A 72,089-nucleotide genomic window follows, 5' to 3' on the forward strand; every position below is an offset into this window, starting at 1 on the left:
CCGCCAGCTTCCCAGAAGTGAAGCAGATTTATAAATGCTTTCCTGCTTCTGACAAGGCCTCTTGGCTAAGTTTACAACTCAGCTTTGTTTGCAGTTGTTTGATTTCTTCCTGTAACAAGCCTCTCCCCACCCTGGCATGGATGTAGTGATTTGATAGTTGAGTGGCTGTCCTGGCACAGCAAGAGGGGGATGAGAGAGGGAAATTACTACACTTCCCCTACTCTGAGCAGAGAACAATTTGGAAGCTCGATGACTTTTGCTGTTTCAGAGGTCAGTGGGTCACACTGTCCATTTCCAGTGAGATGGTTCAGTCATTCTCAGCCCTCTCCTTTTGTCTTTATGAAAAACAAAGCTCAGAAACCACAAAACTGAGATGCTCCCTGTAGTTTAACTTCACAGAATTCACAGATTCATGAGGTTGGAAGAGACCTTCAAGATCATCGGGTCCAACCCAGCCCCAACACCTTAACTAAACCCTGGCACCCAGTGCCACATCCAGGTTTTTTTTAAACACATCCAGGGATGGTGACTCCACCACCTCCCTGGGCAGGCCATTCCAGAACTTTATCACCCTTTACATGAAAAACTTCCTGCAGGCTTGTGATCAGTTGGGAGAAAATAAGGGTAGAGTCACCTTCTTTACAATGAAAATGTCAAACCCTTCAGACAACTCATTGATGTGAAAATCCCATAGTTCTACAAGAACTGTCCAGTTCTGTAAGCATGAGGGACTGGAGAGGTGCAGAAAAGGTGGAATATTCTCCAAGTTGTTTCTTACTCTCTATAGCCAATCTTTGGCGGAATTGCCATGGTCCTTTTGGTCACATTTAGGTTGGGAGCAAAGCCTTTGACACACTGGCTTTTACATGGAAGCATTCAAAATAATTTTAATTTTTTTTTGTTGTTGTTGTTGTTACAATATACTCATAAACACTGCAACTCTGCTATTAAATAAAGCAGAGGGACCAGAGTGACCTCGGACAAAGCTGTAAGAATGGAGAAGCTGGGAAGCAAGATGCAGAAGAAACCTTAAAGAACTGGGTGTGTGATTCCAGAGGGAAAGGAAGATTCTTGATTAACTGAGGATGGCTAAAATAGATGTTACATAAGAGACAAGCATCAGTTATTCCTTCTCATCATTATGGGCAGAAGAAATGGGTTTACAAGGCAGCAGGGAGGGATTAGACTAAATATTAGGAAAAACATCACAACTACAAAAAAATCTTCATTACTACAAGGAAAACCAGGCAGTGGAGTTGGTTGCCAAGGGGAGGATGTGAATCACTGTCAGTGAAGATCTCTGTAGCTGAACAGCCATCTGTTGCAGAATTAAATCTCCATTGTAGTGCTAGATTAGGGTTGAAATACTTAGTTATTGGTGTTATTGCAGTTGGAGCGAGTCTTGCATAACTGGTATTCATAATTATGGATAATCTAAGAGAAACCTGCTTTTTTGTTTTTTTGTTTCAGGTTTTGTTTTCTTTTTTTTTTTTCCTTTTATTATGTCCTGTGTTTATGAAGGATTGTGCAATAAAACAGCTGCTACATTTTGCTTTTCCTTCTATTTATCCATTACAGGAAACCACCAAAATATGGCAAATATAGTGGAATACATGGGGAATATATCTCATGGTTCTTCCAGTAAACTTCCAAAATCTGTTTGCATCCCAGGAAGCTGAATAAGGAATTTCTTGTAAGGAAAAGAGGTACAGATATGCCTTAGTCTAAATGGTAGTGAGATAAAAAAGTCATGTTGAGCTGTCTCTTCTCTGTTTATCATAGAATCATTAAGTTATACTAAAATTTGAAATTTGAATTTATCTCATCCTTTCTTCTCTGCTGCAAATATGGATGATTTTTATCCTTACACAGCACTTTAGTTCAGGAAGATACAAACTTCTGGAGGGATCCAGGAGCTTTAAGGAGTAAGCAAAAAGAGCAGTGATCCATTCTGATTTTTAAAGATAGCACTTAACAGCAGGACAATAGACAATCTGTGGAAAAAAACCCTGATTTCTCAAAGGAAAAGACCTTGAGTCTTTGTAAAATCCTGCTAAATTATGGAGCTTCTCAAGGGTTAGATAAAATATGGCAGTCAGATTATAGATATCCTGATCTGGCAGCAGAGGCTGAAAAGTCTGAAACAGAGGCTTGGCTTATTGGATTACTTTCATCTTTTGTCTTTCTACTGAGCCCTCAAGTTGGTTTCAGGATTTCAAATATGCAGTCTTCAAAATTAATATATTGCCTGAACTTTCTAGAAAAGCAGTTCAAACCTGTGCATGAAAAGATATTGAATCTAGTGGCTTGTTGGAAAAGAATTTATTCTTCCATCAAACTTGAAAATGTAGCATAATCATCACAGTTGAGCTATTTCCATGCTCATCTATACTTCTATTTGTATATATTCCTTGCTGTTTTCCTTCAAAAGCTTTTATTCCAGTTTTTCATTAAGGTGAACAATTTGTCTGAGCTGAGAATTATTTCCATGGCCCTTAGGTTTGTAAAGAAAGAGCACTTCCATGTTATTATGTCATTTCCTCAAATAAGGGTCTGTGTTGCAAGATAGAGGAGTTAATTATGGTTCTCTTTTCTTTTTAGCCAGTCCTGAATCACCACATTGTGTAATTACTCAGCTACTACTGTGCAATCAAAATAATAATATGTTTATTGCTTTTCTCATCACCATTGTAACCAGTTCAACCAGAACCCTTACTTTTTGGCCCAGAATGTGAGAGTGTGAAACCATCTGCAGAATAACCACAGTCACAGGCTTATCTGTGGCCCATGGGCCACCAAGAGAGAAGAGTTGACTTAACTCATCTCGTGCCACTCATAATTAACACCACCATCACCACTTGAGTGTCACTGACTTCGTTATTGGGCTTTTTTTTTTTCCTTCTAGTCTGAGCCCCTACTCTGATGCATGCCATGTGAAGATATCTGATAATTACTGAGTCTCTAGCAATTAAGATCTCTGAGCAGGAGGTTGGTCTCTGACCTCACCCAAATTTTGACCTTTCTTCTGTCCATTTATTCTAGAAGCAGCATATCATAAGAACTTTTAAATTAGTGTGATGGGTCAACCTTGTCTGGATGTGAGGTTCCCACCAAGCCACCCTATCACTCCCTTCCTCAGCAGGATGGGAAAGGAGGGAGGGAAGGAAATAAAATGGATATATGTCACAGTCCAAGAAAAACCTGCACGATAAAGCAAAGGCCTCATGCAGAAGCAAAGAAAAACTAAAGATTTATTCTCTACTTGGTGTCAGAAGGGGCTGTCCAGCCACTGGGAAGTAGGGCTTTAGTACACTTGGTAGCTGCTCTGGATGATAAATGTTGTGACAATAAATGTCCCTCCTAGCTCCTTCTTTTAACTTTTGTTGCTGAGCACATGTGATATGGTGGGGAGCATCCCTCTGGTCAAGTGCTAGGTTGGGAGTTCAATCCCTATATGGGCCATTCATTTCAAAGTTGGACTTGATGATTCTTGTGGGTCCTTTCCAACTCAGAATATCCTGTAAGTAAGGTTTGGATCAGTTGTCCTGACTGCATCCTTTCCCAAGATCCTGCCCAAACCCTGCCTAGTAGTGAGAGAGAAATGTTGGAGAAAATTATAGAATCACAGAATGGTTTGGGTTAAAAAGAGCTTAAGGCTCATCTCATTCCAACTGCCCTGCCATGGGCAGGGACACCTTCCACTATCCCAGGGTTCTCCAAGCCCTGATCAGCCTGGCCTTGAACACTTACAGGAATCCAGGGGCAGCCACAGCTTCTCTGGGCACCCTATGCCAGGGTCTCCCCACCCTCACAGGGAAAAATTTCTTCCTAAAATCTAAACCAAGTTCCCCTCTTTAGTTTGAAACCATTTCCCCTTGTCCTGTCACTCCAAGCTCTTGTAAATCATCTATCTTCATCCTTCTTGCAGGCTCCCTCCAGGTACTGAAAGGCCACAACAAGGTGACCCAGATCCTCCTCCTTTTCAGGCTGAACAATCCCAATTCTCCCAGCAGAGCTGCTCTGTCCCTGATCATCCCGGTGCCTCCTCTGGACTCACTACAACAGGTTGATGCTCAGCAGTAGCCAAAATGCTCCTGTGTCCCCAACACCTTTCTAGCCACCAGCACACAACTCAGCTGCTCTGTGGGAAATTAATTCTACCTCAGCCAGGCCCAGCAGAGCCAGGGACAAGGTCCAGACTGGTCTGGACACCTCTTTTTCAGCACCTAAACATGCATGTGCAGAGGGAGAAATTTCTGACCTAGGCACTCAATGTCCTCGTCCTAACACCGATGTCCGTGGACATTTGAGAAATGCCAGGATATTTATTGAACATACCCATGTTGATGGATTCAGGGAACACCTGTGCTATTCCTGCCTGGCTGGATGCTGAGCAGGATGAACCAGAACAGCTCAAATATCAATAACCACATATGGCCAGGTAACTGAATCCTGTTCCAGATGTCTGGGTGCACATTGAATTCCACAAAGACCTCTTCAATGTGTCAGGAGGCAATTTTCCTTCAAGGAAGGTAAAAAAAGTCACTGCCAAAAGAAAGATATTCAGCCATCCTTTATAGGTCTCATCACATTTCTGCTCACTCCAGGTCATGAGATGGCTGCACTCTGTGTTCTTGCATTAAAGAGTTGGATTTGTCAATGAGTGTGAAGCAGAACCGTGGAGTCCTGACTTTTCCAGCATCCGTGGTTAATGAATTCCATTTTTGCATGCATCGTACTCTGGTATTGTCATTAGTCAGGGGGAAAAAAAACTAAAAAAGCCTCAGTGGTGTCTGTCATCAGCCCATTTTTTTCTCAGCCTCTCCCATGATTATGATGTTCAGGGATTTACTGATTATCTTAACCTTTGGCCAATAATACAATCAAAAGAACAGCCAGTGCCCTTCCCAAAGTAAAATTTGGCAGTGCAATGGCTCAAAAGAAATAAACGTGATTTTGTAAAAGAACAGGGTTATAATTTAAGTAATGAAATTGCTATCCACCTGGTTAATTAAATACAAATGTTCCTTCCTGAGTGAGTTCTGCTTAGTCTCTGGCCAGGATAGCAATAGCTTATTAGAGAACATTTAGGAAAAAAAAAAAAAAAAAACCTCAGACCTACTCTATTCAATGAAAAGATAAAGGCACCTAATGACTGCTTCAGTGGTTCTCTTTAGCTTATTGTTAATATTCTAGCACTACCAGTGATTTTCTTTATGGCGTATCAAGAACAAATGAGTTTTGTCCTTACTGAGATCATGGCAAACATTCTTATTTCCATTGACTAAGACTTTTTTTTTTCCCCCAGGAATTGTTCCATTAATTGAGAAAAATAATATTCCTTTTATATCTTATTCCTACTCATTCCTTCAGTAAAAATATTTTGTGATTTTACAAGGTTTGGAACATTTGCACAATGGAGCTCATACTGAAGCTCATCTCAGAGACATGAGTGGTAGTGAAAGTTTCAATCTGTTGCCTAGAAAAAAAATGGGCAGAAAAAATGTCTTTTCTCTCAATAGTTTTTGAACTTTTAAAAAATTAGAATAATTAATTCTGTTTTTTCTGCCAGTTAGACTAGGAGATGAATTCCCAGTGTGGAAGAGGAAGTAGGAACTATTATAAACTGTTTTCTCCTCTCAAATTCTACTCACTTTGCCCACCCCTTCAGACAACTCTGTTGGCAGAGCACTTCAAGGACCGATCTTCTGTGACTGATAGAATTCCAACAAAATACAGGAAAACAGCTTGAAAAGACTTCAAGACATCAACCAAGCCATTGTCCAGCCCCACAGCAGTCTAAGACATCACTCCCATGGTGTTTGTCTGATCTTTTTCAAAACCCATCCAATGACGGAGATTCTACATTTTCTTCTCTTCATTTATTAAAGATTTTAACAATTTTTACTAACAGGAAGATTTTTCCAGACACCCCATCCACAATTTTCCTCCTGACACATTTAGCCAGTGTCTTTTTGCCTGACCTGACACAGCAAAATGACTCCTGTTTCCTTTCCAAAGGTCTTTTAAAACACGAGATGTGTCATGTCACTGTGGCGTAGTGGAAGGTGTCCCTGCCCACAGCAGGGGGTTGGAACTGGATGATCTTTAATGTCCTTTCCAACCCAAACCATTCCATGACCCTGTGGTTCTGCAATGTGTCCACTTCATCTTCTTTTTTGGCAAAAACATTGCTTTCCTTCCGACCTTTCCCCTTCCTCTGCATTTTCCTGGCCTCTCCTCAAACTGTCTGCTTGCCTCTGGATTATTTCCTGCAGATCCAAAGCTTTCTTGAAAAATACTTCCTAAAAAGGCTTTATCTTAGACTGGCCAAGTTGCTCTGGCAGTTTGACTGCTTACCACCATAAGTATTGCTTTATGCAGGAAATAAGTGATTCCCTCATTTACACATCAAATAATTTTGCCCTTTCTCTGGTATTGTGACATCACTGACATCATTTACTCAACTTGTGTAGCTACCTCAACCCTTGGGTGCTTTCTTGGAGGCCTCTTGATTTTTTGCATCTGTTTCTGTTTGTATTTTATCCTGAAATGATTAATGTAGAAAGTGAATGATTTTCCTTCTCTGATGTAAGGTACTAGTTGAGTATGACCAGCAGATAATGAAGAATTATGAATTTAAGGACAATTTTTAGAACTCGCAAGGTCCTAATGAGTAACCAATTAAAAGAGGAGCAAGAGAGAGAGATATTTTGGACCACACAATAATCATCTTCCCATATTTCAGCATCCAAAAACTTCTGGGTTTTTTTTTCCCCCGTTAAGAGAAATGTTAAATGCAGCACTCAAATGGCAAAGTCTGTTTGTCTGGAAACATCACCTGATGGGCACCTTCCCTCTCCCAAAACTGGCCTCACTCCCCTACCAGGGGCTGCCTTCTCTCTTCCACTGCTAGCATTTACAAGGTGCCCTGAGGAACTGATTCTGCTGGGGGAAAAAAATGTGTATTTCTAGTCTGGATCAGCTCCCTGCTCCAGTTCCCTGTGATGCCCACAAATAGTTGTGGCAGGGAGGGAGCAGCCCAAAAGAAGTTGAAATGGGAGAGGAAAGAAGAGCTGAAGCACTGTGTGGGCAAGTAGCTGTGCCATTGTCTTGCTGCCAAGCTAAAAAAATTATCCCAGTGGAAATAAAATCAATCAAGCACGCTGGTACAGGACCCAGTATTCTAGTGCTTAAATAGATTTAATCTCACATGATAAAGAGTTAATGCTCTACATTTTGTGCTGTTTAAGCAGCTTTAGTTGAAATCCATCAGCCCATTTCATACATGATGAGAGCAAAAGGGGCAAAATTATCAACCTCTTGCACTGCAAGGAAAAATTAACTTGACTGCATAATTACTGACTCTGCATATTTTTCAATCTTAAAAAATGATAATTCAGGGCCTCACCTATAATTCTTCTTTGAGCTCCGGGCTGTGTAAAGTTTTGAACATTCCCTATTTTCGTCAGAAACGAAACATTCATCTGTCACGTCTGCACAGCAAAACCTCCTATTCTTGGAGCTGTGGTTAAATTACTTAGGCCCAGCCTTCCTCCTCCCCTTCTTCCCCTCCTACACCTTCCCTCTAAATTTCAATAGTATTAAAGAGTCATCAGGGCAATAAAAGACTCTGTGAGACAACGGTAGAGACTGAAATTTCCTTTTATTTCTCTGTGGATTTGCTCCCAGCATTACAATTTTCACCACAGCAGTCTGTGCCATCAGGGTGACCTTGGTAGCCCACAGAAGCACTCCTTGCTCCATTTTCACTGTGGAAACTGCTGGTTGCATTAATGACTTCAAGAAAAATGCCACCTGTAGCTTTTTTCCCCGCCAATGTTGAATTCTAATACCTTTTTTGGGGGCATGTTCCTTGGGAAAGATGAAGCTGCAGCAATGCCATCTCAGAAGCTGTAACTATTCAACTCAAATTGTTTGCTTTTAGCTTTGGAAAATCCATGGGGTTTATATGTCAATGGAGTAAGTTGTTACTGCTTTATTTTTAGTAAATTGTGAAAAAAATAATTTAGAGTGTTAAGGTTTCATTCAACTTTCCATCATCATAAGAAAAAGAAAATCATAAATCATGGACCGGTTTAGACTGAAAGGAACCTTAAAGACCATCCAGTTCCAACCCCCTGCCATGGACAGGGACACTTTCCACTATCCCAGGTGGCTCCAAGCCCTGTCCAACCCTGTTGAACATTTCAGCTGTAGATTAATGTATGTGTAAATGTCTTTGTAAGTACAAGAGTTTCCCCAGAGAAGTTGTGGAAACCTCATTCCTGGAAGTATTGAAACCCAGCCTAGATGGGGCTTGGAGCAATCTGGTGTTGTGGAAGGTTGGGACTGAATGATTTTAAGGTCCCTTCCAAGCCAAAGCATTCTGTGATTCTGTGATAACAGAAGGGTCTTGTAGAGGGAGAAAAAGTGGTAAAAAAAACCCAAGAAGTTTTTATTAGTTTTGGGATGTTGTTCTATGTGTAGGGAACAGGGATTGCAGGGCTGGGAGGAGCCAACAAGTTGTGAAATCAGCCAATATTTTATAAACTGTGCAAACTTTTAATGAAAACTAAAACCATTCCACAAAGAGCTGCAAGGGAATCCTTGAGAGAGTCATGAAAATGTCAGGTTTTCACCTTTGGAAAGCTCATGAGGAGAAAAGCAGCTCCTTTTACTGCATATCCAGTGTCTCCTCTGCAGCTGTGCCATCCTGAAGGCAAACTGCCATGACTAGAAAACTTGGCAGAGGAGCTGCTGGAACAGGGAGTGTGTTGATGGTGGAGGTGATGAGTGGAGAGAAGATGTAGTAATTACTGTTCTACTACATGCCTGCTTCTGCTCAGGAGGAGTGTGGGAGCAGGCTTGCAGAGGTGGTGGTGTTCAAGGACTGGTAGGAAGTGAGAAGTTTGTGCCTGTGGAAAACTGGTCCTTCAGATGTGCTTTTATGGTGAAACTAAGGAGCTCAAAGTTCTGTTGGTTATTGTGGGAACTTTTTTGTTTAAATGTAAAAAAAAAAAAAAAAAAAAAGCCATTTTAATGAAATAATAATAATAATAAAGTCCCATAAGCCCATTATTTTCCTTTAGACGTGTCTTTCTCCTTAACCACAAACAGCTGGAAATTTGCACACAGCAGCGACAGTAGGAAGAAACTCATTTTAATGGAATGTCTGCACTGCAGAGAGGCAGAATCAGGCTGAAAATACAGAAAATCCAGGTTTTCCAAAATGATCCATGGAGATCAGCATTCCTACATTGTAGATTTCAGCATAAAACCCCTCCATACCAATATTCATTCTGCCTGAAAAATGAAAACCTTTTGAGATATCTTACACTGGGGTTTCTCTGTGTTCCCTCCTAGGATGAAAAGTGGCAGGCAATGCCTTCTGTGGTTTTTATAGCCATGACTTCAACAGCACTGAATAAACACATGGACTGGTTCAGATGTGGTGGCTGAAATGGAAAATTCTGATGTGGACAGCAGAAGCTTACTCAGAGGCAATTTATTTTTCTAATACATGGACCAAGAAAGTGCATCCCTGTGGAATGGGAGACGTTGCTCCTCTGAAATGGGTCTGTTCATGATTCTTCTTCAAACACTGGTTGAAATGGCTGTGGGGTGCATGATCAGTAGACGATTTGTAGGACGGCCTAAAGGTTAATAACCTTAAAGCACTGATACATTGCAGGAAACCTGATGGATGCTCAGTCTGAATTTTTTTCTTAAATCTGTAATGTTTTTGGGAAGGAGAGGTGAGAGAATGTGTCCAAATTCTGGCATGAGCTTGTGATGACAGCACTGGTCACGATGGTTTTATAAGATTTTCAAGGTTTATAATAATATTAAATGTTTGTAAGACATTTGTTGTAGTGGAACTACATACTTCCATAGTTTACTATGGAAAGCACTTTGAATTCAGGACAACCTGAATATTTACACTGTTCCCAAATGGGAATACAAGGTAATCAGCAAAATGCAGGTAAGAACTGAATATTGTCACCAAACATTATTTTGAAGGTATGTGTGATGGCGAATTAAAACTTTGTAGGTTTAATTTCTCTTACCAGCTTTTTTTCATAACTACTAAAAAAGTAGATTTAACATTATGGGCTGAAATTTTTCCATGTTACACCTCTGCAGGGAAATCTTGCAGTTCTTGAGGTTCTGTAGCTTCTGAAATGAGTTTGGGAAAAAGTATGAGATTTGCCCATGATAAATACATTTACAAGTGTTCATTTAACAGTCTAGAGTTTCATCCTCTGCAATGAGCTGATTAAAACTGTCAGGAACACAGCCCTAATTTTATTTTAGACAAGCCTTTGAAAGTTAGCATAATTAAGGAAGGTATAGGCTTTTGGGGAAAATTAAATAAATCCTTAAGAACGCACTGCAAGGAAAAGTTGCCCACTTCAGTCTCCAAAGACACTTTCTTGCATTGGATATGCTCAGTTCCCTCCCAGACCCAACCTACAGCCAAGCCCTGGAGGCTTCAATCACACAGATATTCCCAAAAGTAGGTACAACTCCAGTTCCTCACAGCTGTGGTGACTCTGGCAGGTGAGAGGCTCCTTTCCAGGCTCTCAGCATTCCCACAATCTGTGTAGAGAAGCAGACAGAAGATACTTGAAATAGTTGAAGAAAGATGAGCATGGTTGATGGACAAAGAGCAATGCCAGAGGTGGAAACAGGGTTGTAGGATGGACTTTTGTGGGAGGTCGGGAGCTGGGGTTTATAAATTACTTTAAGGAATGGTATGATAGGAGAACAGAAGAGCAGAGAACAATATTTGAAAGAGATTTCATACCTTGAGTCTCTGATCTTGCAATGCTGACACTTGCTTAATGTTGATGGGGAATTTGAAGTCCTTCAAGATGGTACAAAATGATAGACAAATGAAATAAATGTTCCTTTAGCTCTGAGTGAGCATGGGTATTTCTGGAGTGGGATTCAGCTGGCCTGCGTTGAAGCTCAGGATGAGATGAATGAGCTAAGTGTTTGTTTTTCTAGACTTTGGCTAAAGGATTTGACTCATTGACATTCAGACACTGAACTTCCAGAAGTCTGAAGCAAACTGGGAAGAATCCTCTGTGAATTTTGCCTTGAACTCAATGCCCAAACGGGTACACAGTAAAATTTGTGTTCACATGCCTGTCAGTAGGGTTTGATTTTGCATCTTGAAGGGTAGCACTGTGCTCATTACACTCCATAAAAACACCCAGAAACACTGGACTCACATAACAAAAAGGTTTCTTTATAAAAAATTGAAAATAACTGTTAGAAGAGTGTTTCTCTTATACCAATCATGTTGAATTAATATGGGATTAGTAACATTTAGAACTTTCCATCCCCCCAAAACCATTTTGTGTTAAAAGAGAGAAATGAGTCTTGCCAGGAGCGTAGAGAATTTCCATAATCCTGGCATCAATCACTCAATTCATCCAGTCCAGTCCTTGAACAAAGTCAAAAAGTTGCAAAGCTTAAACACAGCGTGGAGAATTGTTAATATTTATCTCCCACTTCACATCCCTGTTACGTCACTTCTGTGCAAAAAGATAAATGCTTCAAATCAGCAACTGAGAGGGGAGAGAGAAGTCAAAAAGCAGATGAAAGATGCTAAGAGAAGCTGAAAAATTGAGGTCTGGCTCTTGCTTTGGAACATGAACTCTTGTTCTTTATATCACTGTGCTCTGCACACCCTGAGTCTGGCAGTGCTTGTAAGTAATTGCATGAAAAAAAAAAAAAAGCTTTTACTTCAATGTGTTTCGATAATTGTTCATTTCCTTGTGGGAGCAGATAGTCAGATACAGCTTTATTTTTAATTTTTTTTAATGAATTTCTTTTCTCTCTGTTTGCTTTGGATTCCAGTTAAATAAGGCAAGATGCAATGAAAAGTGTGAACAGCAACAGAAGGGACCCATGTTTATATCAGTTTATTTCTCTGCTTTCTTATGACACACTCAGTAAAGAAAAACTCTTATTTTGTGTGTGTGGGCTTTGAAAGACAGTGACAAAGAAGAAAAAACTGGAGGAGGGCTGTTACATCAGATGAGTTTTGATAGAATTTTCTTTCATTTCAGATTCTGCAGGTTTTTGTTACAATTTCATCTGCTTTGGTGGCAGCACTGATATTATTTGGCATGTGAGCAGCTGAGATGATGCAAGTAACAAAAGAGTGGAACCAGCAGAGATGTTTAGGGCAGATTTAGAAAGAGCCAAAGCCATTAAAAACTTGGAGGTCTTGGTGATATCTCACTTTGGACAGAGATTGGCAAACCAAGATCCAAGATCACACCAGTATCAGGAAAGGTTTGTGCAAATCGGGGGCAGGATATTATCTTTGCTCTTGAGAATAATCACATCTTCAGCATCTTCCTTTTGTCATGTCTCCCCTACATCCTTTCTTCTTTCCTGGGAATCTCTTCTCTGAAGGGACATTTCATGAGGGGCGGCACAGCAGCTTGGTTTCGTTTTCTTCATTGGGGAAAATAAACCACTGTGAAATGGCTGAACAGACTTTTTAGTGGTGTGAAACAAGAGATTCCTTTGTACCACCTGTGTGACAAACCCACTTCCCTGTGGTAGGAGTAGATCAGTGTGATTATTCTTAAGTAGAATATCAGGATTCAGTGCTAATGGTTAAAAATATGACTGAAGGTCTCTGTAAGAACCTGCCCCATTTACCCAAGAGAAACAGAATTTTCTTCTACAAAGTTGGGTTGCTTACTATATTATTATATACTGATCAAAACCAAGTCCATGTGTTAGTGTATAATGAAAACCTCCTAGCATGAGTTGCATATTAGAGGATAGATAAACAACCCTCATTTGAGTATAAAATTGTGGAAAAGCAGCCCTCTGTGTTTTGTTTTGGATGTAATTTGTTCATATGCTTTCTCTGGAAAACATGAACTCAGATCCTGGAGAGGTTTGGAATGCTTAAGAAACTGACTCTCATCTCCTTAAACTGGGTGCCTGCTAGAGGTAAAGTGCTTTGAGGTGATCAATATACCTAAAAACAGCCTGGGAGTGGAATAAATCTTTTTTTAGTTTATTTAACCTGAGTTTCTGTCATATCAGATCTGGCACTCAGTGTCTGCTTAGGCAGTGGTTAGTGCTGACTTGAAAATAAACTGTGACAGCACCTCCCAAGGCTGGTTCTTCTTGAAGGAAGATGCAACAATTTAAATACCTGGTACTTGATCAGCCCCATCTTTTTATTTGAGATGCCTGTGCTAAATTAAGTGTTCTCACAATCTGGAGACTTAGAAAGTAAAAGGGGAAAAAAAGAATTTCCTGGAGTTTCCTGGACTGGTGAATGAGCCAAACAAGCTTTGCTCTTGCCATGAACATTTCAGAGAGCAGAGAGAGTTTTGACAGGCAAAATCTAGCAATGCTTTTTGCCAGGAGAAATAATTTAGAATAGTGCAAAAGGGTGCATTTCCTCCTGCTGAGGTTTTTCTGGGCACAGTTCACTGAACCAAGAGAATGTTGTAAAAGAGATTTTCAGTAAATGGTTTGACTGTTTTTTCTACTGACTAATAGAGCTACTTCTTGCAATAGCTGTCATACACTGTGGTTAGGGCATTTTCCTGCAGTTACTGTCCAGGGTGAGTACAAGGGGAGAAATAATATATGTTGGCATGAAAAGAGGCATCAAGAAAGCAAAGCTTTTCAAAACAGATGCCAATTTTCTGCAATTCTGCCTCACATCGCATTTCTTAGTGAAGAGAAATGGAGGGTCTCTGTGGTAGGCACATCCTTCTCTCTCTCTCTCAGGATTTTTTCATAGAGGAACACAGAGAGAAGAAAGAGAAAACAATTTCTATTTCTGCTCCTTGTTTTCCCATGTGGAATGTGTTTGGAGAATTGTTTACCTGGGGTGATTGCTTGATTGGATTCTGGTGAGGATTGTTTGAGCTGATGGCCAATCCAATCCACCTGTGGCTGGACTCTCGTGAGAGGGTCAAGAGTTGTGAGTGAGTTTGATATGGTAGTTAGAACAAGTAGGTTTGTAGTTTTAGTATCTCCTTTAAATAGTATATTAATGTATTGTAGTATAATTATAATAAAGAAATAATTCAGCCTTCTGAACTGGAGTCAGACATCAGCATTTCTTCCTGCTGGGTTCACCTGCATTTACAATAGGTCTCCCTAGACCCCCTGGTTTTACTGATCTGGATGACATCCCTGGGGCATCCCACAGATCTCTTCCTCCTTGGGCAGGGTAATGTCTGTGCTTTACTCCATCCATCCATCCATCCATCCCTTATCCATCCATCCATCCATCCATCCATCCATCCATCCATCCATCCATCCATCCATCCACCCATCCATCCATCCATCCATCCACCCATCCATCCATCCACCCATCCACCCATCCATCCACAGTTAACCTCCTCTCACATACAACAAACTCCATTCAGCCTGGAGAAGGAGCCCTGCTTTTCACTGCTGCCTTAAACTGATCCATGGCACTGCTGTCTGCAAATTTGGCAGGAAAACCACATCCTCCTAAAAGTGCAGTAAATGGGAAGCAGATGATCTTGCAGGGCATACGTGTGGAGATAATGACATTTTTAACTACCAGGGCCCAAACAATGCTGTGTAATTAATGCAGTGCTCTCCAACAGCCTGAGAGCTTCAAATTTTTGGTCAATATGCAGTTCAAATGCTCTGCAGGCCAACATAAGACATGGACATTAACATGGAGGGGAAACACCAGCTTATTGGAAAGGATACAGTCTGCCCTCTGAATGAACTGAAAGCCAGAGAGTTATTTTCCAAATTCCCTGAATATGAATCTTCTCTGGGTGGAAGAAAACTGAGCCAGATGCCAGCCACCTGTTCACCATGCAAGTCTCATGCTGGGCTTATTTTCTGTTTTGTCTCTGTGTTTTTGTGTCTATATTCACACATGCAGAGCACACCAGCACCAGTGGCCAGGGCATAGAGATAAAAGTCAGAATGTTTCTGATCACAACTATCTTTTGGGTCTGGGGACAGAGGTTAAAGCTTGGCAAGGCACATATTTTTTAATTTGTGTGAAATAGTGCTGTGCACTCCTGACCAGTGGGTGTATCCTCACTAGTCTGGGTGTAACAGCCTGGGCAGATTTTGTCCTTGGCTACCCAAAGTTCTCAGGATGCCTTCAGATCATTCTGTGGTTCCCATATATGTCTAAATAAGGATTAAAGAGCTGAATGTCTCCTGCTATTAAAACCCTGGGTGTCCCTTTTTTCTTTACACCATCATACCAAACCAACAAATGCTTTGGTGCAAAGCGCTTTTTTTTCCCCAATAAAGGAGTTTTGCCTCCCACCCTGTGTAGAGGAAGGCAGATGGCAGAAGGGAGAGAACAGATTCACTCCCTTTGTAGTGAAGAGCTCTTTCAGGAGACAGGTTTGCAGTAATTGTCTGTGATTTCATGATGATGCTTCTTTGGAGGTTGGCAGGCCTTTGTCTATGCACAGGTTCTGCAGCATTTCCTGCAGCACTGAGCCCTTCACTGATAAGAAAATGAGCCTGACCAGGTGCAGTGTGCTTTTCTGGGGCCATATTTAACAGGGTCTAGCTAAAGTTAGGATGTAAATGAATCCTGCACTCAGGCCTGGGTAAAGTAATCTCTAGCAAAGAGATCTTTCATTTTGAATGTATCCAGAGGAATTTATAAACTTTCCAGCACAGAGCTGTAACTATCAGCTTGTGCAGAGACAGTAGCAGCCTTTGGATGGAAACCCTAAGCACTGTTCTATGTCCTTAAACCAGCCCTGTTAGATGCAAAAGTAGGTCTGGACTTAATGCCTGATGAGATCCCATCCAATATCCCTTCTAACTAATCCCCCAAAACTCTCCTCCCTGTAGGTTGCTGGGAATGTCCACCCAGAATGTGATTTTATGGTAGAGCTGAAGAAAAAGGAGGCTGAATGTCTGGAGGCCCCACAAGAGCACAGAAATGCAACATCACCAGGTATCCATCCATGTGTGAGGGAGAGGGAAGGGACCAGAGTCAGGACATGGCCAGGCTGCCAAAGGACATGAGGATTTTATTTATGGTCCCATGTGCTGTTGTCTTGTCAGCTCTTCTTCCATCTACTCCCATTCCTTCCCCTTCTTTTCTTTTTTTCCAGTGTCCTTCACATTCAAATATTTATCAGAGTGAATCCTTGTGCCTTTGTCCAATTCCTTGGCATCATGCTTGCTTGTTTGTGAAGGTGTGTTGATCTTTAAAAATAGGGCAACTCCTGAAGAGTTACAGTGATCTGATCCTTCTTCCAGCCTCACTCTTCATTTATTGCATTCTTTCTGAAAACTCACCTCAGTCTAACACAGGGGTCTAACTAAAGCAGATTAAATAGCACTCTGGGGGTGTTTATTTCTCATAATAAAACCTGTGGCTAAACTATTTTTATAAGATATGGAAGGGGTGGAGTGGCAAAGTTTAAAAAGGTTTGGGGTTTTATTTTGCTGAAATTTAACCATGCTTAAAAATATATTTCACTTTCTGCCTGAGGTTGCAAGAGAACTTGGGACAAATTGCTGTGCTGGCCAGAGGCAGATGCTGGAGAGATTCTTGCCTTACCATGTCCAAACATCCTCTTTCACTTCATGAAGGAGCCAGGTGATGTCCTACCACGGTTACTCCTGTTGTGTGTCTGGCAAGAACATTACTAAAAAGGGAGGGTGAAGACAGAGAATTTCATGTTCCAGTGAGCTGGAACAGAGAAGTACTGCAAAGACTTTAGGAGGGTCTGAGGGACCTTAGCAGTTCTTCTCATATTTTAAGGATTATCCATAACTGGATTTGATTTTCATAGTCTCTGATGAGGCCCTGGATCAAAAATATACTGAAATACAAGGAGTGATTCCTTTGTTTCCATGTGCTTTGGGTTCAGTTTGTTGTGTGAGTTTCCTACAAATCTCATCTGGAGGCTGTCTAGGTCAGAACTTAAGCTTGGGGTTTCTTGAGATTTATGCTGTGATGGGTGTGGGATGAAATGAAAGGCAGAGGAATGAACAGTGTGATTGTTCTTTAAGACCAAGGTTGGAGATACAAAGCAGAATTTAGGCCTTGGAGCAGCACATGTGCTGCAAAACTGCAAACAAATACCTTTGTGCCTGCTTCCTCTCTGGGTAAGCATGGCCAGTAACAAAATGTGAGCCCACAAGGAGCAAACCACCCTCCAGGAAAGACCTGGATTCGGCAGTTCCACAAGAAAAAGAAACTGCAAAGCCCAACCTCTGCCACATCCAACACATGCTAGTTATAAACGAGGGATAAGGAAAATCCCTTTCATCTGTGCAGATTCATTTCCTGCCCTGGGATTCTCGACTTCTCCTTCATCTGACTCATAAATATTTTTTGTGGAAGCGTGCTGTCCCCATGGAAGGGGCTGCTTATCCCAGCTTCTGATCTGCTAGGGAAGAGTAAGCCCCAGGGGAGGTGGGAATGAGAAGGGATATGGTAGAAGGGTGAGTTCTGTGCAGAGCAGAAATTTATGGAGCAGTGCTTCCCAATCTTCTGCTGTGTGCCTGATATAATTCCTTCCTTAGTCCTTCCCATCACCTCTTCCTTAGTCCTTCCCATCACCTCTTCCTTCTCCCCCTTCTTCCCATTGTTTGTCTATAAATAAAATACAAAGTTTTTTGTCTGATGACCTGAATATGCACAGGAAATTGTCCTACCGACTCTGTGAGGTTCTAATGATCCTCTTCTCCTGGTACAACTTTGTACCAGCCAGGGGTCTTCTGGTTTTTATTTTCCATATTATCTTGTCCTGCACTGAGAAAATTAAATACTTCTTTTTCAGCTGGGATGATAAAAAGAAACTGCACAAAAAAGGGCTGGTCTGACCCATTCCCCCCCTACCATGTGGCCTGCCCAGTAGAAGATGAGATTCCTCTTGAAGAAGTAAGTTTAATTCCATAAATATATGTGAATGGTGTGCTGATATTATAGTATTCCTTTCTATTCCTGAAGGTCACTGCAGAGGGAAACTCAGAAGAAGCTGAAATTTCTTTCTAAGTATGGGATATAATTCAAATTTTTACTCTGGCCACCTATTTTGTAAGATGACTGAGAATGTTTTATTATTCAGGTGTAACAATAATAAAGCCAGCTGCAAATGCACAAGTATAACAGACAAAGATGTAGCAGAAAATGTTCAAAAAGTTTGTATTAAGACATTTCAGTAATATCAGTCAGCAAGATGAATTTGTAGTATCACAGCATCTGTACAGAAAATATGCTGTTAAGATACCACTGTTCAAAATTTAGCAATATCTAAGGAAAAGAGCGTTTTTGGGTATCTCAACCTGCATGGAATATCTAATTCAACAATGGAAAGAAATCCCAAAATCTCTGTAATCTCTGTAATGCAGATCAGAATTTGACATATTTCTTCAGCCAGATTTTCACTGTTGGTGATATCTTGAGGTTACAGGCACAGGGAAAATATAGTGCTTGACCCCTCATTAATAAGGATAAAATATGGTTCATATCACCATCGGGAGACCCTGGCACAGGGTGCCCAGAGAAGCTGTGGCTGCCCCTGGATCCCTGACAGTGTCCAAGGCCAGGTTGAATGGGGCTTGGGGCAACCTGGGAGAATGGAAGGTGTCCCTGCCCATGGCAGGGGTGGGACTGGATGAGCTTTAAGATCCCTCCCAAACCATTCTGTGATGATTCCATTATTCTACCTTGAGGAAGCTCCTCAGTTGGAGGTTTATCCTCTTAAGGAGTTGATTATTTTCTGTTTTACACATCTGATTTGTTGCCAGCTATGGTCAGCCTAGCACAGTTTTGATGTTTCTCATGGAGTGGTGCATCCAGACTTCCCAACAAGGTTTGGAGCTCTGAGGTGCTTCAGTGAGCTCTGGCTGGAACTGTGCATAGTCAGGGATTTGTGTAATCCTATGCAACTCACAGTTCACACACTAGACAAAAAAAAAACCCAAAAAAAAAAAAAAAAAAAAAAACCACCCAAAAAACCCCCAAACCATTATGCCTGGTTTCCACCCCATTGAACTTCATCAGTTTCAAAAGAATACTGTGAAAGTCAGAGCTAATTTCTGCACCATGGATCTGTCTCAGTGCTTTGGTCAGGATCAGGTGGGAATTTTCCAGGGATATCTCTTGGCTGTCCCCACTTACTGCATTCACACTGAGGCATGCTCTCAGAAAGGATAATCTGGTTTCTTATGGATAAAATTGAACTGGAAAGCAAATTCAGGGTGCACCTGCTGTGCTCTGACCAATAACAACAGCTCAGCCCATTAGGTTACACTGTGGATAATTATAAATCTGCACACTTGGATGCAAAGTCCTTGGCATAAAAGGTTTCACTCTACTAATCCAGGAGCTGGAAGTAGATGATGCTTAAGGTCCCTTCCAACCCAAACCAGTCAAGGATTTATGATTCTATGACCTGCTCTTTCTAAGGCAGGTGTAGTGACAGATCCTTTTTGTTGGTCACAGAAATCAGTAAGGTCTCATTTTCTAAAGACTTGAATTGTCTTCTGAGAGTGTTTTCCTTCATCAATTATAAAAGAAAAAGGATGAGAAAAACAGGTTTGTATTAAAAATTAAACAGATCAGCTCTGTGGCCAGGTTCTTCTCGTTCTACTGCAGACTCACATTTAGGCAGCTAATTTTTAAGCACCTAAATACATTAAATAAATGTCAGTCTTATAATGCCTCAAGTTCCCTTAAGGCTCAAAATGAGCATCTCCCCTTCCCCAAGTGAACTGTAGGAATGCACTGCACAGCTGTGCAGATTTTAGGTTATAAAAGCATTGAAATGGGACCCAAGAGACAGATCATGTTAGACTGGGGTTAGATTTGCAGCCTAGAGCTTATTCATTCTGTTTTGTGTTTTCATCTGAGATAGCTGAAATCAACTTATCCTCACTCAGGGAGCGTGTCTGATAGGGGAGCCACTTATATTGAAATGGATTTTGACTGGCATTCCAACTGAGCAGCAGTTGAGTTTGGCAGCAAGAAAAACAGAGGAAAGAAACAAGCCCAGGAAAAAAAAAAAAAAAAAAAAAGCCCACAAACAAAAGAAAAACAACCCACCAGAGCACAATAAAAACTGAAAGGAGGAACAGACAGCAAAAATGGAAGTAAGGAAGCAGAGAGTAGGAAAGTGGAGAAAAATGGAGAAAGGATGAGAGAGTTCTGTATTCACCATGCTGCCAGCAGCATTGTCCTGCTACTGCTGGGGAGAAAACATGGTATAGAACACAGCACTTATAAAAATTGCATAAGATTTTGAACAATGCCTTTTTGAAGACTGGTGTGGGTTTTTATAGTTTTGTGAATGAGCTTCAAACGACCCTGATCAATACATGTTTCAGCATCAGACTGAGCTGTATCCACACAACTATGGAATGGGACTACACAAAAGAAACATAATTAGTGATTTAAGTTGAATTTTGCTGTGGGATTTAAAGAGGGGGGGAAAGGCAGTCAGGGATGTCAACAGAATGGAAGCACCAAACAAAGCAAAACGGACAGAATCAGTAAATAAACTGTCATTTAACAGCAACTTGTGTGAGAAATCATTCTCTTTTCTAGCAATCCTACTTTTCTACTATAAAAATCATCTACACTGTGGGTTACAGCGTGTCCTTCACCTCCCTCATCATTGCTGTGACAGTTCTGATTGCATTCAGGTAAAGGTGTCTAACCTCAATTCTTTTCACAATTTTTAATTTCTTAGACTGTGGAAGACATCATTAGACATAACAAAATTACACTAATAGAAATTCAGGTGAATAAAACCAAAAAAAATTCCAGCCATGTTGGTTAAATAATATGAAACTGAAGCTGGAAATTAAAAGGCATCAGAGAGAGCCAGGAATAAGAAGATTCAGATCTTGGAAATAAACCCTGCCTGTCTCTTGGCAAAACTCAGCAACTCACTTTGATCCTGAAGAACCAACAGAAAAATTTACTTGCATTAGGCTGGAATGAAGATTTTTTCATAAGCTATATGTGTCTGCCTGTCATGGCTCCAGGGAATTTTAATAAGTATATACACAAAGGACTTGATTCTGAATGAATGTTTCTATGGCATTGTATAGATTACTTTTGAAACATTTACCACTAAAGACATGTTTTAAAGTTAGTTTCAGAATTTTGTCACATTTGGTGAGAATTCTTTCTTACCAAGTTAGGTATTTTATACCTATTTTATGGGTATTTTCAGGTCTAATTAAGAGTATTTAACGTATTTTGTCATTTAATGTAGATTTAGTGTTTGCCACCATGTGGGATTTATTTTATTAATTTTTGTTTATTTCTTGTATTTCTGTGAGATAAAAAGAAAAAAAAAAGAAAAAAAAAGGAAGGAGTTTTATTATTATGCTGAGAATCAGGGTTCTCTAGGGAAAATTTCTTGACCTCTGCTGGTTCCTAGTTCATGTCTGGAAGCCACCAGATATGTTTATTGACATCCACTCTGACCTCAGGAAAACAAACCAGCCCAAATGAGGGGAAAGAAAGAAACAATGGACATAAGGAGACGTAGCAATAGGGAGGAAAAAGTCATATTTAACAATGGGGTTGACATTTGAGGTCAGCAATAAAATTCTGCACACTCTAGGTGAACTTTCAGATTAGGTGACCCTCCAATTACTAGGTCTGGATAGAATTTGGCTTTTAGTAGAACTTTTTGATTATTAACTCAAATCCTCATCTCCAAATGAAAACATGAAGGTGTATAACTCCCTCAAAAATCTATATATAATTACAGCAAAAATTTAATCTTAGTTAACTGGGAATTTAAGGTAGACGTGTAAATTGAATTTAAAGTAGATATGTAAATTGGATTTAAAGTATATGTGCCAAATTGTTTTAAAGCTCTTCTGTGCTTTTACTTAATTCACCAAAATAACTTTGACAAAGTAAGACAGAAACTATAATTCTGGTTAACAAGTAAAGAGATTAAGATGTAGATTGTGGCTGATTCGCTTCACATGAGGAAGTTTTCTGCCTCTCTCTGAAAGAGCTCAGTGGATCAAAACGTTCTTCCTAAATGTGTCTGGAAGTACCTGAGATAAAACACGGGCTTATTGTTTATTTTAATTACTGCCAGCACAAGTAAGTTAATTACCTCAGAGGGACCTCTCTTCTTCTCTTCCAGGAGGCTTCGCTGTCCCAGGAATTATATCCATGTACAGCTCTTTTTTACATTCATCTTAAAGGCTATTGCCATTTTCATTAAGGATGCTGTCCTTTTCCAGGAGGAAGGCATTGATCACTGCAGCTTCTCCACAGTAAGCACATGAAAAGCATAATATTGTGGTATTTGATGTTTTTATGTACCATTTATTTATGTTTTCACTTTTCTTCTCTCTTTTTTACTACTTATTGGGGCTTTTTTTCCCTTTTAATGAAAATTATATAATTCTTCCATTCAGTATATTTTACTTCCATAAATTGGTACATTATGCCCTCCTATATTCTTATAGCATCAATTTGTGATGTTGCAGTACTCTAAATGAAATTTGGACTTTCACATAGCAACAAAGTAGTATCATTACACTGTCATGTTTCAATAATCTGAAGCATAAAATTGAAGATCTCTGAGTTCATCAAAGAACAACTTTTAAAGCTTATTCTTCTGGAAATGTCGGCTTTCCTGTTCTGGTTGGAAGCCCTGATCTGTAAACCACAAAGAACTCAAGGTACCAGGCAATGAATTTAGCATTCATGCAGCCCCAGATCTTGGCAGTGGTTTTCAAGCAGAGGTTTATGGATGGTTCTGCACTGCTCATAGCCACACAGAATTTTAGAGCCGAGCATAAGGAGAAAAATGGGTCCTCGGACCTTTATTCAAGGAGCATTTGACACTGAAGGTACACTCAAAGCAGTGAATTTGTGAGAGAACTCACATGCTTGGCAGCCCAAGTTACATTTCTAACACAGAGATAGAAAGCAAAATGCAGAGGGGATTCCAAGGCGTTATGATGGCTAAAGCCTTACTTCTCAGAAATCCATTTCACATTTGAAGCTCTCAGTTTAAATATGAGTCAATAGTGAGATCTTTTTCTTGGTAGAACTCAGCCCATATTACAGATGTCTACCTCATGGTCAAACCAAAGAGATGTATCTCCAAGCAATGCCTAAGCTGTGACTTTCCTGTTCCTCAGACCGAATGCAAGATCTCCGTGGTTTTCTGCCACTACTTCATGATGACCAATTTCATGTGGCTGCTGGTGGAGGCTCTCTACCTAAACTGCCTGCTGCTCTCATCCCTTTCTCATGGAAGAAGATATTTTTGGTGGCTGGTTCTCTTTGGCTGGGGTAGGTATGGATTTTACAGGAAATTAGTAAAAGGCAAGGTGTGAAACGAGGCTGTGCAGCCTGGAGAAGATAAAGCTTCACAGAGACCACTGAGCAACTTCCAGGGGGTACAGGAAAGCTTGAGAGGGACTTTTCCCAAGGAATGGAGTGATGGGACATGGAAATTCTGAACTGTGAGGGTGGTGAAACCCTGGTACAGGTTGCCCAGGGAGGCTGTAGACTCGAAGCATCCAAGGCCAGGTTGGATGGGGATCTGAGCAACCTGGGACAGTGGAAGGTGTCCCTGTGGGCTGGAACCAGGTGATTTTTAAGGTGCCTTCTCCCCTAGGCCATTCTATGACTTAGTGACTCCATGATTTCATGGTTCTACAATTCTATGACTCTACAGTTCTATGGTTCTATGATTCCATGATCATTCCAATTAAAAATACTGGATGTGGAACCCAATTGATCTAACTGGGTCTATCCTGGGTCTAACACCTTAACCTGGGTGTTGCTTCCATTTTATTTTTATGTACATATTAGCCAGAAGCAATCAAGTTTTTTTATGGCAATAAACCCCCTGTGAAAGGGGTGGAAAATCATTTATTTCTGAGAATGCACAAGGAGACATCCTCCAGTCTTAACCTTCTTCACCCCGCTGAAAACATGGTCACCTCTAAGGAGTTATCACAAATACCAAGAGTTCAGTGTGCCTTGCTCCTGTTTGTGCAAAATGGTTACACAGGTTGGGAAAGGGAATTGTTTTTCCCTAAACAGGTTTGTTTGTTTTTTTTTTTTTTTTGTGTTTTTTTTTTTTTTTTTTTTTTTTTTTTTTTTTTTTTAATTCCTGGTATTTCTACAGCCCTTCTTTTGCACTGAGCTGTTGTATGAATGAAGCAGCTCTGTCCACTAAATAACAAGACAGGCAGTGAAACAGAAACATCTCCCCTCTGATTTTCTTGTTTTCTAGAATAAATGGAATTGTTCAGACTTAGAAATCTGAAATCAAGTGGGTGCCCACAGAGAGTTGCTGTGGGAAGGAAAAAGCAGAGCACTCCTCTATGGCAGGTGAATACACTTGGCCAGAGGAATTTTTTGTTGCTTCAGGGAGGGAAATCCATGCCTGTTGCCACCAAAGATTAAGCTAGGACTGACAATTCAGCAAACAGAATCACTTTTTGTGTTTTAGGGACTGTATTTAAAAAAATAATTCCTGTTACAGGAACTGACCCCAAAAGGTAATTCAAGCTGTCAAGATTGATTGATCTGCATCGTTGCAGCAGAGTTTCAGTGGACAAGGCTGGGATTAATTATACCTTATTTTAAAATGTCTGACAGGTTTTCCAACACTTTTCACCCTTATATGGATATTGACAAAATTCTACTTTGAAGACACAGCGTAAGTCATTGTTTCCCACATTATTCTATATTCTTGGGTTATATTTTTAATTGATGGCAGTGATTACATGCATGTCTTTTTCTAAACTTAATGATCATATTCACAGATGCTGGGATATTAATCAAGGCTCTCCTTATTGGTGGCTAATCAAAGGACCAATTATAATTTCTGTGGGGGTAGGTACTTCTGAGTTTGCTGATATTACTTAGAAGAAAAAAAAGGCTTTTGTATTAAAATTGGGTTGCTGTTTGCTGAGTTGTAGGAAGAGAAATGGTAAATTTCTTCTGTTAATTGCCTGTGTCAAATGCAAACTAAAATGTTTGTCTTTCAAACAAATAAAAACTTTCCTAGAATTTTCAGTTTAGTTAAAATTAATAGTAAGTGAGCAGACTAAACACTTCCTATAATATTTGAAAAAAATATTTTAGCATAAAAGCTCAGAATCAGCCATAAATTTTAATACAAAACTTTCAAGGAAATAGGTTTCTGTTCAGAGCTGATAACAGATAACAGCTCTTGAGCCTGGCATTTATTAAATAAACTGATGGGCTTTAAATGATTATCATAAATGTTTACTCCCACAAGTCATTAAACCCAAGCAGTGTTTGAGAAAGCAGATAATGGATGACCTTAAGGTCAGCTATAAAAACCTGAATTTAATTGGAGGACAGATGCATGCAAATGAGGGGTTTGGAATCACAGAATGCTTTGGATTGGAAGGGACTTTAAAGATGAACACAAACAATGTGAGTGAATAATCTCAAGTTGAATTCTGATCAGAGCTCAGTGGGTTTTGATAAAATATTTCACGTCCTTCTACCTCTCTTATTTCTTCTGCTGGAATTCACATAGAGCATCACTAATGAATAGAATGAGGTTGGACTTTCTGGTAAAATGAGGATATTCTTAGACAAAATTAAACATTCAGCCTCACCAAAGGAAGAGCTGGTGTGTGCAGAAACTCAAAAAAATGCATGGGGAGAATCCCTCTGGTCATGGGAAGCTGAGCAGCCTCACAGACTTTGCATAAAGCTGTGCCAAATTACAACTGTAGAATCGATTTGCAAGTTAGGATTGACCCTAGCTGCTTTGGAGCTGAGCTAATGCCCCTCAAGGGCTCCTTCAGAGCCAACAAAGGGAAATATGCACTCTTGGCAAGTGATTCACCTGATTTAAAACAAAAATCTACCTTGGGAGGAGGTGACCAGCCCTCAAGCCCACCTGAAGCTCCATTAACTCTCCTGGCTGGTTCTCCACCCACTGCAAAGGCAGAACGGGGTGATCAGCTCTGATAGAAATATCTCATTGTAGAGGTATTTAGGCAGAAAAATTCTACTGATAGTGCCCAGAGAAATCAGCCAGAATTTAATGCAATATTTGTCTCTAAGGAGAATCCAACTGATTTGAGCTACAAAAGGTAAAAGAGAGTCACACAAGCTAGTGACAAAAATATTTTGCTGAATGAAGTGAAAGTCTCCGGTTTTCATCTTCAGTCATTTCTTCAAGCAGGAATGTGTCTTATTTAATACTTGAATGCTGCAAGCAGGAATAGCATTAATGACCTTATACTGAAACCACAGAAATTACATTGTAACTAAAATTAAAAAACTACAACAACAAGAACAACCCACCAGATTCTCACTGCATAGTTTTACTTTAGAAATTAACCTTTTCTTTTCCTTCCCTCCCACCCCTCAAATGTTGTGAACAGGTCAATTTTATCCTATTTGTCAACATCATCAGAATTTTGCTGAAAAAACTAGACCCTAGACAAATCAACTTCAATAATTCTTCTCAGTACAGGTGATGTATGGAATAATTTTTTAAAACTCAAATATTTTAAGTATAATAATAAAAAGTTATGTTATCTTCTAAACAGAGAAGTACTTGCTCAGTGTCACAGACAGGCTCAGTTTAATTGGTATTAAATTTTAGAATTCCCAACCTTATCCCATTGCAAAGGAAATTAGTCAAAGGGTGAGATTCAAGTCATCTCATATTGGCCAATGGGATCAGCTCAGATGTCTGCTTTCCAATTAAAATCAATGGGGAAACAACTAAATTAATTGAACTGGCATTAAACCTCTTATTTAGGACAGGAAAAATTGCCCTCTATAGCTGCCTTTCTCTGTATGAGAACTGTAAAGGAAGCCAGAATATTTATTTCTATTTTACATATATTTTTATGTATATTAGTTTCTTTTTCACTTTTGCTCACTACTGTGGCACATTGAGTGCATTAGTTTTGACTTAGAAAAATAATATTACCTTATTTCTTCTCATCTCCTGTGCTAGACGTCTCTCAAGGTCGACTCTGCTGCTAATTCCTTTATTTGGAACCCATTACATTGTCTTCAACTTCCTCCCAGAATATACCAGCCTGGGGGTTCGGCTTTATTTGGAGCTCTGCATTGGATCTTTTCAGGTAAAATTACCACAGATCCTTTGGTTCCTTCCTACCAGTTTTTCTATTTTAGCCTTGTGTCCTCATGACAACAAGAATTGCACAAAAAGAATCCTTGGATCCTGAAACCAGTGTCTGCTCACAAAGTTCCTGGTGCTGTGCTGAGTTAAAATGTCTGAAGAGGTGACAAATCCTACGTGGGTCTAGGCTGGCCCCCAGATTTTACAAATACAAAATTTCAGATAAATGTGTAAATTGGATGGGGGGCCAAACTCAAGCGTGGAAAATCTTCCTTGCTACCAGTACTTGTCCACCTGCCTTCCCTGACTGCAGTAACAAATTCAAGCTAACTTGGGTTGATTTAAATCCTCCAGAGGCAATCAAAGTTGTAGGTCCAGCCGCCTTGCTAATTCTTTGTCAAAGAATAAATTGATAAATAAACATAAGCATCAAGCAGTGCCTTGTGCGTGCACCAGCCCCACACAGGCTGCTGTCCCAAGGAATGCCACATCCCTTCCCCTCCTGCAAATGCCTCCCACTGCTCTGGATTGGCACACAGGGCATGGGCAGCTTGAGGAGCTTGATGCCAACAAAAAAAGCTCCTGCTCTGATGTCCCCTCCAGGTGTTTTGCTCCCTGAGATATGAGCTGGGCAGGATGGAATTTCCCTTTGCTTCCCCTCGTTCCCTGTGCTGCACCTCAGTCCAAAGCAGCAGCTGTGGGAATGCCTCCAAACCTCCCCAGGGAACAGATCTCTCCCTGGATGGCTCCATGGGATTGTTCATGGGATGGTTCTCAGGGAGCATCACCATCCATCCATGACTTTTGTGCTGGTTTATTCCTCTTGAGGATTGAATCCATTGTGACAGTCCTGCCCGACAAACCCTGTCCATCAATCCCAACCCTCTGTACAGGGAGGGGACCTTCACTGAGTTAATGAATAGTTAATGAATAATTTAATGGAATGGAAGGTCGAGGTGTTGAGCCAGGATCTGGTCATGTAGGTTCTTTGACCTCCTAGGATTTGTCCTGGATTTACCTCAGTTCAGAATCTTAACAAATACATTCAATAGGCCAGAATTTGATCTCATCTGGCAGTCTAGAAAGAGACAGAATTTGACTGGAGAGCTGTGTGAGCTCCATCCATGGATCTCCTTCTGCAGCCTCTGTTTACTTTCTTTAGAGTGCATAAAGAATCAGCTGTCAGCGTGTTGGGCTGGAGAGTGGGCCACACTTCCATAATCATCAGTCACAGTTGTGAATTCATAGCGTGGGACTGATTTTGGTGAAACACCACTAACCAGGTGTTTATCTTTAAAGTTATTCAGCTTTATTGGAGATCCATAAATTATCTTTCAACTTCCATCAATCTCCCACCTATAGTGATGCTCACTATTTCACATACCATGAAGTCAGATAGTGTAAGTGGCTTTTTCAGACCGTGTTAACCCTCAAAACTTTTTCTTCTGGTCTTTTTCAGGGGTTTATTGTGGCAGTTCTCTATTGTTTCCTGAACCAAGAGGTAAGGAAATTAGATATATCTTCTACAATATTGCCTTCAGTGGCAAATACATAGTTAACAAGCAGTTTCATACAAAAAAAAAAAAACCAAATCTTTCATTTTCTTATGACTCTTACGTGGGTAACAATGTTGATGAATTTCTTTTCAATGATCTTCATGGAAATGAAGCCATCTAGTGGAGAAATTAACTTTTACTACTTTGCTATTCTGCCAAGTATTTTCGATCCTTTCTGCACATTTTTGTCCTATAGCAGGGCTTGGAAAACCCCTGCAAAGTCCAGATCTGAAGATACAACTTTCTTCAGTGATGCAGGGAGATCTCCATTTACTAACGGTCTAGGTTTAAATTGGAAAGAATTTAAATGCATACCTTTGCCCAATAGTGAAATATATTTTTTTAGTATTTTTAATAGTCTCATGAAGCATCTCAGTATTTCTTCATGTTAAATGAAAATCTGGTTTTCTGTTTAGAATGTTTAAGTCAGATTTTACTGGTAAAATTCAAATAAAATTCTGGTAAATCTCATTTTCTGTTTAGAATGTTTAAGTCAGAATTTTGATGTTGATGGGAGAGGAGTCTTTCCTTTTACCTTAGTGTCCAGGTCCATATACACAGTCTAGATGTGATAATGGATAATGCATCTTAAAGGAATTATACAGAAAAAAATTAAGATTTATCCTTCACCTTTTAGAATATGTTGAAACTCTGGAATTTTCCCTCATTTTCTGACTCCAGAGTAGTTGAGATTGCTCCTTTGGGATATGATTAGGATTCAGTTTCAGACTTATACTCTGCAGGATTCTGTCTGCAACTCCTGAAAAGGAGAATCCTGTTCCCTATATGCCCACCCTTCCCCCCAGAAAGGGCATCCCTGGAGTGTCAAAGGTGTGTTTAGGAGATGGATCTCATCCCTGATCACTCTAGACTCCCTGGACTGTATTGCTAAACCTTCATTTTCCAGTTTAAAGTTTAAAGTCAAGGGCTGATTAAGCTTTCAAACAGTATTTAATCACCTACATGTGCCATGGGCCAAACTTTCTGAATTCTATCAGAAATTTCTGAAATATTAATTTAAATGGTTTTAAATATATTAACATTCTTAGCCTTTTGGTTGAGTTTATGGCCATGAATTACTGGCTACTCTAATGATGCTTGTGTTTAGATAAAAATCCTGTCATTAGTTTATTAACAACCCTAATCCCTTCTAACCAGAGACCGCAGCTTCACATCCAGCTCGACTTCTCAGACACACAGCACTTCCATACAGAAATTCCCTTCCTATTAAACATCTGGGGAGGCACATTCCTAACAAGAATCAGATGTGACAGGAGGATTTAGTGGGTGGGTTGGACCCACTCTGTGCTCCTGTGAACACGCCAGTACACGATACACAATGCCACAGCTGTCAACAACACGCAGCAAATGTCTCCTGACTGCTGCTGGCTTTCCCCTCATCATCTCAAGTGGCAAACAGCATTATTTCTCAGCCACAAATTGGTGAATGCTGATTAAGAAACTTGCTGCAGATTATACTTTTCTAGAAGCAGATGGAACCAAGACAACATCCCTTAGCAACTGAGAAAGAGCAGGCAATGTGGAGAAAATATATTTAATTGTGTAGGCTATGTTGGTGAGATCAATGGTAGAATAAATATTCATGGGAATATTTAAAAAAATGAGAAAGTATATGAAAAAAAGCCAAGATATTTTAGTAATGGAGAAAATGGTTTATAGTGCTAGAGACCTCAAGCTTAGTACTGACAGAACTTCAGGAGTTTTCATCAGTGCAGAAAGATGGCCATGCTGAGACAGGATTCTACTTCCTATCAGCTAAAAAGGAAACTAACTTGGACAGATATGTCTAAAAACTTTAATCTTTTCTAGCCCCTCTTTCTGTCCTGCTTCTTTCCCACTGTCTGCTCCCCAGCAGAATCCAACCACAAAAGAGCCTTTTCCTTTGTTCCTGAGGTGCAAACGGAAATCGGGCGGAGGTGGCACGGGAAGAGGCACGGGCTGGTGCCAGTGTGGAGGAGGACCAGGTGGACTGTGCCCTCCAGCTCTGGGGTGAAAATGACCACATCTGTGTGCTGAAAATGGCCTCGGGCTCTGGAGGGGAAAAAACCCAACCAAACAAACAAAATTTTACCAAATGTAATTATTACAGTTTATCTTGAGCAAATTGGAAGAGGATCCTTCAACTCTGACCATGGGGCACTTTCTGCAGGACAAGCATTGCAGGGACAGATTAAACCCTGACTGATCTTCTAAAACAAAATAACTCTCTCAGTGATAACTGCACCACAGCAAATATAAAAATCACTTATTCTGGTTCATTTCTACACTTTTACTGATAGAGCACAAAATATTTATGAATGGACACCAGCAGCAGCCTCCAGTGACACTATAGATGACCACATCTGGAAAACAGAATTCAATTCTAATTTAGTGGGAGCTGGAGTCTATCCAGCTTCTTCAAGCTTTGTTCCATGGTTTGATTCCACAGACATATAAATAAGAAGCCCAAAGTCTTGCTGAACTGCATCACAAAAAGCCCTTTTATGTCCTCTTTTTACATTGTCTCTTTAGTAGCAAAAAGATTCAATTTTGCTGGAAAACACTCTCAGGTTCTGATGCTATTTCAAGAGTTACAGGTTAGAAAATTTCTGACAGCCAAGGAGCAGGAAAGGCATTGGGAAGGCCAAGGCTCCATATGATAATCATTAAGGAACTTCTTTGCAAGTAAATGAAAAGAAAAAAAAAAAAAACTTTTGCACAGAAAGAGAATGAGACCCCCAGGAGATTGACTGGGAGACTGCTAAGAATATTGCAAAATATTTTCTTATGTGTGACTGTTTTTGCTCTCCAGTGTTGTAAAAGATTCAGAAGCTTGAAAATAAACTTGGATTCAGTGATTGTACTTGAGTGGTTTTGTTTTGTTTTATTTAGTTTTTTGTTTTTTTCCCACAATGGTGATTGTAACCTGTAGATTAAAAAATTGATTAAAATTTTTGATGGGAATATCAGGGCTTGGAAAGGAGTGAAGAAAGTTACGCTGTACCAACCAGTGAGGATCATTGCATCAATACACTTTACCCTGCTCTTCTGAACATTTCAGTGAGCTGCCAAGTCTGATTAAAACCCAGAAATTTCCCTTTGCTGAATCCAGGTAATTGCAGCTAACCTGAAGAAATGGAATGTTGCTTCACCCAAGTTTTGTATAAAAGTTGGCTGGTCAGGATTTTCCTCTTCCGCTTAAAAAAAAAAACCCTAAAAAAATGAAAAAGTGTTTTTTTTTTCCCCTGGTTATTGTTCTACCTGTGAAAATTACAGCAACGGCTGGTTTCAGACCTGAGGGTGGGAGAAGTTTATTTCCATTTCTGAAATGACTCCTTGGAACACATTTTACAATGTGGAGCCCAAGACATAGTTTTTACTTGTTTCCTTCCATTATCCAGAAGAATTCAAGGTTCTGGGTGGAGAGAAAGGGACTAACAGAGAGAAGCCTTCACATGGCTTTCAATGTCCCACAGCACCCAGCTCTCGTGGAAAAGTGGCATAACCAGCAAACATGAGCTCTTTCCTGGAGAGAAATGTTTTTCAGCCTCCCAGAGATCATGGTCTCTATCAGCTAAAATGATAATAACTCAGGAAAGACAGATACATTTTACCCATCTCTCCCCATAAATGTTTTGATAGAAAATTTCTTACAGCTGCTGCATTGCTGCTGGTGGGAAAATCGGCAAATTTACTGTGAACACCATCATGCTCTAAAAGCATAAGAGAAAAAGCAGTAAAACCCAAATAAAATTCCTTCTTCTCCTGAACAGATCAACCACTGTGAGGCTCAGCTGATTTCTGAATGTGTGATGGCACTTTCTGTTCTCCCTGTGTTTTAAAGTGTCATATTACGTCTCTTGACCATATCAAATGGATTTTCTGGAATCTGAAATTCTGAAATGGGGTTTCCACATTGGCTCTGACTTTAAAAGGATGGGTAAGTAACAGATATGAAGGCGCATGAACACAGGGTCTTCTCAGGGCTCTTGTTTTTAGAGAAATTCGGATTAAGTGATTGACCCAAATTCTTCTGCATCAAAAATAGTTGGTCTGTCCAAATAATTTCCACTGGTTCTGTATCATCTATAATAGGCACAATTCTTTGGCTGCATTCCAGTACCTGTGGCATCCATTGCCACCTAAATAGAGTTATTACACACTGAGTCTTTGTCCTTCTCCAGTCATCTCAGCTTTTCTAGCATGAGAAAGAGCAGGAATCTTAAAGATATCATTTTGTCCCTTCCTGAAATAAACCCTAGCTATTATCCAGGGAATGTTTTCTGTGGGGATGGCTGAGACTGGAAATAGAAGTGGTTAAAATCACAAGATATGACTCAAAATATTCAATTATAGTATTAATATCAGTTATGACAAGGCATGACATGGAGATTAGGATTGCATTACATTTTTACTAAATCCTATATTGAATATAAAATGTTGAGCAGGATTCAAAAACTGAAGCAATTCAGCTTTTCAGGATGGGAATTGCATTAAATTTAGATTATTTTTGCTGGTCTTAACGTGAGTTTAGGAGCATGTGCACACTTATCACATAAGATTATCTTTCTACACGTTCTTGTCTGTCACATGCAAGGTTTGATAACACAAGTATGAAAAGTATAAGCAGCAGAAACTCCTTAACCTTTGAAGAATAAATTTGCCTGAGTGTGATTTACTTTCACTTGAAGTAGGGCCAGAGCAATGGAAAACTGGGTTGAAGACAGAAAATTATTCCCAGGGTGTGCAAATTGCTACAGGGTTTACAATGCAATGAATAAAGACAGAAATAAAAAGGTGCTTCAGGCTTGGGGGCATGAGCTGATCTCACTGCAGGCTGCAGAAGTAAAAGAAATTCAGTTTTAGGTGTTAATTTTCAAGTTTCTGCCTGCTTAGGTGCAATTGTCTTACCACAATAATTGCCAAAATAATATCTTACCACAACTCATTGTGTTATATTGGTTAACTTTTCTGCTCCCATCCTCAAAAACACCTGCCAGATACCTAAAAATAAGCAACACCTTCCAATTAGTTTTTTTGAAATGAAATATCCCATTTTTTCGTGGGAGCACTAGATTAATTTCTTCTACATTCACATTCGGGTGGCGTTTTCTGTTGGGCTTTTGCCCACTAGTTTTGTCATCATTTTTTCATCTTCAGGCTTTTACACTGATGTTTTTTCTGTCTAGCTTAGTGCCTTACATGCTTCCCCACACACTGTAACTGCTAAGTTTAATGGCAAATTCTCTTCTACTAACAGCATATATTTTATATGAACAAAATTAAACAGTGCATCCCATAATGACTATCAGAGAACACTCCTGGTTCTTCTGTCTTTATCTGACATCAAGGAGAGGTCACTATTATTGTTTTATACCATGAAATAATTTCAATTTTCAGTGAAGCAAGGATAACTGTTCAATATTTTGTATTTTTATTTGAATTATGATTCAAGCTCTGGTGCAATAAACCCTTGGTGCCTCTTCCAAGGGATGTCCCACAGTGATGACACTGAACTTAGAGTAGGACACTGGAGAAGAGAAAACATAAAAAATATTAAAAGTGGCCCAAAGGTCTATAATTGGAATAAATTTATATATATATATAATATATAATATAATATTTTACATATATAAATTATATATTTTTTTTAATTGTTATTGGAATAAAAATTCTACTGGCATCATTTGTTACCTGAACCAATTTGTAGCTGAAATCCTTCCATGTAAGATCCCAGATCTGCTGTGATGCCTGTGGGTGCCTGTAGGAAAAGGGAGATGTCACTGCCTGTCTGTGGTGGGTTGGGAACAAGCCTGGAACATCTTTTAGTGATGATTCTGCTGTTCCCTGCTGGTCAGGGAGAGCTCTGGAACTTGAAACTGAGATCAGCTTTGATAGCAAGAGGCACAATCACGTTTACACCATCACTGTCTGGCTGGAATTGTGCTCTGCTATTATCAAACGAAGATATTAATATGGTACTCTTCAGTTCTGCCATTATACCTAAAGGACAAAGCTTTTCATCAGATCCTGCCCACTGCAAGATTTGTCAGAATGATGGGGAAGATTTTGGTCAGTGGAAGTTGTTTTATGGCACGTGATGAAAATCCTATACCAAAGAGCTTAAAAAAAAAAAAAAAAAAGAATTGTAGTTTCTATGAATATTTCATGATCTTTGGGGTAATGTTGTCTAGCTGCAAATAAAAATACATCGTGTTCATATTTCATGACATAAATTAAATGCCTGGAATGTTTATTTCCACCACATTTTGGTTCAAATGCCATCAACTTTAATACACATTATAATTTAACAGTATGAAAAAATAATGTTAAAATATTATTTGTAATTTTATGGATCAGTGGGATTTTCCTGTCATTTTGGATGTGACTGAACAAAACCACTGTGTCAAAGTGGACAATAAATACCTTTCTTAAAGCCACAGGAACACATACAATATAGCTTTAATTTTTTTAACACAAATGTCTGCAATGGATCTGTGTTTCTTTATTTCCTCTATAACACTCAGTTAACTTTTCAGACCATTTTATCTACATTGTAGCTGGGCCTGTGCAAAGCTGGTCTATGGAAGGTGCCCCTGACCATGGCAGGAGTTGGAATTAAATGATCTTTAAGGTCCTTTCCGACTCATTTTAGGATTCTGTGGCTCAGGACAAACTAAAATCACACCTTTAAGCTAGGAGTGGGATTTATCTCCAGCTGTTTTAGCTAAATCAAGTTTAGGAAATGATGAGAGGGTGAGGTAGTGCCTCTCCTCCCCTTGCTAAGCACAAGCTTTATTTTCATAACTCAGGTTTCCAGCCAGAAAAACCCCATGTTCCAGAGGATTAGGTCTAGAGGAAATTGTAGAAACACCTGGTTTTGGTAATAGAGTTAATTTCTGATGATTTGAAGGGATTTTAGAAACCAGAGAAATACCCACACCTAATCCGCAGAGTGCCTTAACAAGTTAAGGATTTTCTCCATCTCCTGAGTGAACAGATAATGACAGTGAGTAGAACAGAGCTCTGAGTCCAAATCAGCTTGATGGGAAAACAACCACCAGATATTCTGTTTATTCTGTGTTAACTGTGCTTTCTTAGCCACTGAGACCTACAGAGAAAAGGTAAAATTCCATAAGGGAAAATGAAGCATTTTAAAGGAAAATGAGCAATGTCAGGGTGGAAGTGAAAGGGTTTTTCCTTGAAAAGTTCCCTCCCACCCTGCCCAACACTGAAAGCATTGCCAGAGAGGCAAAGTCTAAGTGGGTTTAAGACAAGGTTGGAGAAGCGAATGGAAAATTTGGAAAATGCCAACTGGGAACCTGGGAAGCAGATCACATGCCTGCCCTAAGCTTCCCCTCTTCTCTGGGTGTGAGGTTTGACCATCGTCACTGATGAACAAAGTGCTGATCAGAACGTTCCAAAGTGAACTTCCAGTTGACACTTCTGCCCCCTTTCCTAGCAAAAGAAGTGCAGTTATGTTGCAAAGAGCACACAGTAGACCACACGCTGGGGTGGGGGAACTGAAATTTCATCTGATTACTCTGAAAACAGCCCAAATTTCTTTAGTTCGAATGAAAACCCTTGTGTGGCTTTCCATGGAGGTGAGAGGGAGGACACAAACTGTTCCAGAAAAGAGTGACAAGGGGTTCTTTTACCTCCTGATCTTTTCTCCCCTGTTTCCTGCGATTACAACATGGTTCTGTCCCCAGATTCACTGGTTTCTAGGCTACTTTATTTTTTATGACTTTTTTTTTCTCGAGTAAAGACGTGATTTATCCTACAGATCAGAGATTGGTTCTCTGTGTGTGATATGTGCCACCTGCAGATTTATTTTAATCTAAAGACACATCCCTACTCCACTAGATGGCAGCCAGGACCTTCCCAGACCCCATCCCTCCGACACAGGATTCTCCTTCTGCCGGATTCCCTGGGCGCACACCAGTTAAGATGTTCCATCCAGCGGGTGAATTATCTCACCACCCTTCCAGTGACACCCTCAGCATTGCACACCACTGAACTCCACCCTCCATCCTACAGCCAGGACATTACATCTGTCTTTCCCTTGCTGCTTGTCCATCTTGGACTCGATGATTTAGACAATTTTATTGTCACGAAAGCACGTGGAAATCCCTCTGGAAGGTTGTGCCACCTATTTATGCTGGACATCCCTTGGTGGAGTGAGCCCAAGGAGCCCTTGAGGCCAACCTGCCAAGCTTTGTGCGGGTTGGGAGATTCCCAGGTGTGGATTCAGGCATGGCTGGAGCTCCTACTCATCCCTGAATAAAATCCAGAGTCTCCCGGACCACCCAGCATGCAGCCTGGGAGCTGATTTCAAGGATATTGGTGACTGAGAGCCAAGTGGAAGATGTGTCACTTCCCTTTTCCAGCCACACTGGAGCCCACCCTCGGGGACACGATGACATCCCATGGCAGCAGACAGACAAATCCAGGCATGGTGGGAATCAATTGCACTCCCTGTGGGAATGCTTTGCATTGCTGGTGGAGTGTCTAGGAGGGGACGGTCTGTGGGGCCAACCCCTCGCTCTGGAGAAGCAACAGATGGCCAAGTTGCCAAAGGAAAGGCTGAATCACTTGGGTGCATTAATCAGCGCCTCAGAGCTGGTGTTTGAGGTAAAGCAGCTCCTGCCAGGAGCAGGGCTCTCAGGCTGCATCCCAGCACCCAGCCAACGTGGGTTAGGAGCAAAAGCCTGGAGCAGGCAGCAGGGTTGTGGTTACACAGAGCTCAATTCAAGCTTTAAATCCACCTGAGATGCCAAGGGAAAAAAAAAAAAAAAAAGAATTAACAGCTATGGCCTGGCTTAGTGCCACAGCTGCTTGGCTGCTCAGTTGTAGGAAATTCATTCATGTTGTCCCCTTGATCACTTGGTTGTGAGATTAGTGAACACATTTATGATGCCAGCTCTAAAAATCACAGAGTGCCACCATAGTATTGTGACAAAACCTCAGCAGTTCCCTGCTATCTTGTTTCCTTGGGGATTTTATGTTATTTAAATACATTTCAGTGGATTTTTTTGAGAGAAAACTTTGTAGGTTTATAGTGAGCTCTGTCAGGATCAGTTTTGGTAAAAGCTGGACCTGAAGTGAAGATGGATTTTGGTTTTGGTAGGTGGTTGGATATCTACAGGTTTTATTAAAGAAAAAAAGGGGATTTTTTTTTTTTTTTTTTGTGGATAGGTGGGAAAGAGGGAAGGGAAGGGAAGGGAAGGGAAGGGAAGGGAAGGGAAGGGAAGGGAAGGGAAGGGAAGGGAAGGGAAGGGAAGGGAAGGGAAGGGAAGGGAAGGGAAGGGAAGGGAAGGGAAGGGAAGGGAAGGGAAGGGAAGGGAAGGGAAGGGAAGGGAAGGGAAGGGAAGGGAAGGGAAGGGAAGGGAAGGGAAGGGAAGGGAAGGGAAGGGAAGGGAAGGGAAGGGAAGGGAAGGGAAGGGAAGGGAAGGGAAGGGAAGGGAAGGGAAGGGAAGAGAAGAGAAGAGAAGAGAAGAGAAGAGAAGAGAAGAGAAGAGAAGAGAAGAGAAGAGAAGAGAAGAGAAGAGAAGAGAAGAGAAGAGAAGAGAAGAGAAGAGAAGAGTTTTATGAATGTTGATGGATGTTATGGAATGATGAATGTTAATGGAAATATTTTCCACATACCACTGTCACAATCTCCAGAGGTCTTATATTTTATAAAGGGGATTATAAAATATCATTCCCATTCTGACTGAAAATAGCTTTTGCAATTTTCTCCTGATAAAAAAGGGCTGCAACAATGCAAGTATTGGCAAAAGTAACTTACTATTAATGTCATACCCAGGGCTAGATGGAACATTTGGGAAATATTGACATTTTATTGAAAATGAACATTTTATTTTCACTGATTCTAGAGTCCCTGTAATGTTTCTGAAGGGTTGTTGCATCCTTGGGCAACAGTCCACACCAGCTGTGGGAACCAGATTGACCCATTCCCATAGTCAGTGCTGAACACATGCTTAATTCTATATTATTCCAAAGCACTGGTTGGTTTCATTTTTATTTATGTCAAATTTGCACTAGTATTTTTAATCAGGAAATGCAGAAAACATTAAAAATCAAAATACATTTCTCATCTACTGCAGAAATGTACTCATCTACTGGAGTTCCCTTTTGCTGGCCACCTTTTATTTTTTTCCCTGCTGAAGAGATGTCTGGCAGAAGAACTGTCTCATATATATTTTTTTAATAGGAGGCTAAAACTTTTACCCTTTTTACCACCTAGGAAGGTGCAAAGAGATGAGATTCATCTGACAGTATTTAGTAGTCTAAGAAGTAGGTGCCTAAATACAGTCCAGGCAACCCAGGCTGTCTTTATAGACAGAAGAGAACATTTTGAGGTGTGATTGACTTGATCCATTTTAGAATTTCAGTATAAAAATGAGATGAATGGCACAGCAGACTCCCCTTGCTGGGTCTCCTTGGCTTTCAAAGGAATCCCACCTGGATCAGCTGTAGGTGTTTTGGCAGATGGTCCCTCCCAGCACACATGGCAGGAAATGGTGGCCAACACTACACCAGGTCAAAAATAAAAAAAAAAAAAAAAAAAGGTTTCAAACTGACAGAGGGAAGGGTTAAATGGAATATTAAGAAAAAAATTCTTCCCTGTGAGGGTGGTGAGGTACTGGAATGGGTTGTCCAGAGAAGCTGTGGCTGCTCCTGGATCCCTGGAAATGTCCAAGGCCAGGCCGGACAGGGCTTGGAGCAACCTGGGCTAGTGGGAGATGCCCCTGCCATGGCAGGGGATAGAATGAGCTGATCTATAAGATCCCTTCCCACCCAAACCATTCTACAATTCTCTGAAAGTCACGGTTTTCAAGACCACCCTGGAGTCTCCTCAAAGCTGGTTCCCAGCAGCTGTGACCAGTTCTAGCAGTCAGCTCTTCTGCTGGGCACCCACAGGGCACCTCCTGTATCCACAAGCTCTGCACTGGGATGTGTCAGCATCCCACAGGATGCCTCAGGGCTCACATCCAGGACACTGTCAGAGCCCTGCATGGCCATGCAGCCACTGGGCTCATCCCATCTCTCTGTCCTGGGTCCACTGCAGCTCAAGAGCAACTTGCTGCTCAAGAGCAACTTTTTGGGGCAGTCAATTTTGTCACAGATCAGAAAGTGGGAGCCCAGCTCTCCCCGCTTTCTGCTCTGGGTGTTGGAGAAGCTCTTCTGACCATGTTAAAAGTGAAGTTATGCCCCAGTCTTGGTTACTAGTGCAGTTGCAGGCTTATTTTGAGATTAAATCCACCCATTGTTCTTTCACGTCCTGATTTCTCTCACCTAACTGCACAGACAGTCCTGAAGGGTTTGTTTCAGTACTAATTTCAGCATGTACTTACCTGTTTTCCTGGCACATGGAACTTGCTTTGTTCTTCATGGCATAAACATGGGAACAGGACAAAATACACTGGGGTGACCGGGTTCAAGTGCTGTCTGTCCTCCTTCCTCAGCTTTTAATGTATCTATTTTCTGCATGCTCTTTCAGAACTTCAGTAACAAAAGGAAAGCAGCTTTTAACTACTGGTTATATTTTAATCTCCATCTGTCTCTGCTTTAAAAGCTTTGGAGAAAAAATAGAGTGGCTTTTAATAAAGTAGCAGCTATTGAAACACCAGTAATTTTCTTTCCTCCCAGAGACTCGGTGGAGGACATTTAATTGGATTAATTCACTGTTCACATTTAAAATGTTGGGTTCTTTTTGTTTCTCTCTCTTTTTGGCTTTTTTTTTTCTTCTGCCTTTCCCCCCTCCTCTCCTTTCTGATGCTTGCATTTATCAGCTATTTCACAACAATTCAGATGCTTTTAGAAGGAAGTTGTTACCTCTGTACCCAGCAAGAGAACTGCCAGAATATTGGTACCTCAGCTTCTGATGTGTAATGGACAGGAATATTTGGTGACTCATGTAATGACAGACTGAGACAACAGGAAGTTAAATTCCTCTAATTTTTCTGCTTTTTTGCTTCACAGGGGACTGGTCATGTACTACTCTTCTATGAGTGCTCCAATTGTCTTTCTTTATAGCCACGTATTTGAGCAATGCAATACAAAATAATGAAAGAAAAATGAAGTGTTCCCATTACAGTTCAATGTGTGTGTCAAAAATCCTTCCTTAATGAAAACAAGGTGTTTTTCACAGATTGTTGATTTTGAGAAAAGATTATCAAGTCCATGGTGAAATATTTGATTTATCTGAAAAATTAAAATTCAGATGCAGATGTCAGACCTGAACAATTCAGTTTAATACTGTGACTAATTGTGAACATCTTAGTTTTGCATTTTCCTCAGGGCTCTTCTGAGCAGTTGGAACAGGTATTTGCTTAATACTGGTTTTGCTTATGACACAAACCATATGGGGCTTGGAACAACCTGGGACAGTGAAAGCTGTCCCTGCCCATGGCAGGGGCTGGAATGAGATGATCTTGAAGATCTCTCCCAACCCAAACCATTCCATGATTTTGTGATTCTCTAATTCCACATAGTTTTCCCCTGCATGTCTGTATACCTGAGCACTTATATCTCCAGGAACTGTAACCACCTAAATATCTCAATAAAGAGATTATAACCAGTCTGTGCCAGCGAGTGCCATCAGCAAGAGTAGATACAAGCAACGGCGGAACATATGCTGATAAAAATCCTCATAAAAAACATGAGGCTTCTGAGATTTTGAGTGCTGAGGGCATTTTTTGATGAGAAAAACAAGGCTTTTAGCAGCAAAATTGGGCAAACAGCAAGCAGCTGGTTTCCCACTGGGTAAACGTGCAGAGGAATCAGCAGTAGGGCAGTCCAAGGCCTCCACAGTGGCTGCTCTGTGCTTACCTTGAAAGCCAGAGAATTGCAGGGATTGACACGTCCTGGGAGAAAACACAGTGTGAGAGCCCTTTGCTTGGGGGCTGTGCAGATGGGGAGCCTGGATAAATAACCCAACGGGGCGAGGAGGCACGAGCTGCTGGGCTGTGGGTGCTCAGCTGGAGAGCAGGAATCAGTCCCGCAGCACTGGGGCCAGCGGGATGCTGGCAGGGGAGCCCCGGGCTCAGCTCAGCCCTGGGCAGGCTGTTAGTGCTGGTGAGCAGCTCTCTGCCAATTCTTTGCTTCTCTGCCAAGGTCGGGATTAAATCACGAGATAGAATTTCTTGTTGGGACTCAGATGTTTATCAGCTCTTATCTCTGTCACAGTCTCACAAACCCTGAGTTCTGCAGCCCTTCACTCCAACAAACTAATCATGGAGCCCCATCTTTTTCTCTCCAAGTCCTTTTAAGGATCAACTGTCTAATTAAGAAATGACACCTGAATTATTTTTACTTTTAACCCAATAACCAACCACCCATGGCTACAATGGGGACTTTTTTATCCAATTACACAAAACCCCCCCAAACCCATGGAGAAGGAGGTGGAGAAGAAGGCCCAGCCTCTGCCCTAAAACCTCCATCTTGCTTTATATCTATTCCTATATTCTAAACCCTTAAACTCTGAGTTTCCCACCCTGTGATATCACACACTTCTATTCAAACTCCACCCCCACAATCCCAGTTCTGTCATTCCATTTTGGAAGCTTCTCCACAGCCTCAGGTCAATGCAGTGTTCTCCTGGGGGTCAGTGCCTGTCAGTACAGAAAGTCCAAAATTCTCAGCAACCAGGGTTCCAACACTCTCATTTGCAAGATGTGCTTAAAAACCTGCCTGAGGTAGAAGTCACCAAAACCTCCAGGAAAAAAGTTCCAGTCTGGCCAAATCTGCCTTGCCATTTTCAGCACAGGTGCATCAGGAATTCAGCTCTGAGGTTCAGGATGGATCTTTGAGCCAAGGTATGAAATATAAATGAGATCAAGCCTAAGAAGCAGAGTGGAGCTCAAGCTTTTCCTGGTAAAAGTCAACCAGGGAAGGCAGCTCAGAAACACAGAGTATTTTTCCTTTTGCAGGGATGTAAAGTTTAAAAATTACTATCTCAGACCTTCTGACTCATGTGTTCCCTCTTCCGATTCTCTCAACACTATTTCAGCAAAATTAAACTGCAGTGGCTGAACTTTGGGAATCTGATAATTGTTAAAAATCTATCTTGGATCCTAAATACTGTCCCACGTTGTTGAATTTTCTCTGATCCAAATCAAGGTGTGTGTCAGAGGCTTCCTAGGGAGTCAGCAGGGTACACAGGCACTTCTAGGGACTGGTTATTTTTTCCTAAGCAAAATGTGTAAAACAGTAAGATGAACCACACTGCAGATGTGTTATCACTCAGCAGTGGCTTTTAAATTGTTCTCTGGTTAATTTAGAAGTTTAATTTTTAGGCATCTGACTTTAAAAGTGTCTAAATTGCAGAATTTAAATCCCAATTCAAGAACCACAGCTGAATCCTATCTCTAATGCATGCATGTGTAAGTGATTTTTTGTAACTGAATTGCAGCTGAAAGTGGGATGAATCTTTTCCATTGAATAATTTAGGAGGGGTAAAAAAACCCTCTAACACAACTGAGTCCAACAATTAACCCAGAACTGTCAAGCCCACCCCTAAACCCCATCCCCACATGCCACATCTGTGTCTTCTAAACAACTCCAGGGCTGGGGACTCACCACTTCCCTGTCCAGCCTGCTCCACTGCTTGACACCCCTTTCTTGGAAGAAGTTTTCCCTAATATCCAATCTAAACCTCCCCTGGTGGAACTGGAGGCCATGTCCTCAAGTTCCTCAGGACTTTGGAAAAGAAACTGCCTCCCTCTGGTTACAACCTGCTCTCAGGTGGTTGTAGAGAGCACTAAAGTCTGGCCTCATCCTTCTTTGGTCCAAGATAAACACCCCTAGCTCTATCACTTGGTTCCCATAAGATTTGTGCTCCAGACCCTTCACCCTTTCCGTATCCCACTGCTTTCTAAAGAAACAAGACATGCAGGGTACCAAGAGTGAGAGGGGAAGTTAAGGGAGTAGCAGAATGAAGAACAGAGGTGCTCTGTGAGACATTGCAGGCACAGAAGCTGAAAAAGAGATGGCAAATGGAGCTGCCCATCAAAGAAAACCAGAAGAGACAGACCTACACATTAGTCAGAAAATCAGGGCAGTTTCTCTGCAGCAGATGAAACTTGCTAGAAGCATCAAATCCTGCTCCATTGTCTCTCTTGTTGGCTGTGCTGCTTACTTCAGTCTCCTCTGCAGCAGACTCAGGAGACAGCTCTGGACATGTTCAACAGGTGAAATGTTTAATTTACTCCCCTGATGTCTCAGATCTTTGTGGCTGTGAAGAGGAGAAACCTTTTGCTGCATGCTCTGAATTCTGCCAGAGAGCAAACTGAAAATATCAAGCAGATCTGCAACATGGTCCTTAGAATTGATTTTTCCAATCTGCTTTTCTCTACAGCTCTGCTTGCTCAGGGTTCATGAAATAAAGCTTTACATGATCAAAAAGCAATCAAACAAAGAAAACCTTACAATCTGTTTTGTGACTTCTCCAGGATTTCAGCTGTCTCGTTTCTGCTATTCTCTAAAATAAAATTGCCTTAGAACAAGCTTTTCCATACAGTCTTTCCTTGTATGCTTCACGTATGAGCTGTATCAATTTTCCATATGAGAATTGGGTTTGCACACGAGGTTTTGGTGGTGAGGGCTACAGAGGTGACTTCTGTGAGAAGCTGTGAAGCTTCCCCCATGCCCAGTGTGGCTCCAACGTGGACCTGCCACTGTCCAAGGCCAAGCCCATCAGTGACAGTCAGTGGGAGTGACTCTGGCACCACAGAGTTAAAAACGGGCGGAAAACCACCTGCAACTTCATCCAGAGAAAGGAGTGAGGATATGTGAGAGGAGCAGCTCTGCAGACCAAGGGCAGTGAAGAATAGCCAACTAGAATGGGCCCCACAAAAACTGATCTCAGCACTCACCCAGTGACACTGTTGTTACCATGGAAACAGGGTTTCAGTGTTATAGATGAGAAAAAGTTCATTTTATTTTAAAAGTTCATTTTATTTTTAATGTCTGTCTGGAGGTTAGAATCCATAGGCAAGGCTTGGTTCTGGTCTCTCTCTGTAGTGTCTCCTCAAGAGAATGGAAATGAAACCACAGAGACTTCAAGCATTTCAGAGTCGCAGGATAAACAAAGCCTGAAAGAACTGGAACAGCAAAAGTTGAAGAATCAGCATCTTCTTTTATGAAATATTTCTTTTAAAGTTAAAACACAGGGAAAGGGAACCAAACATAATCCTAAGAACTGGTGGCAGTACTCAGATGATGAAGGAAACCTGTTTAGTTAGGTATGCAAATTGTGGGGGAATTAATCAAAATTCATGGCCCCACAGAGCACCTCTGTAGTGTTTAGTCCTCTTAGCTGCTAAAGGTCTGAAAGCAGAAGAGAGTCTTTGTGTATATTTATTGCTTAGGTGGAGGGAAAGATTTTTCTAAGGTGCATAACAGATGATGCATAAATCTGAGTGCATGGCAATTAAACCTACATGGCTAATTGCTGGAGCAAGCTTTAAATCCCCAATTTATACATCACTGTAACTTTTAGACATTGCTTCAGGGGAGGCTGTGGAAAATGGTGGCAGGAATATGTTCAGGAAGCCTTCAGAGACATAAAAGAATTCTCAGTGAGTGACTGAAATAAATTAGTGCAGACAAAACAAGTAAACAGGTGAAGTTCTCTTACCTTCTTTCAGCTAGCCTGAAGTTGGGAATCAGATCTCAACTGGCTGTGCAAAACATCTCTATTGTCACTACAATGAAATCCAGTGAGATGGAATCCAGAACTTCCCACCTCTTCTTCATTCAACCTCTGTTGGCCACATCTTAGAGGGAGATTCAACTGACATTTGAAAGAGTCTGTGTGTCTCCCCTGACCACCTACAAATTTAGCTTCAAAAACTGACTAGAATAGAATATAATAGAAGAATAGAATAGAATAGAATAGAATAGAATAGAATAGAATAGAATAGAATAGAATTGAATTTCTCCACTGGAAGGGACCTGCAATGATGATCTAGTCCAAGCACCTGACAAATTTACTTTAAAAGACACTTTGCTTTTAGATTAAATTAATTCATTTTCATCTGTCTGCCAAAACAATGGGTTTTTCAAAAGATGGTTGTTCATCCCCACGAGCAGTTTGTAGTGCAGGACTGTGGCACATACAGAGAACTCAATTCCTTCTGGGTACCAGAGGATGTGAATGCAGAGATGAAGAGTTGACCCCAGGTTTATTGCTTTCACCTTTAGATGACTGACATTTTCCTTCTGAGCTTTCACAGATTTTAAGTTTCTATTTCTCTCAATAAAGAAACCCTCACTCTATGTCTGGAGTGAGAGTGCTTAAGAAGCCAGGAAATTCTGCAAAGGACAACCAGAGGAAGATACATCCATAATTTATCTTCCCCTGGGTGAGGGTATGAACCAGATTAATTACTTTTCATGAGCAACTGCTGGCAGATTGACCCCAGCTATTATTATAACCATTAAGTATCGAGGAGGAAGATAATCAATCAGTCAGTCTCTTACACTTTTAATCTTGGCAGCAGAGACAATCAGGGAGCAGCAGATCTATTCATCTGCTGGCTTGTCTGACTGTTTTCCTACGTGTTCATCTCTTCCAGGCAGCAATATCTGTCCATCATCTGACAGTCACTGCTCTGCAGGACTTGTCAGCTGGTAGCAAACACAGAGCTGCTCAAACCACTCGAACATCAGCATTTTTCTTTCCCTGGTGGAACAGCCCAGGATGATTTCCTCCCTGCAGAGGGAAATATGGATGAAAATGAAAGCAATTCTCATTCAGAAGAGCTGAGTCAGGGACTGCTGAACCAAGGAAGCACAACAGAAACCCAGCATGGGAGAGGTGTTCTTTAGAATATGTAAGATTTTCTATATTAAGGATGGATGCTTGATTTTTATGGTGGTCAGGACTTAACTGCAGATGCAGTCACTAAAAATACCATGGCAAACAGCTGTTGCTGTTAATATACAGCATAAACCATCTCTCCACACATTAATCAAGTGGATGGAGTTCTGCTCAGAAAGGACTCTTCCTGCCACCTTTCTTCTGCCACTCCAGTCCTAATGCCTTCCAGAATTTCTTTTGTGGAAAACACAGGAGAGAAAAGCTCAGCAACTGTTCCCAGCCTGGAATGCCAGAAAAGCTCTTTCCCCTGCCATTAATTCATCAGAGAAAGGAGCCATTTCCATGCCTGTTTATCCACAGCACATGCTGCTCCAGGAAATCAAGCATTTCCCTGTCAAGCATCTTCCAAGTAGCCTAAAAAGAGCCAATTTATTGTTATTAAATGATTGAAGAGGCTGACGGAGGAGCAACAACACGCGTTTGCGAGATCATATAAACATGAAATTTGAAGCTGTAACGAATCTCCAAAATGATCATTGTGCATTTTGAGTCATGTATCACTAACTAGGAGCTCAGCTGGCTGGTTGGAAGCTCTCTGTGCAGCCTGGGACCTGATTTCCTTCAATTTCCTCTCAATGAAAGCCGTGTCCTGACAGACACGCTCTCTAGATTTTCCTTGCAGCCAAGCACAAAACCAAAAGATCATTGGAAAGCAGCTGGGAAGCCCTCCAGAGGATGCCTATATTCCTTCTCCAAGGGAGGCCCTGCTTGCCTAAAGAATTATTTTATATATTTCTGCAGTCTGCCCCTGCTGAAATCTTAAAGCAAAAAAGGAAAATAAAAACATTTGTCTTATGTTTTTTTTGTTAATTGACCACATAAATGACAGATAATATAGCTGACAAACCCCAAAACTTTCACAACTGTGTTTTTTTCTTTTTTTCTCTTGGTTTTGCTGCCAAATGCAAACCACAAGATCTTATGCTTCCCCAAGCTTTAGAGAAGGATTCAGGTTGATATGTTAATTGACCATAATTAATTTTATCATGAGAGGTCTCAACTTAAGCCACTTAAATAAGCAACATATTAAAAGTGTTTTTGCCTGAGGTGCTACTTATAAAACATGAAATTCACCTCACCTAATTATAAATATTTAAAAGTTACATCTCTGAGTCTATGCAAGTCTTCAATTTTTTAGAGCCACTGGGGAAAAATAGGCACCCAAGAAGGTAATTTTTAGCTTAAATGATGACTAGTTCAGGCTTTGAAAGGCAACCAGCCTACCCTGCAGAAATAAATCTCACTTAAGACTAGAAACAGAAATATAGACATGAAACAAATTAAATTTCATGAGAATTTTCAACCAACCAAGACAAAATCGAAAGGGGATTTACCCAAAACGGTGCCACAGCTCAATGTCAGAGTCAAGAATCAAACCCAGTTCTCCAGAGAGTCCTCTTGTTGTGACACAGAGCAACAAGGAATTGTGGATCCCTGGCACTATGATTGGCTGTTACTCCAGAGTAAAAAATTAAGGCAGGAGGAAGTGAGATGAGAATTAAAAGCTGGTGCTAGATTTTAGAAGCAGTTACAAAAACCAGAAAGTGTAAACTGGAAAATGGCTGGGGCAGTAGGGTAAATGATTTTTGGGAATATTATATGTCTCAAATATTTGAGATAAATATTTATCTAATATAATGCTTTGGGGACTGAAGCCCCTCTGCTCTGGAGCCAGGCTGGGAGAGCTGGGAATGTTCACCTGGAGAAGAGAAGGCTCCAGGGAGAGCTCAGACCCCCTTCCAGGGCTTAAAGGGGCTCCAGGAGAGCTGGAGAGGACAAGGGATGGAGGGACAGGACACGGGGAGTGACTTTCCTCTGCCAGAGGGCAGGGATGGATGGGATATTAGGAAGGAATTATTGGCTGGGGGGTGGGGAGGGGTTGGCACAGGGTGCCCAGAGAAGTTGCGATTGCCTCTGGGTCCCTGGAAGTGTCCAAGGCCATGCTGGACAGGGCTTGGAGCAGCCTGGGATAGTGGGAGGTGTCTCTGCCCATGGCAGGGGGTGGATTGGGATGATTTTTGAGTCCCTTCCATCCCAAACCATTCTGTGATTCTGTGACTTTTTTACCTCTTACATAACCTTCCTTCCTTCCTTCACTGCTCATTAGAGAAGAGAAATCTTGTAGCCCTCCCTGTAAGAAGCTCTCAGAATAATGTACTCTCTGGAATTTATGGTCTGGAATACACAAAGCAAGAGCTTCAGTGCTCACATCCTGTCCCTCTTGTAGATAATAGCAGCCATTATCTCAAAACCAGAGTGACCTTTTCTCCATGCTCTGCTGGAGAAGGAAATTGTTCAACCCCAAAGAGGCAAATGGTCTGCAAATATTTTCCGATGTGAAAGCAGACAGGCTGCATTTCTGATCTCTCTCTCCAAACAGCCTCTTGTTTATGCACAGCGGACACCGTGGCCAGACCCCACTCCTGATTCTGTTGTGATAACACAGGTGCCAAGTGGTCCTGGAGATGCCCATATCTGAGTCATCCACACTGTGACTCACTGGTGGCCCAAGGGACCAAAAACTCTAAGAAACCAAGCCCAGCCTGCTGAGGGAGGTGCCGGGAGGTCCATCCTGGTGTTCCATCCTCCTCCTGGTGCCTGGGACAGCCCTCCCGACTCCACAGCATCGATCAGACCTTCACTGGCCATCAGGAGCACCCAGATACTTTGCACATATGTAGATATCTGTGTTTAGACAAATAAATGTGTGTATTTTAAACTACAGAACGAGGTTCAAGCCTTGCCACTGGATGTATGGGTAGTGATATCTTTCATCTGCACTATTTTCTCTCTCCTTCCTTCCTTCCTTCCTTCCTTCCTTCCTTCCTTCCTTCCTTCCTTCCTTCCTTCCTTCCTTCCTTCCTTCCTTCCTTCCTTCCTTCCTTCCTTCCTTCCTTCCTTCCTTCCTTCCTTCCTTCCTTCCTTCCTTCCTTCCTTCCTTCCCCTTACATAAATATTCATTATATTTTTATTATTTTTATATTTTTACAGAAAGGAGCCATAACATCCAAATACTTCCTTTCCACTACAACTTTTTTTTTCTTTTTTTTCTTTTTTTTTTTTCTTAATAAACCTGCCTTTTAACTAATTTTGTTTCACTCTAATTCACCCAAGGGAGCTATTAGCAAGACCCTCAGACATTCTCCCTCAGAGGTGGGTCATGAAAGGGTTCTCCAGCCCTTGGTGCATCTCTGTGGTATCCTTTGGACTTTCTCCAACAACTCCACGTGCTTCTGATGCTGGGGACCCCAGACCTAGCAGTGAGACCTCACAAGAGCAGAGCAGAGAGGGACAATCACCTCCCTCGACCTGCTGGTCTCGTGTCTTTTTCTCCCTGCCCCTGATTTAGGATTTTGGTACCCTAAAGTCTGTAATTCAGCTGGTCTGACTGGATCCACGCAGGGCAAGTTGGTTTGTTCAGATCTATAAAGTTAATCATACTACTTTGTTAGGTGTAGACTGGCCTTAATTTTTGAGGACTGAACCCTCCCACACAGAATAAATTTAATAGTGTAAATGAATGGGGTTTTTTAGTCCAAATAGTCCTGCTCAGCCACTTTTATTTCCATTGAGGGCTCGAGCCTTGTTGGAGGTATTGCTCTTCTCTTTCAAGCTTCAGTAACCAGAATGAGAAGTCCTTTGTATGCTGTGTTAGAAAATAAAGAAAAAGAAGGGGGAGAAAAAGAAAGGACTAATTCCATTTTATTGCATGTGAAAAATGTTTTAGGAAAATAATTATCTTTTCCAGTTGAAATAGGAAAGGAGCCATGAATACATCAAATAGGACAGTCAAGTTACATTTCACATTACAAATTGCCTAGCCAGGAACAAAAAAATTAAAAATAATTGTCTTTGATACCACAAATCAGAATTTGAACTGGACAATACGTGCATGACTGAATTCTGAGACATTAAATTGTAACTGAAAAGCACCTGGCTGTCAAAACTTCCAGAATTTAAACCTTCAGAGAAAGCATAGTCCAGCAGGTAAGATATTACATTAGGGTTCAGGAAACAGGTTCAGCCCTGCCATTTGCCACACACTTCTTGTGTGAGAGTTAATAAATCATTCTGTGTCACATGTGGGGTGGTGGATAATGTGCCACAGTGCTACTTGTGACAGTGCCCTAAGGTGCCAGGTTGCTGAGCACGATGCCTCTGGATTGCACCTGTTTTAGCTCTCCTCCTCCTGCAATTCCAGCTAAAACAGCCAGTCCTGCCTCTAGGAAAATGTTGGCTGGGCAAAAAGTGACTCTAAAGAAGGTTTGTCCCTTGAATTGTACTACTCTGCAGGATTTCAGTGTTTTATGCTGAACTGTAAGGACCTGCCTTCTCTTTGTGGGGTATTCACAGTTATGTATGCTCCTGGAATTTAACAACTTACTCTTCTGTCTATATAAAAACTCAAACACACAAACCAAAAATAAGTCCCAAAATAGAGAGGAATCCTTTCTTCCAAGGAGGAAATGCTGCAATCCTTTACCTGGGCAGCAGAACCTGCCCCTTGATGGTGAGAAACCTTGGCATAATCCCAAAAATGAACCCTCTGTGCATGCACAAGAACCTCCAGCCAAAAGGCTCCCAGCTCCTGGAGACTTGTCTGGTGTGTGGGAAGCAGATGTTTCCACTCTCTCCTTAAGCTTCTCCACTTTGCATGAAATAATTCAGCATGAATTGGACCACTGAGAAAGAGAGAGATTAGTAAATGTGATTTTGAGCCCCAGAGGCCAGTTACTTACTGGAAGAAAGGGAGCAAGGTTTCAGTCCCACTTCCAATTAATATGTGTAATGTATGCATTCATCAGAGCATGGTGAACATGCAGCTCCCTGTCTCCTGGGTGCATCAGCTAACCACAAATCCTATTCCTTTCTTGAGCATAGGTAACTGGTAATTAGCATGAATAACAAAAAAAAAAAAAAAAAAATTGTCAAGAGAATTATAGAACCCACCAGACTTCAGCCTAGTGGTTAGAAAATGCTTATGTGGGTTTAGCACTCCTTGGCTGAGACACATTTCAAATCTCACCACTAGTTACTGGATAAAAAAGGAAAAAAAAGAAACTGCCTCAATTTGTTGAACCTATAATTTCAGCAAGAATTTACTTTGTATATGTCTTTTCACTGGATTGGGAGAAATGATTGGTTTTAAAATCCTGACAGCACATAAATATGAATTACACGCTTGGCTGCTCCGTGCCATCCAAATGTACACGGCTGTGGGCATGTCCCAAAGGAAGCATTTATCTGCTCGTGGAAGCTGACTGCTGGAAGTGCAGCCACTGAAGGAACTGTTTTTCTAGTGGGAAAGGCTGATGGTGGTTGCTGCCTGCTGCTTTCCCCAAGATTGGCTGTTTGGGAACCAGAGGACTGGCTGATTTTCAATGTAGAATATGGGGTTTATCTGCGAAGTGTAGATATTTATAATTTCAATCTTTATATTTGACCTTTGACTCCCTCTGACAGTGGAGATCCAGTCACAGAATCAGTGGATTGTGCGACCAACTCACCCCTTACCAAATAAATATCTAAAATAGATAAAACAAAGCATGTCCTGAAATAACTCTCTCTTTTCCCCTGTTAACTATAAAGGAAGCCAAATTGGCCTTTTAAAAAACAAAACACAGTTTTCATATGATTTCTGTGGAGGTTTAGGTTGGATATCAGGGAAATGTTCCTTTTCCAGAGGGTTCCACTTCACACCACACCTGACTAAGCATCTTGAACATGGTCAACCACCACTTTTTGGCTGAAGGGCAATATCAAACACTTCCTCATCTTCTTGTTGCAGTCAGGAAAACAAAAAACCGCAAAAAGGATCAAGGAATGGAATTGCACAGAATCACTGAGGTTGAGAAAGCCCTCAAAGAGCATCAAGCCCAAGCTGTGCCCAATGCCTACCCTATCACCCAGCCCAGAGCAGTGAGTGCCACGTCCAGGCCTTCCTTGGACACCTCCAGGGATGGGAACTCCAAACCTCCCTGGGGAGCACATTCTAATATTTAACAACCCCTCTTGGTGCAGAAATCCTTTCTGTTGTCCAGCCTGAACCTCCCCTGTCACAGCTTGAGGCCAGGTCCTGTCGCTAGCTGCCTGGGAGAAGAGGATGACCCTCCCCTTGCTACATCCTCTTTTCAGAGAGTCCTAGAAAGTGATAATTTCGACTTCTGTCCTCCAAATTAGGAGCAGTAATTTCGCCAAGTCTATTTCTTCTTTGTTATGCAGTCCTGCAGCTTATCAAAGGTGGTTTAGAAGAGACTTTAATGAGGATGAAGTCATCATGTGATGGTCCAATGCTTTCAGGTGTCAGGAGAATTAATATGGCCTTTTGGTTACTCTCAGACAGCTCTTCAGAACAGCCCAGCTACTCCTGCCAAAGAGCTGCTGCATGGGATTAATTTTAAAAATGAAGGAGCTCAGTTAAAGACCTTGGTACATTCCTGCTCCTTTTCACAGTCTGTCACCAGCATGGTTCTCCACATTTGTTGCCCTATTTTCTTTGAAAAAAAAAGAGACCTTACACTTCTGACTCTGACTGCACATTAAAATGTTCTGCTGTCTGGTTTCAAGCAATCTTCACAGACAAAAGCTGGAGTGGGAAATGCTGTGTGACTTAAAAGCCACAGAATTTTATTAAATAAACACAATAGACAAGTGTAGGTTTGACCATTTCTTTGCAACAATGGGTTATTTAAATTATTATCCCTCAGATGTCTTAGAATGTAATAAAGTTTTAGGGAAATCCCCCAATCATTAATTTTATCTTCCTTTATCCATTATAAGCTGAGATTGAATTGTCCAAACTCTAAAATTTTGAGACCTTTAAATGAGACTGAGACAAAATATCTTCTTGGAAAAAGCGGGACAGAAGCTGTGCTGTTTATTTTTAGGGGTGCAATTCAGGTCCTCTAGCTAAAGGCTCCAGAACTGCAAATTTAAGTGTGGCAACTAGACCTCCATAAAGGAGCTGGGTACCCGAGATCCTCTCCAGATACATAAATACCTCTAAATTCCTCTAATTTTTGATTAAAATACTGCAAAAGAGACTTTATCTATAAGCAATTCTTTGAACATGGAGCTTTAGAGACTGCAGAGGATCTAGTTTTGTCTTCAGCAACTTAATTGTATTGAAATATTCATATTTTCCACCTGAAGCAAATTAGCATAGCGAGCTTCATACCCTTGGTAGAAAAGAGGTAGTGATGTCCAGCTAAGGGTCTGTCCCTCCCCAAAAATTAATTCAATATTAATATATAAGTATTTTAAAGATCTCCTTGAGGAGAAAGCCAAGCAAAATCAGATTTATTAATAGCTCCTCATTTCAGAAAAGCACTGAAGAAACCATATTATATTCTCATTGCATTAAATAACCAAGTATTCTTATTGCATTAAATAACAAAGTAGGTTGAAGTTAAAGAATTCGGGGCTTATCAACCAGCAGTAAATTATTTGTAACAGAGTACCACTTGGATTTTTAATAAAAATTGATAAAATGCTTCTAGGTAATCTAATGAATTTCCTTATTAAAACTAATGCTCCTAACTTATGCATATGTATTAGCCTCTCTGAATAATAAACTGTGCTCCTGAAATCTTAATTCCACTTCTCACATTGCACAAACTGAGTAATGCTCCTCAGTATCCAAAGAAACTATCAAGGGGTAATAGCTGGCATATGGCTTATTTTTCACTCACTGTACTTCATGCTCTGAAAGTCCTTCCCCTTCCCTCTCAGCTGAAGGTTAGAGTCTGCTTGTTTACTCTCACATATTTGTGTTTCTCCAACAGGATTATTCCCTTTACTAGGAAATTAACAGTTACCCATGTGAAACTGATTAAAATTAGAGGAGCATCTCTTCTGAGTGGTTCACACTTATTAACTTGTTACTGTGCCAAACCCAGTTCATATTTAATGTAATTGTTGGGAAAAGTGGATGTCTGTGCCCTAGAAAAACATCTTCCAGAATTCATCTGAAGGAACATTTTTCCTAAGCTTTGTTTCACCTTGAGTCATGCCTTCATGTACAAAACTCTCAGACATCTATTAATTTAGGAGAATGTATGAAGTTCTGTTGGAAGCAACTCCTTGCTTTCCTGTGTTTTCTCTGTCAAAGACATCAATGATCACCTTCTGCTCTCTTCTGTCACTGGAAGCAGTTTCCCCCAGAGCTCACTCATCTGATGAACTTTTATGATTCCATGGGAGTGTTTATTTCTCTCCATGGATGTTAAAGGCAGTGACTGTCTCAAGATTAGACCCCTACCTTTAAAAGGATTAAATTAGGACACACCTATCACATCCTGAACTCTTCTTCTCTCTCCTGAGTTAAGAGGAGTACAACCCTCCCCAAAATATCCATTAAGCTGCACACTCCCACTGTGCCTTTGTACGTGCAAACTCATGTTCTCTTACCTTTTTTAATGGATATGGCTGACCATAAAAAAAAAGAAAAGAACAGAAATACACCCCCAAATAACCAACCAACCAACCAACAAACCAAAAATGGCAACACAAAATTGGTTAAAAGTAGAGAACTTCTTTCAAGCTAGGGAACTGATTTTCCCTCCTTTTCAAAGAAAAGTTTGACTTCACCTCATCTCCTTATCTCCTGAGTATTTTGGGCCTTATCCACATCACTGGGATCATCCTAGAGGCCCGTGGTATAGGATTTAGTGCATTATAAGCTTGTAGTACAGCCTGGGGTGGCGATGGGCTCATCACAACATGGGGAGGATTTGGAGCTGCTGGAATGAATCCAGAGGAAGCCACGAAGATGCTTTGAGGGCTGGAGCCCCTCTGCTCTGGAGCCAGGCTGGGAGAGCTGGGGGTGCTCACCTGGAGAGAAGAAGGCTCCAGGGAGAGCTCAGAGCCCCTTCCAGAACCTAAAGGAGCTCCAGGAGAGATGGAAAAGGATTTGGAACAAGGGGGAATGGCTTCAAACTGAAGAAGGGAAACTTGGTTTAGAGTTTAGGAAGAAATTCTTCCCAGTGAGGGTGGAGAGGCCCTCCAGGGTGCCCAGAGAAGCTGTGGCTGCCCCTGGATCCCTGGAAGTGTCCAACGCCAGGTTGGATGGGTCTCGGATCACCCTGGGATGGTGGAAGGTGTCCCTGCCCATGGCAAGGGCTGGGACTGGATCATTTTTAAGGTCCTTTCCAACCCAAACCAATTTATGATTCCCTGATTTTCAGGATCCTGTACTTCGTACTTCTGATCCTCCTCTTCATGGCATGGTGCCTTTACATCCATAGGAATTTTTCAGACTTTGTTGACAATTTGCTTGATGGAGTTTCAGTTTACATATTGCTCAGGATGAAGTTATATGACCTCTGCACTTTCATGTACACGTTGGTATTTCTCTCTTTGTTTTTCACTTAAATCTCTTATTAATTCCTTCAAAACCTACTAATTGCAGCCATTAGGATGGAAATTGTAACAAAAATCACCCTTGAAAGCATGAAAAGGAAAACTAAAAAAAGAAAAAAGCCCTATCATTCCCACACGTTGTTTTGATCATGGGGCAGATGCAGCGCATTTAAATTAGTTTATTGAAATTGTATGAAATCTCTGCTTTCCTGACTCTTTTGATGTCAGCCATAATAGGCTGTAGAAAACATATCCTGTATTTGGTTTAGAGCATTCTATTATCAAGTGTATAATGACTTTGGAGGAGCTGGATCCTGAGAATGAATTACACTGGAGAGTAACTTGCCGAGTTTCTGCTTTATATTTTTTGCTGTGTGCATATTGTGCTGCTTTAAGGGTAACTTAAGAGCACTTTTGGTTTTGGTAGACATAATAACAGCTCCAGGCAAGTGAGCTGTTTTTTTTCTATCAAAAATACTTTCTTATCAAACAAAATATAATTCACTTCCTTCTTTGCATTCCCAGGATAACAGCATTTCACATTGAAGTGAAAAATAACATAGAAAGTGTCTTTCTGATTTTATGGAATCTGAATAGTATAGACTCACCAAAATAGGTTTGAGCTTTAGCAGGGCAAAAATGCACTCTTTGCTTTGAAGTGAGGGTGGCAGTGGCTGTATTTCAACCAGGTTGTGTGTAAATGTCTAAGTCAAGAACCTGTGGGTGCTTCTCTTGCAGTTCTACCAGAGGCTTTCAAATATATAGAGAGAAAAAGAGGGAGAAACCCTGCTCTGGGCATTTCTCTGTGTGTCTGTAACTACAGGAGACATCTGGAGTACAGGAAAATTTGTCATTGCTGCCCTGCTTGACAAATACAAATTCAGGATATTCCAATGTACCAGCACAAGCCTGGTCTCCCAACCCTTCTGAAAGCACAGGGGGATAAATATACAAATGGTGTTTGCTGTCCATAAGATTAAAAACAGAGCAAAGGATGTGGCAAAAACTCAGTAAATCCACTTCTCTTAACCCCAAATCATTGTACAATGATAGCAATGAGAAGATTCCTGTTTCTTTGTATGTGGCATTTGAATAGAAAACAAATTTAAGTGGAATCTTGGATTTTAGAGCTACTGATGTTAGTACAATGACAAAATAAACCACTCCAAAATGAAATTAAAAAAAAAAAAAACACAGAACAGTAGATGGAAGGCATCAATGTTGGGGAAGTTCTTTGAGAGTTTTATACTCACAGAGACAAAATAAAAGGAGTAAAAGCTAAAAGAAAGCAAAAGTAATTTGTTTTTTCTTCCATCAAGTCTTGCTGAGAACAAAAAATAAAATGGCTTCATTTTGTGTATAGCAACAGCATAGAACTGAATGTTCCGTCTTGGACAATTTTTTAAGTAGAAAGATTCATATCTTACTGAAAATTTCACCAATCTGCTTTTCTCTCTGATCCCCAGCCTGTAATCAAGCAAATTAGAGAGCTGTATGTTGTTACTATAGTAATAAATGTGGCAGTGCATAAAAAGAAATTGGGCAGTCTCACATACATCTCTCCCAGGGAAAATGGAATACAATTTTTCATAATTTTGACCACCCAGTGTTTTTATAGCTGAGGGTTCTAAGAAACCAATGTCCCCATGTCAGTGGAAATGTTTTCCTACTCATTTGTCATTTTTGAAAAGAGCAGACATTTGAATCAAAGCTAAAAGTTGCTCCCAAACTGGTGGTGTAAGCAAGGAGACAGCACTGACAGTACAATTTGCATTGACTTGTGCTAGACATATCTCAGTATATTTGATGTCTTCTATGCCAGCTTTGTTTTCAAGCTTTGAATTGAATAAATTCAAAAAGAAATAAAAATAAATTTACAATTTTAATCTGCATTTCTTTATGTCTACACAGATGGGTTTTGTCTACATTTTTATATGTAATAGATCTGTGCTTCTGAATCTTCATGGATAGTTTGTGTGTTTAAATAATTGTGTGCTCATACATAGCAGTCAGATTATAAAGATAAATTTGTCTGGATTAAACTGAGATTAAAAACTACCATGATGTCAAATAGAACTAAAATATAATACAGCAATCCTTATTCTAAAAAATAAAATTAATAAGGATAATCTAAAAATAGAATTTAATACACAATTTGACAACTCATTAATTGTAAGTATAAAAAGAGACTAGAGGTGACAAGGAATTCCAGTCTTTATATTGAAACATGAAATAAAATCTCCTTTTGAGACATATTTTTTGGAAAATATTGGCCCACCAGGACCATGAACCCCTTTGGATTAGAGTGTCTGGGTTTGGCAATAAAAACAGCAGAAGGCCTCAAGCAGGGATTCTCTCAGTATCCTGCAGTACAGCATTCTGAGCTTGTCTCACTCTTTCTCCATCACCCTTGTGAAAAATAGATGTTTGGTTTGCATTCACTTTTGGTTTTGCACGAGGAGAATGACCTGACCTGACCAATGAAACCCCCAATGTGACAATCCTCCCCCATTAACCAGCTCTGTCTCTCTCTGATCCCCCTCCCCTGTTCCAGAGCCAGAGCAGAGCTCTGCCTCCCACAGCAGCCCCAGTGCAAATCACAGAATAAAGATTTCCATTTGATTCAATGATTTTTTTGTTGGAACCCTGGTTGCTGAGAATTTTAGACTTTCTGTGCTGACAGGCACTGACCCCCAGGAGAACACTGCATTGACCTGAGGCCATGGAGAAGGCTTCCAAAATGGAATGACAGAACTGGGATTGTGGGTGTGGAGTTTGAATAGAAGTGTGTGATATCACAGGGTGGGAAACTTAGAGTTTATGATTTTAAAATATAGTAATATATATAAAGCAAGATAGAAGCTCTAAAAAACTAGTTAATCCTTCTTCTTCACTTTCTTCTTCATGGGTCTGGGTGGTTATGTGTAATTGGATGAAAAATTCTGCATTGCGGAGCATGGGTAGCTTAGTTATTAGGTTACAAGTAAAAATAATTTAAGTATCATTTCTTAATTAGACAGTTTATCCTTAAAAAGCCTTGTAGAGAGAGCTATGAGGCCATTTTGCAGCTTGTTGAAGTACTGCAGAGCTCACACTCTGTGAGACTGTAACACAGATAAGAGCTAATAAAGATCTGATCCGAACAAAAAATACTGTCTTACGATTTAATCCCAACCTTAGGAGAAAAGAAACAAAAAAATTGACAATTTTTTGCAATGCTCATTTCCTAGATTTGCTCCACCCTGCTGAAGGTCTATATTTACATTACAAAAAATCCCCAACATCGTGCCTGTGACACCTCCACCTGTTCTCATCTAAAGGCATGAGCAGCACCTTCTGGAGTCATCCCTACATTCTTCCACCCTGCCTCCCTCTGTACAGGTTAGAAGTATCTCCCCAGACACAAATCCTGCCTTTAAACACAAATTTCAGTGTCAAAGCAAGGAGCACAGAGTTCACAGAATTCCCAGAATGACCAGGTTGGAAGAGACCGTCAAGATCATGGAGTCCAACCCAGCCCCAACACCTCAACTCAACCCTGGCACCCAGTGCCACATCCAGGCTTTGTTAAACACTTCTAGGGATGGGGACTCCACCACCTCCCCGGGCAGCCATTCCAGAACTTTATCACCCTTTCTGTGAAAAACTTTTTCCTGATCTCCAACCCAAACTTCCCTTGGTGCAGCTTGAGACTGTGTCCTCTGGTTCTGTCAGTTCCTGGAGAAAGAGCCCAAGCCCACCTGAGCACAGCCACCTTTCAGGAGCTGTGGAGAGTTATGAGGTCACCCCTGAGTCTCCTTTTCTCCAGGCTGAGCACCCCAGCTCCAAAATGTTGCCTTGCTTCTGCAAGACACAGAGCAAAGGCACAGAATTCTGATCTCCAATACTTTATCTGTGGTGTGCTTACATAGCTGTAGGGAAAAAAAAATAAAAGCTCTAAAATATTTATTAGGGAAGGTATTTTCACTGGCCTGAGTCCCCTTTAGGAGAAGATATCTTTATAGAGAAATGACATCATCTCACACCCTGTTTCTGGTAAAAGGGGCTTTCTGCTTGCCAAATTGCCTGCATGAAGCAGCATATTGCTGACAGAGAAGCTGTCACTTGCATAAAGCTGTCATCAGAAAACGTTCCTGAGTGTTTGAGGAGTGAGGGAAAACGCAACACACAACTTTTGAGTGACTGCATCTGAGTGCTGGCTCTCCAAAATGCTGTTCACTTCATGGTGCTCAGCTCTGAAGGTGTGTAAAATGAGGCTTTGGGGCTTTTTCTTCAGCCTTTGGTGAAAAATATTTCTCACATTTTAGGTTCTAGTAAAAAGAAAAAATGAGGGGGCGTTATGGTTGTTTATGGTGAGTCATGGTTGTTTCTTACTTTTTGGACATTTTTCTGTTGTAGGCTGGTGTTTTTAAATACGCTCTTAGAAGTCAAAGGACCTTGTTTAATTCTCTAAATTAATTGTGGTGTTTTTAAATACGCTCTTAGAAGTCAAAGGACCTTGTTTAATTCTCTAATTTTCCACAGACTTCTTGTATAACCTTGGTCAAGGGCTTGCTAATTTTCCCTTCTAGTTGCCCATCTTTACAGAAGGAAAAATGATATTAAAGTCATAATTTAAATTATTAGCAGTTATAGGGGGCTTAGAAATTGAAGTAAAAGTGTCCAGAACATTTACTTAGAGAGATATCTTTATCGATTTAAGGTGCATGGTTATTTGGTTTTGTTTTTTGTTGATTGGTGTTCTTTTTTCTGTAAAGGAGTGTCTTGGTTATCCTTATTTTTGTTTTCCAGTGACTTGAAGGAGAGTTTCAGTTGTCAGCCTTTCATAAGTTTTCTTTCTTAACCTGAAGAAATTTCTGAGCTTTGCTGAGGATGTACCTTGCCAAAAAAATTGTTTTCCTTACCACCTCTACTTTATCTGTCAGCCTGACTGCCTGTCAAGGCATCTTGATGCTAAAGGAATGAGTAATGGGAAAGTTTCAGTCAGAGCACAGCCTCACTAGAAGAATAGAAAAAATTTCCAGTATCTCTTAGACTGGACTGTGAAATCAGTGGTCAAACCTCTCCTCAGCTGTATGAGTACTGTGTGAAATCAGTGACTGAGCCACTGAAACTTCTCCATTATATCAGTAATTGAACATAACTAAGCCTTGGGCAGTAATGTAGTTCCACATTAAAAACTCATTTTCACTCAGTGACAAAGCTCCCATCTTCGTACATTAGCAGTAAAAAATCGTATCAGCAAACATTACTTTATGGACAATAATATCTTTGTCACATCTTTTTGCAGAAAATGGTTAGATTTGTATATTGATGATCTTAGAGGTCTTTTCAATATAAATTATTTGATGACTATAATTCTGTGGTTAAGGAATATAAACACTAATGTTTCCCATTTTAAACACAGCCTGCATTACCTTTAGCATTTGTGTGGAATCAAAAATGTTAAACACAGCCTAGGTGTTTATCTGCCTGGTGGTAAATCAGTTGGGTTTGCTGAAATACTTAGTCAAGTCAGATGATAAAGACTGGAAGATAAAATCTGACCTCTAAGGCCAGTTTTCCATGGCTGAAAGAACCATAGAACTGGTATGGAAAACAGGATTCAACCCACCTGATTTTAGCTACTGGAAATTAAGCCAGTCATGTAAATTCCCTTTGAAATCCAAGGGAGGGACAGATTTCTTCAGAGTCAGGCCATAGCAAAATAAATATTTACGTATTTAAATTTAAATAAAAATCTGTGCCTTTCCACTGATTGTGAAGGAGTTTGATCACGAGGTTAGATGAAATGACTAAGCCTGAGATGAGTGGAGTTATAGATTGAAAGAATCACAAAATGGTTTGGGTTGGAAAGGACATTAAAATCACCCAGTTCCACCCCCTGCCATGGGAAGAGACACCTCCCACTATCCCAGGGTGATCCAAGTCCCATCCAACCTGGCCTTGGGCACTTCCAGGGATCCAGGGACAGCCACAGCTTCTCTGGGAACCTGTGCCAGGGCCTCAGCACCCCACAGGGAAGAATTTATTCAGTTCTGATCTAACAGAGGAGCTCCCTAAATATTCAATCCATCTATCCCAAGTTCCCAAACACTTCTCAAGTAAAACTAACATGTGATTCAGAAAAAGAGTTTAAGTGTTTAAATCCCATTAAAGTAGTTTTGAGAGCCCTGGAGAAGCATCTGTCTCCATCCTGGTCTCTACCTGTAACTCTGAAATTGTTTTGAACATCTGAACTCCTAAATAGTGGAACTGCCATAACTCAACTTGTATTTTCCATGTCTTTCATTGACTCCCTTTCTGCCATGACATCTACAGAAACATCTACATGTGAACAGATAAGAAAATGTGTAATACCATGGAGCAAGGATGATGTGGAGCTCACAGAGGATCAGGATTAGAGGCATGAAAATAGGATTAATGGTGGGGTGGAGAAAGGTGTCAGTTGGGGGAAAAAACATTCACATTGTTTGGAGAGGGATTATTAGGAAAAAGAATCATTAATCGCACCACCAGGTCCTTAGAACTGTACCAACAGTAAAGACACAGTGTGTGGATCCAAAGAATCCTGACTGGAGTGAGGACATACTCACGGGTGAGTTTTCCTGTTAGGAAAAATTACAAAGTCAGATTCTCACTGACTCAGTTTGGGAGCAGCTGTTTTTGGGTGTCTTGGTTTGAAAAGACAGGTGTCTGCTAAGGAAAGAAGAAGCCTCTCTTGAAACTGAAAGTGTAAAACTCTTCCCTCCAAATTATTATAATTTTGAAATTAAATGGCTCTCAGGCAAAGATATGGGGGTAGGAATAACAGTTCTTTATTAGGAAAATTAAAATAAAAATGCAGTAATACAAAACAACACTGTCAGACTCAGAACAAGACCTGACCCCCTGTGGGCCAGGGTGGTGGCAGCAGTCCCATCCCATGGTGGCTCAGCCCTCCTGCAGTGCCAGCTGTGCTTCTGCTGGAGCAGGGATCCTGGACAAAGGTGGAGTTTTCCTCTGAAGCTCCAGGGCTGCTGGAGATGGGCCTGGGCTTCCTCTGGGACTGCAGTGGGGAAGAAAGCTGCTCCTCTGGGAATGCAGTGGGCAAAGGCTGCTGTGGTGCTGCAGGAGTCAGATTGTATCCAGGTAGGAATGCTTGTCTCCTCCCCCTGGGTGGAGCCTCTCCCCATGGGATGATGGAATTTTCTCAGCCATGAAGGGACACTCACTGGCCCATTAACAGAAGATATCCCCCCTGGAATGATGAGAGACGAATAGTGGAAAAGACAAAGAACATCACCTGACCTGGTAATGGAATACATACTTTCGGTTACATCTTGCATTGCAGCCTAAGACCTTGGGAGAACTGCAGGCAGTGGATGAACTAAGGAAAAGGTTGATTGAAACTGGTTATTATGAAAGGAGAATTAGCAAATGGAGTCATTGTCCAAAGGGATCAGCCTCGGAGTAATCAGTATTTAACTGCTTCACTAAATATTTTGCCACACTAAGTACTGATCCTGAAGATGCATTTTCAGACGTATGGTGTGGGGCTTTAGAGACACTAGAGATACCCTCAAGAAAGGTTAATGGATAATGGAACAACAAGGAGTGGGATCAGAGATTAAGATCATGGGCTTGGGGAGCAGCACAAAAATATCTTGTTTTAAGTGGAAATAACTAGCAAGAGAAATTACAGAGAATGAGCAGTACCTCTGCTAGCAAAGATGCCAAAGAAAGCATGCAAGCACTGAAATCCAGGGTGGATGTGGTAAATTGCTGTAACTGTCTTTGCTCCCTTTGGGCCACGGTTATTTGGGACTCCTGGCACAGTTCAGTCTTTAGACTTGTCCAGGGATTCTACCCACAGAAGAGTTTGAGTACAATCCCTCTCTCCCTGCAAGCCTAGGGAATTAAATAATACAGGTGAGAGTGTGTCACTTACCTGGGGGTCAGGTTATGGTGAAATGCATTATCATAGACACAGCTGAAAACTACTGCCCAAGTTAATATGAATACAGAGTATTCTAAATAGTTCCTTCAGTAAATATACACCACATAATAAATTTGGCATCAATCCCCCACCCCAGGAGAAATGTGCTTTTCCAGGCTTGTCACAGACAGCACTTAGTGGCCAAGTTGAGCATGTTTTGAAGGAGGTCCAATACTGTGACAGACAATTTTATGTCTCCATGTGCTCAACTTGTTGATGCAGAAGACCCTGATTTTTCAGAAAGCAGTGCCTAGGCAGAGCTCCAGCACCCTCATCCCTTAGGCTCCAAGGTCTGTGTGCTGACACAGCCTTTTCACTATCAAGCAGTGCCTGAAAATAGTAGAAAGCAGATGGTGCTTCCTCACTCTCCATTAGAAACAAACAGCAACAGGAGCATTCTGGCAGTTTCCACTTTTCACTTAAGCACTGGCACCACTGTGAAAATCTGATTGAGCCTCCTTAGTGGTTAATATGAACAAACCTGAAATTAAACCAGATTTCAGGCACCTCACTGAGAGGGAAGGCAGCTACTTAAATAAACACACAAACCCCTGGTTTGCTTTCTTTTCAATTTTCATTTCTAGAGATACTGTGGCTATGCTGATTTTTTTAGCATATGTAGGGCTACCTCCAAAGATTAATTAATTAATTGGAGGAGGACTCCTTCACTCTGCACATGTTCTCTGCAGCATTGTTCATGTCCCATTCAGCTTCCACTGCTGACAGCTCCCTCCTGGGTGACAGGAACAAAGGCAGAGCTGGTGGCAATGTAGCAGTGCCCTGAGCAATCCCTTGTCCCATCCTCTGGCCATGCTTTGATTCGTGCTCCAAGCCTCTCCAAGTCAATTCCCTGCTGACAAGCCAGGAACAGATGAAATCTTGACCATCAAGAGCTGCAAAGTTGAAAAGAAACACTGATACAGACCCTCGGATATATGGCTGTCCTGTAGAGGTGAAGTAAAAAAAAAATCCTTTAGTCACTTTAATAGACACTAAACCAGTTTTTATTTCTAATAAAACTCTTTTTTGTGCATTAGAAATATTGTCCATCATTTGTCCAAAAGTCCTCAATTATCCATCCCCATTGCCCTTCTTTCTTTTTTTTTTCCATTTAATGCCCGTCAGACATTGTCATTTTTATTTTTATGAGGGGATTATTTCTGGCTTTTATGAAATAGCTTTGTAAGGCATGAGCAGAATTATGGATCAGTTCTCAAAAAAGTTTCATTATCCCTGATGTGCTGTAATTAGATGACAAGAAATGCAGCCTTTCATGTGTGTCAGGTGGTTGGTGAAGGAAAAACCAATAGCCTATTTGTAAAGATTTTTTAATATTTTTTTTTTTCTGAAGCAAAACCAATACATAATTTGAAATCCTTTGATTAATTTCAGTGGGATTCAGACCTAAAATCCTCAAAACAATGGGTATATTTCCACTTAACAGACTATGACCTTGTGCACTTCCAGTAACTCCTCTGCCCTGTATTTAAATTCTACACCCTGATTTTTCAAAAAGATTGTTTTAGATTTTTCTAAACAAAAGGTAAATCAAACCTCACCTAGATTAGACCTATGTACACAAGTCTTGCAAACTGCATTACCAGCTCAGGACTTAGCCTTTGTCTGGGGAAACAAATGTTTAAAAATCTGATGGTGTGCAGGACAAGAGCTGGAAATATGGATTACTTTTAAAAATTCAAAAGTAAGTGTTTTTTTTAATTCTTATTACCTTTGGAAAAAAACAAATTGTGAGCAGTGGTAGAAGACATATGCTTGGAATAAAACAAAGGGATTCAGAGAGTTTCAGAGCAAAATAAGGTGAAAAAAAATCCATATTTTTTCTTGATTAAATCTTTCGGGCTTGGGAGGATCATTCCCTAAAAAAAAAAAAAAAAAAAAAAAAAATCGTAATTCTTAACAAGTGGTGACTTTCATCAGTAGAGACATTTGCCTGTGAAGATAAATGTGAGTTTATTGGTCCTAGGCATGAAGAAATGGTTGTATGTGAAGAAAGTCAGCAGTGGGGACCTTGCTCCAAGAGAGGTTCTACTTTCAACAGTCTTAGTACAGCCTTGAGATTCCTTCATCTTTTTCCATGGAAAGAGAATTCCAGAGTAAATTTTAAGAGGCAAAGTGCTGAAGCTGAGGCTGTGAACTGAGGAAGCTTTGTCTTCCCTTTAGGTCTCACTACCTCTTCCAAGATTACCAACTTCCCTAACTTTTAAGCAATTCTCACCACAATCCCTGAGAATTTTGCAGCACCACTGTTGAAAGCATGGATACTGAGAATTTCAGACTTTCTGTGCTGACAGACTCTGACCCCCAAAACAACACTGCATTAGACCTGAGGCCGAGGAGAAGGCTTCCAAAATGGAATGATAGAACTGGGATTGTGGGTGTGGAGTTTGAATAGAAGTGTGTGATATCAGAGGGTGGGAAACTCTCTTTTAAGTTTTAAGGGTTTAGATTTAGATTTAGATTTAGATTTAGATTTAGAGTTTAAGGGTTTAGATTATAGTAATAGATATAAAGCAACAAAACAACCTTTAGCTGACAATTCCATTGCAAACCCTTAAGATGGATGACTGGTTTAACCTCATGCGTCAGTGATGCCTCAGGTTTGAGCTTTTATATTTTCAGATTCTGTGCTGCTTTAGTATGTGGGTCTGAGCTTCGTATCAGGGGATGGTGAGCTCTCTGCACAGAGCAAGGAGACAAAACAATTCCTTCTCCAGCTGGGCACCAAGGACAAATGATCCAAATCTCAGGCCCAAGAGCACAAACGTGGGCTGAAGAGAGAAAAACAAGCAGGATGGGACTGCATGGGCTAAAGCTGGAATGGGACAATGAACTCCAATGTGCAAATGGAGCAGAACTGATCACAATGAGAGCCCCCGGGAGCGGTCGTGCATTTTGGGACCATTTTGGTTCATCTTGGGTGCAGCCCTGGCTGGACTCTTGTGTTGCCCAAGGTGGATCCATTGAGGCATCCTAATAAATCCTTACTTTAGCTCAGTCTAGTTTCTTTCTAGGTCAGCCTTCACAAGGCATCAGTTTCTGGTGACCACGAAGGAACAGAGGGCATCTGGAAACCCCCTGGACAGAGCCAGAGGAATGTCCAGCTCTTTCCCCACAAGGCATCATCAGTATCTGAATTATTCAACACAGCTTATTCAACACAGTCATCAAGGGAATCACTGAGACTCAGGCCTGATTCATCCCTGCAAAGGCAGGTATTTAAATGTGCTGCATGAATCATGAGCTCAGATACTTTTGTGTAAGGCAGTCTGGACTCCCCTGCAGACACCTAAAGTCAGGGGAAGTGAATTCTACAGGCTCAATCCATTTAGAAGGTGGTCTAAATATCCAGGGCTTCATCAAGAGGTGTTTATTTTGTCATAACTCTGACCAAGCTTTACCCCGCCTTCGTCTCTTCATTTTTTCCTGCTGAAAGCTGCTCATAATGATTTATTCTCTTTTAGGTTGTTTTGATTAAATCAGCATTTCTGAGGAAGAAAACGGACCATCCTGATCCCCACATACAAAACAAACCCTGATTAAATGTAGGATAAAACTGCCTGAGTTTGAGCCTTTATGTTCTCCTGTTTGGGCCACACTATTATTATTGCAGACACTGTTTTGGGCAAGAAAATGCAACCAGCTGTCTGTGCATATTTAAAATACTCAGAATTTTGTTTTGATATTTCTCCAGGTAATTTGCCTCAAATTATAAAAGCAGGGAAAGACACAATGGTTTTTCTATTATGAATCCAAATTTTAATAGTTTAGTGTGTCTTAAATTAAAGAAAAATTAAATTATTTCATATTGCTTTCAAATTCGTGTGTCTAATTCTTTCTTTCCTCTAAGGCCAGGCCAGCATATATAATACTCTAAATTTTATATACATTGCTCCAGTAAGTGTATATATTTATTTACAAGATATTCTTGTGGTTTTTTTTGTGTACTTTGTGATGCATAAAAACCAATTTGCTGTTTTCTCCTAGATGCAAACACATCCTTCCTATCTGCCCCTCTCACAGGTGATAAGAAAAAGAGCCAGGCCAGAGCACCAGTATCTCATATAAAAATTTTAACCAAAAGTGATTTTTTTTTCTTCTGAAAACAGGAACATTTATAACCAAGATTGCTCCTGAATGAAATTCCTGCCAGTGCTGTGCTTCCCTTGCAGGTGTCTTCCATGGGAATAGGCTTTGGAATTCTGTAGGTAGATATCAAACTTTTGTTATTTCTTTTCCACTTTTGTTTTAACTTCCTCTCTTAATAACAAGATATTTAAAATGCACCAAACAATGCTATTTTCCACACAGGGGTCTCAGGAGTCCTCCAGGAGATTTGGAAGCCTGAGTTGGTAATTCAGCCAGGCTGGAGGAGTGAATTCCCCTTCCAAAGTACTTATATTCCCTCAGATCAGACTTTTTTACCATTGTAGCAGGAAAAATTACTAAAATCAGAACTTTCTGAATTTCATCTAAGTTCCATGGAACCTTGATTTTGTGAAGAGGCTGAAAGGGTAAATGACAAGTTCTGATTTTTCTTTTAAATTCCTACTATTTACAGAACTAGCAGCAGCAGCAGAAATTCAGGCTCCTGAAAACCACTCTTTGCTGCTTTTCTTCAAAGGCAAAGGGAAAACATGCACACACAGCATTCCCTGGAATAATTAAAGCTCAGCTTTGATCTCCTCCTTCCACCTCATCCCACAAAGACAGCAGGCAGTGCCCACTTCATGGTAAAATACTTGCAGTCAGTCTTTGGATACAACCTTGAATCATTAAAATAATTTCAAAGCTGTCTTACAAATATCAACTCCTTTATGAACTGGAGTTCTGGGGAAATGAGAGGAAAGTGAGTGAAAAATTCTCCTTTAACTGAAATAAAATTAATTTAGAGTTAGGGCTCTAGAAATAAGTTGCATTAATTCTGCATTATTTTCATGGCCTATTTCAGTGCCACGTGGAATTTGTGTGTGTTGTATAGGAAATAAAAAAGTACCTTCTTTTTTGATTATGATCTCTCTCTTTAGACTACATTTGTGTTTGTACGAGGCCAAATCGCAGCCTCATCAAGCAAAACATTATCCAACTATATTTAAACAAATTCTTGAGCTTCAGCTCTTAAATTAAGAACTTCAATTAAATATTTTATACTTAAATAGAAAAAAATCAGTGGAAGTTGGAGTTCTTTTCTTCGCTGAACTCAAAGAATTGCAGATATTCAGTTGCCACCTACTCGTAAATAGAGATGGAGAACTGTAACTGTGGGGTTATTTTGTGCTGATATTGCTGATTTCTCAGTTTTCAAAGATCTAATGTGAGTTTATGATTTGCCTGAATGATTTTATATTTAGGAAGTCCTTGTCCAAATCTTTCTTAAAGAAATTCCACCGAGGTCAGAGCCAGTTCCTGCTATAAAAGTACAACAATGCCCCAGGAGTTTGGGGACATCAAGGAAGAGCTGGAAGGTGCAGTGACCCTTTTATTCCTGTTACCTTTCTATTCTGCTTTCCATGAGCAATTACACTCCCAAAGTGTGGTCAGGGTGTGTTGTGTTTTACAGAATTGTGGGTGATGAAACCCACATTGGTTAAATGAAATCATCTCATCAGTGGGACCAGCATGAAGTGATTTCAGAGCAAAGTTCAAGCTCACTGAAATCCCTCCTTTTCTGAATTTCCATATTTTTAGGGAATGTATATGTTTTAGGATCAGAAATACTTGTTTTGAGATTAGGGGTTTCTTGGGAATTTCTCCAAACCTATCATTCTTGCTCTTTTTATTGGGACACAAATCAACAACTTTTATGTCCACACAAGAAAATCCAGATTTTGAATACTGGACCCATTTAAAGAATTTTTTCCCCCTTTTCATTGTGAGACCTACATGGTACAGGGTAAAATATCCTCTATTTCCTGACCAGATCAGGTAAAGATCATTTTCAGCTGAAAAAGAAAGACAGATCTTGGGACAACATTATTATCAAGTGGGAAGTAGGGAGCAACTCTCCACCCAGTGGGATCATGGAATCCCAGAATATCCTGAGCTGGAAGGGACACACAAGGATCATTGAGTCTAAAGCCTGCCCCTACACACACACTCCAAAAATCCCACCCTGTGCCTGAGAGCATTGTCCAAACACTTCTTGAGCTGTGTCATTTCACAAAAAGACTCCTTGACTGACTGACTATTTTACAAATAAGTACATTTGCATAGAATGGAATTTAACCAACCTTTTATTATAGTCAGATATTTTACATTTGATATTTGTCCAAGTACATTTAGAAGCACTATGAATTTATCTCTTTTCTCCTGGTTATTGTTACCTTCCCTGAAAGCTTATGCTGCCCCTGAGAACAGAGCAAAAAAAATTTCCTGCTTCGCAGGTGTGCATAGTTCCACGAAATAAACCTGCATTTCTGTTTGGTTTTAAACCCATGGATACCAGTGATGTTCAGGATGAGCAGCTCATTAAAGCTGGGATTAAAATAAGCAGCAGCAAAGAGGAATTTCACAAAATACGGGGAATTTAAAGGGTAATATCCTAGTGGTTAAGGTTTCAGTGTGAAAAAAAGATGAAATGAACACCATTTAAAGGACTGTTTCTGTGAAAAAATTAGTTTCTATTCCTGCATCATCTGGCTGACAGTACCAGATTCAGCTTTATCCACCATATGTATGTGTTTGTAGTTTTTAGCACTTTGATCATAGAATGGCTTTGGCCAATACTGAAACAGGGGCTTGATGCAAACCCCACTGTAATATTTATGTTCATTCCTGTCAGTTTTGGGGCAATATTTTCACAAGTACATTAAATGAATTCAGTAGTTTTGAGTGAGGAATAGTTTGAGGGGTGTGAAAACACCTTTTTTATTAAAGGACCCTTAAAAGAAATAACAAAAGACTAAACAGGAGTTGTTTCAGGCACCACGTTCACACCACCTTTGTAAGAGAATCACAAATAATATTTTAGATTTGCAGACTGATCCAGTCAAATTAGCAAATATAACTGACACCAGGGATGATATTGGAAATTCTGCACTGATGTCACAACATGGCTTCAAAATGTCTGACAATAAGAAAATTTAATCTTACTGCACTAAAATGTCACCAACTTTAGCAGCTGTGACAAACCCCTGCAATCTGGGATTTTCTAACCCAAAAAAGGATCCAGACTGTGAAAGACTCAATAGCTCTAATTTCGCAAATATGCCTTCTGGGAAGGAAAAAGAAATCACTGTAATATCAGTTTTTGGACAGAGTGAGGAGAAAACAAGTGTGCAGATAAAAGGAGGTTTCAGAGGGCACCTAAGCTATTTTCAGCTGTTCAGTAACTGAATATTTGAGCAATCAGCAGGTTTTTAGATGCTTTTTTTTTTTACATCAGTGTAGAATGAGCAATCATTTAGCAGCTGAAAAACTTCATTACCAGTGCTTTAGCTAGGAAGAAGCCATGACATTCCTAATGGGCCAAACTAGAAGGAAAAGGCTAAAAATTGCATAGTAATTTTAGGAGAAAACAGTGGATCTGCTACCTTCTAACTCAGGAGCACTGAGCAGCTCTAGGGGTAGAATTATTTCTTCTCTCTTGTTTGTCAGCCCAGTTGATCTGTGTTAAATTAGGTAAGAGATTTTTTTCTGAGAGATGATGGATCTGAAATGAGAAATGTGTTGATGAGGCCTTCCCTACTCATGTCCCCAGGTGTCCCCTCATTCCACAGGAGTGGGGAAAGATTTCCTCCACAGTTTGCTGAGAGTTAGACTGAGGTGAGAAATGAAATGAAGTGGAAAATACAGAAGAAAATACCCCTTGCTGAGGAAACCTTCAACAAGTTTTAAGACATACAAATAAAGCTTAAAGTCAAAGCTGGGATCATAGGTTAAACAAGGCAAAGATCAGTAAGAAAAGCATAAAAGACCAGTTCAGGTTTTTTGGATGAAGCAACAAGGAAGAAAATTTTGGAGGGGAGGGAGTTCAGAAATTGTGACTCAAAAAGTTAAATCCCTTTTTTTGTACAAAAATATGAAAGGGAAAATGAGAGGTTGAGGCACATGTGTAAAGCCTATTTATGACCAATTAAACATGAAAACAAACAAGTAATTTCTCTATATTTTTTCATCCCTTGTTTTGTTTTGATTTTTTTTTTAACTTGGAATAGTTTCATCACTTC

At 40.6% G+C, this 72,089-nt stretch overlaps 1 protein-coding gene and 1 long non-coding RNA gene across 2 annotated transcripts; both read left to right on the forward strand.

Moving 5' to 3' along the window:
- Positions 1 to 11,502: 11,502 nt before the first annotated feature.
- On the forward strand, positions 11,503 to 30,884 carry GHRHR (growth hormone releasing hormone receptor). Its single transcript, XM_068175684.1, has 13 exons — positions 11,503 to 11,720; positions 15,868 to 15,973; positions 16,517 to 16,624; positions 17,814 to 17,914; positions 20,582 to 20,679; positions 22,152 to 22,284; positions 23,161 to 23,314; positions 24,635 to 24,695; positions 24,802 to 24,871; positions 26,407 to 26,498; positions 26,991 to 27,120; positions 28,579 to 28,620; positions 30,590 to 30,884. The coding sequence occupies exons 1-13, from the start codon at positions 11,664 to 11,666 to the stop codon at positions 30,710 to 30,712; spliced, it is 1,275 nt and encodes a 424-aa protein (XP_068031785.1). The 5' UTR covers positions 11,503 to 11,663; the 3' UTR covers positions 30,713 to 30,884.
- An 11,185-nt stretch (positions 30,885 to 42,069) lies between these two features.
- Positions 42,070 to 46,537, forward strand: LOC137485404 (uncharacterized). Its single transcript, XR_011005307.1, has 2 exons — positions 42,070 to 42,498; positions 46,261 to 46,537. It is a non-coding gene; the product is annotated as an uncharacterized lncRNA (long non-coding RNA).
- Positions 46,538 to 72,089: the final 25,552 nt, after the last annotated feature.

Source organism: Anomalospiza imberbis, chromosome 1, assembly GCF_031753505.1.
Source record: "Anomalospiza imberbis isolate Cuckoo-Finch-1a 21T00152 chromosome 1, ASM3175350v1, whole genome shotgun sequence".
NCBI classification, from domain to species: domain Eukaryota; kingdom Metazoa; phylum Chordata; class Aves; order Passeriformes; family Viduidae; genus Anomalospiza; species Anomalospiza imberbis.

Coding starts and splice junctions, on each gene's coding strand:
- GHRHR (XM_068175684.1), top strand. CDS start 11,664: ATGAACTCTTGTTCTTTATATCACTGTGCTCTGCACACCCTGAGTCTG. Junction 15,974..16,516: donor CAGAAATGCAACATCACCAG/GTATCCATCCAT, acceptor TTTCTGCCTGAG/GTTGCAAGAGAACTTGGGAC. Junction 17,915..20,581: donor ATGAGATTCCTCTTGAAGAA/GTAAGTTTAATT, acceptor TCTCTTTTCTAG/CAATCCTACTTTTCTACTAT.